Here is a 72,089-nt window from a genome sequence, read left to right as displayed (position 1 = left end):
CTCATACCTTCATCTTTTGATTGTTAGTATAAAGAAATAACTACTCATTAGCTGTTTTGGTTTGTATGATCACTATAAATTACAACTGGGTTTCAGTTTTGTTTTTGGCTTGGTTTTTTTGGGTTGTTTTTTTCTAACTGACAAACAGACAACACTGTATGTTTCGAAGGTAAATCCATTTGCACAGGCGCTTTCACTTGGTGTTAACTCTCATTTATCTACTTTATTAAATCCAGTTCCTGTTGGAATGCACAAGTCACTTTTTTGTAGCTTAATTTGTGCAGGTCAATTAATGAATTAATAACTTTTACTTTTGTGTAGAGTTTGCATGGTCTCCCCATGTTTATCTGTGTTCTGTCCGAGTACTCCAGTTACTTCCCTCTTTCTGAAGACATGCAATTAAAGCAGTGGGGTGATTCTAAATTGCCCATAGGTGTGAATGTCTGTGCAAATGGTGGGAACTCCCACATGTAGGATACCATAGCAGAAAGAAGGTTTTCACTGATGAACAAGAGAAAGGATTAACAGAATACCTGATAAGGGCTGCAGATGCATTTTATGGACTGTGTCCACGTGAGGTAAGCAGATAGAAATTGCTAAAGGATAAGACAAGGGAAAGTTAGAAAATTGTAATGGTGGCAATTTAAAATGTAGTATATCATAAATATTAACATATTTGGTGATTAAAATTACAGGTAAAACAAATGGCATATCAGCTTGCAGTGAAACATGGATGCAAATATCCAAAATCATGGCTGGACCAGACTGGTTCTCAGCCTATATGAAAAGAAACCCAACTTTGTCCATTAGAAGTCCTGAGGCTACAAGTCTGGCACGGGCCACCAGTTTAAATGAAGACAGTTGTGCAATGTTTTTCAACAAACTTGATGAAGTGCTAAAGAGACACAACGTAACTGCAAATGACATATGAAATATTGATGAGACTGGCATAACAACTGTGTAAACCCCAGACAGAGTGATTGCAAAATGTGACACTAAACAAGTTGGGGCAATGACAACAGCAAAGAGATGTTCACTGGTCACCCTTATATGTGCAGTTAATCCAATTGGCAACACAATTCATCCAGTGTTTGTGTTCCCACGCATACGTTATGCACAACACTTTGTCTCCCAAAGAAGAGGCTGTGCCAGAAACAAGGCAAATCCACTCCCACAAATCTAACACAATCCAAGCTTTCAGCATCACGAAAGAAAAATCTGAAAATGAATAACACTGAACAGGACAACACATATTCCTAAGATGCTGATGAGAATTTCTGTATTGTGTGTATGAAGTGCCGTACATCTGTCCCCACTGTGATTCTGATGGTGACTAAAAACTTGACACAAACTCATAATTGATGAAGCTGGTGCACAACTACATATTTTTTAGCTTCATTATCATGTTCAAATGTTAGTGCAAGAGTTGCCCAGTGAGCCAATGAGGACAGACACAATGAAAGCCAAACAAAATTAATAAAATATATAGTTGTTAGAATATGTTCAAAAGCTATATTTTTGCACTCTGTCACACACACCTACACACTAACGCACGCTACAATTTAATAGCAGAGACGTAAATAATTTGCTTTGCATTTTGAATTCACTACCTTATAAGAGCTCCAAGCTACAGACAGAAATGTCAGAAATGTTACTACTATCCCTGGTCTCCCCTACTACAAAGATCTAATTTTTTTGAACTGGTCTCTCAAACATCTCTCAAATACTCCGTCTTTGAGTTTGTACCAGAAAATATATCACTATCTACCACTGGAGGAGTTGAGAAATAGCATTTTGTTTAAGTAAATGTATGTGGTTATGCATGATGTAAGTTGTAGGGAAGCACTAATGTAGCAAAATGTTCCACAGGTTACCCCTGTGGCGGCCATCTTGTTTTCCCAGTAAAGAAGAGGCCGGCCTCGGTTGCAGCTATTTTATAGGCCAGTCTGAATTGAGAAGGTGTGGTCTTAGAGTATTTAAAGCTGGCAGGAATTGGATTGCGGGCCATTTTGAGAAGTTGCTGTCTGTATGTGCAAGATCTTGGCAAGAGACTATAAAGTAGCGATGGCCAAATGAACAAATTCTCTTTATTTAAGAAGAGAATTTGTTCATCTGTGTGATGGCTGAGTCTCTTTCTTTTCGTGGAGATAATTTCTCCTGCCTTAAAGAAAATCCTCTCACATGGAACAGAAGAGGCTGGAGTGTACAGAAACTGGTAGAGATGCAAGTATACAGGCTTCCTGGGCCCCACAGACTATCAGCTCAAACAACTAAACAAATTCAATTGCTGCACATTTTGTATAATAAGATTTTAAGATTACATTAAATGTAAAGAGTCAAATGGAAGTCTATCTAAAGTTATTTAATGATATTTATATTATGAAAAGCAGATTCTTGACATTTTTCACGTTTTCAGATAAAATAAACACGCACAAAACAAAAACAAACAACAAGAACAGAAAGCTGGCAAACCCACCCGATTCACTAAAATCAACTAAAAATACTCCCACACAACAGAACCTCCTCTCTTCCACGCTGGCTCCAAATCTCTCAATGGAATGAAAAATGGTTCGCTTTCTGTCACCATCAAAACACTCCACAAATCCCGCGAATGATTCACTTCCTTATAAACCATTGAATCAGACACTGAATCAGTTATGTTCTAAATGAAGCTTCGGACATCACTGATCACGTGACTCTGGCCAAATGAATCAAGCCTCGATACAGTGCTTCTGAAGCAGTGTGTTGTTTTTTTTACACATGCACCGGAGCAAAGCTTCAAGCAGACCATCTACTATAAAGTAATTACTTCAGTTAAGATAGAGTGAAGTCTGATGTTTTCCTCACCACACCTCTCTGCGTAATATAATTTTCAATACCTTATCACACAGTCACACACACCACTACCACATTGAAACCACACCATATTGGACAATCAGTTAAGTGAATGTATTTATCCACTTAAAAATTACTAAAGCAATGTAATATTGGTTCTGAACTACTCATACTCACATCTTAAACACCTATTTGCCTTTGTCTTTAATTATCATCAGCTGGCAGAGTATTGCAAGTCAATAATTACTAGAGACAGAGATAACCAGAATGTACCTTGATCTATATAAATCCTAGATCAAGGTACATTATTTTAGAACTTTGACTTACTGACTGCACTGAAGTAAGTGTTGAGAGCAACAACAGGTATGAAATCTTCTTTTGAGATTACTTGGTGATGATTAGCTGTCATGTAGATATGGGTGGGGGGCACACTGCCTTTGTGCAACAACTTGATATTCAAGATTTTAAGATTGAGTTACTCATGCTAACTATTCTTTTTAGGAAATTTGAATATTACAATTATTTTTTCTGCATAACACAGTGGTAATTCATTTTGAGGTTGAGTATGAGAGTTATTGAAACAGAAGTCATACATTTGCATTCTATGACCGAGTACTATAAACAACTCAATTAAAACTGTCATTACCAGGTTCAACCGTACTTAAACAAACAGTAATGGTTACATGATTGGTTTTGTGGCAGGAATTTAGCTGTTAATTTGTATGTAAGTTCTTCATCTTTAACTTAAGTTGGTTTTGTTTTGACAAGGTCATTTCCTGATTTTAATAAATCCTAAGTCCTGATTTTTAAGAATGGGTGGGTATGTTAAAACATTTGGCTTGTAGTACAAATTGTCAATTTGTGTTTGGTTCTATACCACTATCCGATACCATTGTATGTATAAATGCATAAACCATATGAATGTTCATGCTGCTGAATATATATTACAATGACTTCAATGACAGAGACCTTTATAGAAGTAATTTCCACTGTTGACCACCTGTGGGAAATATCAGCTTTCAAAATATTTGTGCCCATAACATTTAGTTTCAGAATGTATCATATTTTCTGTACTACAAGGCACACTTAAAAGCCTTTAATTTTCTCAAAAATCATCAGTGTACCTTATAATCTGGTGCGCCTTATGTGTGAATTCTGGTTGTGCTTACTGACCTCGAACCGATTTTATGTGGTACACAGCACTCAGAAATCTGTCAAAAAATGTTTTAGTATGACTTTGCTAAGTTACAAAGCCGCACAGTTTGATGGATTGTCTGAGCATTATGGCTACCATAGTCAGGAGCCTCACCAAAACAAACAAACACTGAGAGTTAAAAACTGTCTAAATTCTTTCATCTTTAATACAATGATCAGCGTTGCTGCCTTATCAGGTGTAACAATGAAGTTTAATATCCAGGCATCCATGAAAACAGAATGTATTAAATTTAACGGAGTTAGAAGTTAGCAGGAAGTTAGCTCGCTAGTTTCCACCTAAAAATGATATAGCATGTTCTGACTGAAATGTTTCTGAAAAGATTAAAACGTACAGCTGTGCTATCACTTCCAACATAAATGAAAACAGAAACTAAACAGCAGTGACTTTTGTAGGGTTATTGAAGTTGGACTAGTTGGTATATAATGATGTGCTACGTGATTGCTAGCGACACAACTATCTTAGCATAACAGAAACACAGTGAAGCTGGAGGATGAACGCTAACCTTTTTTCCACTCGATAAAAGTTAACGTGAGGGACTGACTGACTGCCAACTTGCAAACTGCTGATCTAAAATTCAATGCAGTAAGCGATGGCAGAAAGAGATGAATCAAACAGATGCAGGCCAAATAGATTTTTAAAAAATGTGCCTGATATTATTACAGCAAGAGGACAGCCTGTTTCCTCTGGTACTATTCTGATGCAGCACACTTGAAATAGCTTAGCTCAGAAGACTATAAAGCAGCCCTGGCAGATTGTTTCACTCTCCTGTTCTCCTGAATCCCAAAGTTATTGTATTATTTTTCACATACATGCAATAGTACACATCTGTTTTGTCTTTCATGCATTAAAGAAGTTGAATATTGGATCACAGCAAATTAATCAATCTAGAAGTAGTTCTTACATATTCACAAGACAACACAGTCTGAACATAGCTTATTTATTTACTTTTATGATTTATTTATTTTTTCACAGAACATCATGGTGCTAAAGCGAAGTAAGGGGCAGCCTACATCAAGATTCGCATGTTTCATTTTTCATCAGGCTCCTGTTCTGCTTCTCCTAACATGCTGTTGTGAAGGTAACTTTGGGAAAACAAAACAAAATAATCAGACTTGACTAAAGACTGCATCTTTGTTAGAGTGTGGTAGATTAGTATTTTCAGAGTAACAGGTGATTTTAACTGTCACTGAGAGTTCAGGATCACATTATCAAGTTTTATTCATACTTGTTTAAATTACATTGGCATCTAGGGGATTTGATAAAAACATACAATTGTTGTGTTTAGCTGTTACATATAAATAAAAAATGTATAAAATAAGTTTGGATAAGTTGCTGGAATCATCTTTGCACTCATTGTGTCTCATTGCTGGAATCATCTTTGCAGGTCAGATTCAGGTAGTTGGTCCATCGCAGGCAGTAACTGTGATGGTGGGTGATGACATTATTTTGCCATGCCATCTGAAACCGGCTTCAGATGCTTCTGGTATGACCTTTGAGTGGGCAAGACCTGACCTTAAACCCAGATTTGTCCATGTGTGGCATGAAGGTCAAGACCTTCATGTTAATCAGCATTCATCTTTCAAAGGACGAACATCAGTGGACATCACTGAACTGAAGCATGGAGATATTTCCCTGAAACTCTCCAAAGTACAACACTCAGACAGAGGAATATACAGATGTTACTTTCCAGATTTGGATAAAGAGATTACTGTCCAGCTTGTTGTTGGTAAGCAGAAGTTATTCTTGTTATTCTTCTTTTTTATCTGTGTACTCAGAAGTGTTTTACCAGCCATTAGTACTGCATGTTTGACATGATAATTATTACTCTGTCCTTCAATTGATGCTTATTTTGCTCACCAGGGAGTGTTTCCCAGGCAGTTGTCAAGTTAGCAGGGATTGACCAATCCATAAGTGGAGTGGTGTTACAGTGTGAGTCTGCAGGCTGGTATCCAGAGCCTGAGCTGCTGTGGTTGGATGGTGAGGGAAACCTCCTCTCTGCTGGACCTACAGAGACCCTCAGAGGTCCTGATGACCTCTATACTGCCAGCAGCAGAGTGACTGTGGAGAAGAGACACAGTAACAACATCACCTGCAGAGTCCAACAGAGGAACACCAACCAGAGCAGAGAGACACACATACATGTTCCAGGTAAAAAATCATTTGATTTGGGTATGCTTCTATATTTGTATATATTCATAAGTCTAACTTTTTCTCATATTTCAGATGATTTTTTTGGGACTCCATGTACCTCTGGTGCTTGCATTGCCATCAGCTTCACTGCTTGTGTCATGAGTGTCCTTGTACTCATCTTTGCTGTGTGGAAACACAAACACAGTAAGTTAAGTCATCAATGTATTAGTTTTAACCTTCTTGGATTTGTTAAATTGACAGCAAGTCTTCATATGTCTTTTTGTAGGTTTTGTCAAAGTAGCAATAAAAACACACATGGGTTTCTAACTGTTTTTGAAAACATTTTTGTTACTGAAACACATTTGAATTAAAATGTATTATTTAAATGCCCTACTGAGATTTTAATATTAAGTCACATATAACTTATTCGTGTCTGTTTAAAACACATTAGCTGTGAAACTTCCTGTTTGTCTATTTGATAACAGAAACCCGACAACAAGAGAACTTGGACACCATGAATCAAAACATGAAGGCTATTGAGAATAACATGAACAAACTTAGTAAAGAATTACAGAAGAAGGAGGAAGAGCATAAAAACATGGTGGGGACACTGATGGGACACAAGAAAGAATTGAAAGAGGAGAAAGAGAAATTTAAACTGAAATTAATAAAAATTGAGGAAGTGGTGGAGGCCAGTGAAACGGAGCTCCACTCAGTGGAGCAAGATAAAGGCTCCTCCAGTGCACAATCTATAAATCTTCAAAAAAAAGTCGTAGAATGCAAATGGAGCCTGAATGAGACAGTGACAGCATCTGAGAGACTGGTACTAAGCATAGAGAAAGTGTTACAATATATAGAAACTGTGGACAGTCCTGATTTAAAGAGTACAGACTCCGAACAAACTTTTTGTGAAGACAGTACACTGATCTCAGAGGAAGAAAAAAAAAGTGATCACATTAATAGTGTGATCGTACTTTCGCAGAAATGAAGAAATTAACATACTGCATTAGTAGGTTAGTCTTAAATTTGCTTCTGATTAAAACAAATGTCTATCCTTAACACTCAATAAATACTGTAATGTTACAGATCCTGTGTTTATTTGCAAATTACTGCATTATAGATTTGTTTGGTGCAGTAGTGCAATAGTCAACATACATTTCAATCAGTGATTAAGTTTTCAGTTCAGTGTAATGTGTTGGAAATTTAGTGCATTAAATAAAACAAGTGAACTGCTGGAGTTGTCTTTCGAGAGTTTTATTCTTGCAAAAAGGAATTCATTCACTGCAGCAGTGCAGTAAGGAATTCAGCAGCAGAGAAAAGTAATACGATTACTTTTTTCAAGTAACGAGTAAAGTAAGGGATTACTATTGCAAAAAAGGTAATTAGATTACTGTTACTTTCCCGTAAGCACACTGCGTTACTGCGTTACTAAAACCATGATTTTTTTTTTGCGAGTGTCTCATGACAATGACGTAAGCGAGTGCGACGTTCGTGGCAACAGCTGTGTGCAGATCAACAATGGATAATATATGGAGTGCGGGAGAGAGTATGAGCGTGGAAGTACTGACCTTACTATGAGTTTGATTCCATAAAAAGTGACAAAAACATTAGCATCTGCTGTTCAAAGAAAACTTATTTTTACAGCAAAAACACCCCCTAAACTTCCGCACAAGCACTGAGTAGGCTACGCTGTGAAACTCACAGAGAAACTCCTGGATTCTTCCACTGACATGACGGCTGCGACACACCTGCACCAGGGCAAACCTCCGCCTGCCTCACTCCTGCTAAACAGGTGAAAATAGAGCAACAGGACTGCTAGTCTTTGGTTTTATTTACTTTAAAGTTACTGATTACTTTTTTCAAGTAACTTGACCAATACTGTTCAGGAGTTCAGTAAGGGACAGAAGAAACAGACCCAACTTATACCTTAAGTACCCTCTTAGTAGGTGTCCAGTCCAGTCTACACAGATCAAACACAGTTCAGCAGGATATATGTAGCAGAAAGGGTACACAAGTATTATCTGTCCAGAGAGAGGAAGCAGTGGGGATTCTGCATGCCTCCACTTCTACATATGCAGTAGTGAGGAGGTTAAGCATAACACAGGCTTAAGAAAAAGACAGCTGTATCTTAGTATATAGCAAAATAATTACATTAATCTAACAGAAATCATGGCAGTGAAAGAAATACATGTAAGTCACGGTTATAATGTCATGATGGCTGAGATGGACTCTGAAGTCAGACTCTAACAGTCAGAGGCAGATTAAAGGTTTTATTGAAATTGACAATTTAAAGAATACACTGAGAACTGAAGTGGGGATAAACCAGGAGCTCTGCAAAAAATTGGAAAGGAGGATGTTAACTGAGTTTAAGGTGAACTGCTGAATTGAGGTTTGTTTCAGTTTCAGTTTTTATTTGTCATATGCAAGTTAGCACAGGGTCAGCATTGCAATCAAATTGTCAGCCGGTGATCGGCTGTGATCAGCTGATCACGGGGCCGGGGTTAAAAGAGAGACGCCACCCACCTGTTCGCCGCTCAGACATCAGTATCCTCGTGTCACGAGCTCCGAAACTCTGCGACATCAGTCTCCGCCTGATCCAGCAACTGTGAGTTACAACCCCTTTCAATCCTTTTCCTCTTCCCGGCTCCGCTCGCTCTCTGTCTGTAACGACCGTTCCGAAGCCACGCTTCGTGCTCAGGTCATTACTAGAATAACTGCGTGTCTGCTCCAAACCCACCGCTAGCCTTCGCCGCGCTTGGGTCTAGCCAGCACGCCACACGGGCACGCCGAATTACTGCGTGCGATCCGCCCGGCCGTGACAGGATGTCTGAGCCGCATGTAGACCCAGCGGAATTCGAACGGCTGAAAGCCGAAGTGTTATATCTCCGCGGTGTGGTGGATCGGATGAGCACAAAGATGGAGTCTCTCACCGAAACTGTCCTCCAGCTTTCCTCTTCCGTCACCTCGCTGCAACGTCAGCCAGCGCCGGTGAGCGCTGAACCCCGGATCGGACTACCCGACAAGTGGAACGGAGTAGACGGCCGGCCTGATGGACTGCTCGCCACCTTAGACATGATGTTTGAATGTCAACCCACTAAATACGTCACTGCCCGTGCAAAAGTGGCGATGCTCACCTCTCTCTTGTCTGGCCAGGCTCAGGAATGGGCCGCGGCTCTCTACAACAATAAGTCTGCAGCGTGTAATGACTATGCTCTGTTTGTGGAGGAGTTAAAAAAGACCTTCGTTCCCCCCAGCAGTGAAGTGGAAGTGGAGTCACAGCTGCTTCATCTACGCCAGGGCAGCCGACCAGTCTGTTACTTCGCCTCCCGATTCCGCACCCTGGCTGCTAAGCTTCAATGGGGAGATGCTTCTCTGCGCTCCATCTTTCTAGAGGGGCTGGCTGATTACATCAGAGACGAGATGGCCGGCCGTGAGGCCCCAAAGACCTTGGATGAGGCCGTGGACCTTGCCCTGAAGATCGACCAACGCGTGATGTCGCGGCCTCGCCATGCCCCTCGGGCCTTAAAACCCTTCCAGCCTCAGCGGACCACGTCGTCGCGACCTCCTCCCCCCTCTGATGGAGCCACGGCTAGCCCAAGCAGCACATCCAGCGAGGAGCCCATGCAGCTGGGTGGACTCCCCAAAGAGGAGAAAGAGAGACGCTGGCGTGAGGGCCTCTGCGCCTACTGTGGATCAGCTCGACACCGCCGTCCCCAGTGCCCGCTACGGCCGGGAAACGACGACGCCAGGTAGACTGCGGGGGTGTCCCACCTGGCCCTTCCCACTCCTCTGATCCCTCTCGTTTTCTGCTACCGGTCACGTTTCACCTGAAACACCAACAGCTCTCGTCCGAAGCCCTCCTGGACACCGGAGCCGCCGAGAACTTCATCGACCAAAAACTAGCCTCTCGGCTCCGCATCCCATTGACTTCCGTCGACCGATTTCTCCCGGTGACCTCAGTAGACGGGCGACCACTCCAACCCTACCCGGTCCAGTTCCAGACCCAGCCAGTCCGCATGTCTGTCGGGGATCATCAGGAGGAGATCCGGTTCCTAGTAGTCTCGGCCCCTTCCTCTCCTCTCATCCTCGGATACCCCTGGTTCCGTCGACATGACCCCCACGTCTCCTGGTCTTCCTGCCAGATCCTGGACTGGGGTCCCCAGTGTTCACGCCGCTGCCTTCTCCTCCGGACTGGACAGGACTCAAAGTCAGAAGAGGCGTCACCCCCGGAGCCCGTCGATCTGGATAGGATCCCTCCGGCTTACCATGACCTGTCCGAGGTCTTCAGTAAGAGGCGAGCCGCCGCTCTCCCTCCTCATCGCTCCTACGACATGGCCATCGAGCTCCTCCCGGGAGCAGTCCCTCCTCGTGGTCGCCTGTTCTCGCTGTCAACCGCAGAGAACAAAGCCATGGAGGAGTACGTCGCTGAGGCTCTCCAACAGGGCTTCATTCGCCCTTCTACCTCCCCTGCAGCTGCGGGGTTCTTCTTTGTAAAGAAGAAAGACGGCGGGCTTCGCCCCTGTATAGACTACCGAGGCTTGAATAAAATCACTGTTAAGAACCGCCATCCTCTTCCTCTGCTATCCACCGCGCTCGATTCCCTCTCCCAGGCCTGCATCTTCACCAAACTAGACCTACGCAGCGCTTACAATTTGGTGCGGATTAGAGAAGGGGACGAATGGAAGACGGCCTTCATCACCCCTAACGGGCACTGGGAGTATCTGGTGATGCCCTTCGGCCTCTGCAACAGCCCTGCTGTCTTCCAACACCTGATCAACGACGTCTTGCGGGACATGCTGGGCCGATGGGTGTTTGCCTATCTGGATGACATCCTGATCTACTCTCGCACCGAAGTAGACCATATTCGCCATGTGCGGGCCGTGCTAAGCAGGCTGCTCGAGTACCAGCTGTTCTGCAAACTGGAAAAGTGTGCCTTCCATCAACGGTCCACTACCTTCCTGGGCTTCACCATCTCCTCCAATGGCCTGACCATGGACCCGCAAAAGCTCCAAGCCGTGGCCCAGTGGCCTCAGCCTTCCAGCCTTAAGCAGCTACAGAGCTTCCTGGGCTTTGCCAATTTTTATCGGCGCTTTATCCGCAATTTCAGCACCATTGTCGCGCCACTGACATCCCTCACCAAACCAGCTAACCTGCCCAAGCCCTTCTGCCTCCCCCCTGGTGCGAAACTGGCCTTCCGAGACCTTATTCGTCGGTTTGCTACAGCTCCCGTCCTGCTCCACCCTGATCCTGCCGGAGATTTTGTGGTGGAGGTGGATGCCTCCGATGTTGGCGCTGGCGCCGTCCTCTCTCAACACGGCCCGGATGGAAAACTTCACCCGTGCTGCTACTTTTCAAGGAAGTTCTCCGACACGCAGCGACGGTATGGTGTCGGCGACCGGGAACTCCTGGCCATCAAGTGGGCCTTGGAAGAATGGCGGCATTGGCTCCTGGGAGCGAAAGAACCATTTCTGATCTGGACTGATCACCAGAACCTGATCCATATTCGTTCTGCCAAGCAGCTCAACCCAAGGCAGGCCCGTTGGGCCTTATTCTTCGAACCGTACAACTTCCACCTCGCCTACCGCCCTGGCTCCAAGAACACCAAGGCAGACGCCCTCTCCCGGCAGTTCACCCAGGACGACTTCACGCCAGACCCTGGACCTATCCTACCGTCTCATTGTTTCGCTGCCCCCCTGCGGTGGCCCTTGGAGGACTCTATCCGGGACGCCCTGACCGCCGAACCGCCTCCGCCGGAGACCCCAGCTGGGCGGCTCTATGTGCCATCCCGGTGCCGTCAGGAGGCCTTGCTCTGGGCTCACTCCTCCCCGCTCTCTGGTCACCCAGGGCCCGACAGGACCCTCCAGCTCCTCCGTCGTGCCTTCTGGTGGCCCTCCATGACTCGGGACGTCCGGGACTTCGTTTCCGCCTGTGACACCTGTGCTCGGGCCAAGTCCTCCACCCAGCCACCCGCTGGCGACCTTCACCCTCTCCCGGTGCCGAGACGTCCCTGGTCCCATGTCGGCCTTGACTTTGTTACCGGCCTTCCATCTGTAGACGGTCTTGACACCATCCTCACCTTTGTGGACCGGTTTTCTAAGGCGGTGCACCTGGTCGCCCTGGCCGGCCTCCCCTCCGCCAAACGGACGGCCGAGCTCCTCCTGGACCATGTCGTCCGGCTTCACGGATTCCCCAAGGACATAGTCTCCGATCGGGGGCCACAGTTCACCGCCAGGTTCTGGAAGGCCTTCTGCCGCCTGATCGGAGCGTCTCCCAGTCTCTCGTCCGGCTATCACCCTCAGACCAATGGGCAGGTTGAACGGACCAACCAACAGTTGGGGCGCTTCTTACGGTGCTTCGTCTCCGCCCAACCGTCGCTATGGCCTCGTTACCTGGTGTGGGCTGAGTTGTCTCATAACCTTCACATCTCTTCCGCCACCGGTCTCTCGCCCTTTGAGGTCTGTCATGGATTTCAACCTCCTATCTTCAGCCATCAGGAAGCGGAGGTCGACGTGCCGGCTGCTGAACGGATGGTCCGCCGCTGTCGCCAGGCCTGGATCAAGGCGCGGGCTGCCATTTCCCGGGCCAACGCTCTGTACACCCGGCAGCATCGTCGCCGCCACCGCCCGGGTCACCCCTTCCGGCCGGGGGACCGCGTCTGGCTCTCCTCTAAGCACCTACGGCTGCGCGGCGAGTCCAAGAAGCTCGCTCCCCGGTTCGTCGGCCCGTACGAAGTCACCGCCCGGCTCAACCCCGTGGCTTACCGTCTCCGGCTTCCGCCCGCCATGAAGGTCCATCCGGTTTTCCACGTCTCGCAGCTTAAGCGGCACGTCGCTTCCCCACTGGCGCCCCCCTCCCGGGCCCCGCCCCCACCCAGGATCGTCGATGGGGGTCCTGTCTACACTGTCCGTCGGATCTTGGACTCCCGTCCCCGGGGCCGGGGGGTCCAGTATTTGGTGGACTGGGCTGGCTACGGCCCTGATGAGCGCTCCTGGGTGCCGTCCCGCTTCATCTTGGATCCTTCCCTCATCTCGGATTTCCGTCGCCGCCGTCCTGGCCCGTCGGGTGCCGGTCCTCGGGGGGGGGGTCCTGTCAGCCGGTGATCGGCTGTGATCAGCTGATCACGGGGCCGGGGTTAAAAGAGAGACGCCACCCACCTGTTCGCCGCTCAGACATCAGTATCCTCGTGTCACGAGCTCCGAAACTCTGCGACATCAGTCTCCGCCTGATCCAGCAACTGTGAGTTACAACCCCTTTCAATCCTTTTCCTCTTCCCGGCTCCGCTCGCTCTCTGTCTGTAACGACCGTTCCGAAGCCACGCTTCGTGCTCAGGTCATTACTAGAATAACTGCGTGTCTGCTCCAAACCCACCGCTAGCCTTCGCCGCGCTTGGGTCTAGCCAGCACGCCACACGGGCACGCCGAATTACTGCGTGCGATCCGCCCGGCCGTGACACAAATGTGTATGACAAGCAGAAGACAAGTAACTAAGCAGTACAGTAAAAAATATTACAAATATTAACAGACTAAATAAAAATATAAATATATATATATACACACATGTATAAATACCAAACTGTAATGCAGCTTGTCAGCAAGCGCTCGATCACACTCCTGTCGAAATTTGAATTGATGCTGGCATTCAACTTCCTCAACCACCTCAGAAAGTAGAATCGCTGGTGAGGTTTCCAAATTGGTAGATTGGGAAAAGTCTTACTTGGAAATGATAAGTGTGATGGAAATTTCTTTATTTTATGTACTGATCACAACTTTTAACAATACAACAATTGTGTCACTTAGTTATAGACGTATAAGATAGCACACAGTGGGGTAATTTCAACTGAGATGTCCAGTCACTGAGGGAAATTAGGCAGATGGTGAGACTCCTTCTTATCTTAGGGAGGTAGGGATGGGGGGCGAGAAGCCCCACCCTGGGGCCAGCTTCCCCACTGACCCCAGTAGGCACACCCACTACCAGGAATACACCACGGCCAGGGAGCTCAGGCCCATCCAGACCAAGGATGTGACAAACTCCCCGCCAGTTGAAGACACCCCTATTTCCGCCGGCGCATCAGAGGCCCCCCACGCCAGGGCAGGGCCTACACGCACACACCAACCCACAACCACGGCGACATACCAGCCAGGGCACAAGGCCCCTGGGCCCACCCAGAGTCCCAACCCGGAGGCGGAACACCCTCAGCCCAAGCCTGCACCTACCCTCGCAACCGCGATACTAGTGAAGGCAGGACAAAACCACGACCCCCCACCCCGCTAGGTGATGGAGCCGATCAAAGACGCCTAGAGCGATTAATTTAATGTGGTGGCAGAGGCTGTATCAAGACTAATGTGATCTATTACATGGTTTGTATATTGGTTAGAATTTAGATTATTTTTATTTTTCCAGTTTATGAGGACTGTTTTCTTGGAAATGCACAGGGCAGTGAAAACCATGTAGGCTGTATTTATTTCTGTAGTGACATCATCCAAGTTGCCCAACAAACACACTATTTAAGACACTTTGATAATTCTTCACATATCCCACGCCAAAACTTCTGAACTGGTGGACAGAACCAATGAGTGTGGATGTAATTGTCCAGTGTATTGCCTTGACAGTGTGAGCAGTTGTTAGATGACATAAAGCCCATCTGGAACATTTGATTACCTGCATAGAGTACTCTATGTAGTATTTTGTATTGTTTTGAAGACTGTAATTTCTAATCAATTGAAAGGTTTTTAAGCATACCTGATACCAGACGTTTTGGTCTAAGCTGATCGATAAATCTGCTTCCCATTTAGCAATAGGAAGGGATATTGATTCATCTATTTTAGAAAGTGTTTTGTATATTTTAGGCAATAATTTGGTGGTTATAACAGTAAGAAATTGTACCACACTTCGTGGTGTTTGTAATTCAACTTTACTGGGTTTAAATTTCTTTTTTACTATGGATTTTCTTGTTGATCCCATATTGTATAACTAGTCTGTCAAATGGAATAAAGTCTGTTCCTTCTAAAATATGCTCCAAGTATTTAATTCCTTTGCAACTCCAATCTGGGAAGTTAATCATATTATTGTTTTGTAATATGTCAGGGTTGTTCCAGATAGGTGTATGTTTGCATGGAATTAATGAAGACTCTGTAATTGTTAGAAACTCCCACCATCCTGTCAGAGAAGAGCTGAGGTGTAACCCTGGGCACATCACTGTGAAAGAACAACTCTGCAGCAGAGACATTGAGCTGTTAGCCGTTAGCATGCGTCCGTACTATCTGCCCCGGGAGTTCTCGCATGTTATCGCAATAACAGCATATGCCCCCCCCTCGGCCAACGCGGATGCAGCCTGTGACTCTCTCCACTCTGTGGTCAGCAGACTGCAAACACAATCACCGAGAGCCCTTCTCATAATATCAGGGGACTTCAAACATGCCTCACTGGACTCCACACTGCCCACCTTCACCCAGTATGTGACCTGCCCAACCAGAGACAATAAAACACTGGACTTACTGTATGCCAATGCAGAAGAGGCATACAGTTCATCACCTCTCCCTCCACTGGGCAAATCTGACCACAACCTGGTGCACCTTGTCCCTGTGTATGAGCCCTTAGTGCGCAGGGAGCCACCAGCCATCCGCACAGTGCAGAGATGGTCGGAGGAGAGTGAGGAGGCTCTTAAGGATTGTTTTGAGTCGACTGTGTGGGAGGTGATCTGTGACGACCATGGAGAGGACATCGACAGCCTTACTACATGCATTACTGACTATGTTAATTTCTGTGTGGATAACACCGTACCTACCAGGACTGTACGGTGTTTTTCCAACAACAAACCTTGGATTACCCCAGAAATTAAAGCTGTCCTCAAGCAGAAGAGGGGGGCCTTCAAATCCAAAGACAAAGAGGAGTTGAAAAGGGTGCAGAGAGAGTTGAGGGGACTGATAAGGAATGGGAAGGACAGCTATAGGCAGAAGATGGAGAACCAGCTTCAGCAAAACAACGTTGGTGAAGTCTGGAGAGGCCTCAGAACCATCTCGGGCCACAAACAGCAGAACTCTCTGCCTGGGAGGGATGTGAGATGGGCAAATGAACTGAATCATTTCTTCAACAGATTTGATTCAGCCATGAGGCAGTCTGCAACATCGGCTGCAGACTCACTGTTAGATTTGTATTGTTGATTGTCATTTATGCTTAGAAATATTTACTTATATATGCTTAGAGTTTTGTAATTAGTTGTAGATTGGTAGAGGTTTTGATCCTTGATAGTCTGCAAACTTTGTGTGTATTAGACAGCACTTTGGGAGCATGAGAGGTCATACCATGTCTTATTGTTTTATGGTAGGATTAACGTAGTTGCGTCTGTTCTAGTCTAAGTGCTCTTTGTTTAGATGAACTGCAGGACTTCCTCACCGTGTTATCTAGGATGAACCATATAGGGTGAGGGGGAGGCTACCCTCTTCCTGACCAAGGATGTTTGACCCTTTGATCAGCAGTACACACACACACACACACACACACACACACACACACACACACACACACACACAGGCAAGGTACTCTTTGTTTGTATGTAGACGTCGTATGTTAATGAACCTATGCATATTCATGTAACCTCAATAAAAGGACAGTGTATGGGAGAACGGACGAGAGCAACTGGGGTCAAGCGAAGGGACGGCGCTCTGTCCGGTCTCTCCCGTGCACGAGTAACATGAAGAACTTTGCCTATTTGTGTCTTGCTTAGCAGTGTAATTATATTGTCTTAACGTTCCAGCGAATAGGTTCAAGCTACAAACCTATCATTAATTGGTCCTTCGATGCCGGAGCCATGGAATCGCATTCACCGAGGGGAGGAGAGGCACGCTGAAAGACTGACGTCAGCCAGGAAGTTCCTGTGGATTCGCGGTCTGTCTTTTCTCCTCGATGAATGACGGTCGGCGGGATTCGGGCTGATATTACACTCTAAGCAACGCCAAGTAAGTTTAAAGAGGCCGACTCTATAACCGTGTCGTTGTGCAGTCTCCGCCACTGTGTGAGGCGTTGAGAAGAGCCCGACTCTATAACCGTGTGGTTGTGCAGTCTCCGCCACTGTGTGAGGCGTTGAGAAGTTCGCTACTTTGTGGAGCGATACCCGGGTTCCTTGCTACTTTGTGGAGCAAGAGGTTCCTTGCTACTTTGTGGAGCAAGAGGTTCCTCGCTACTTTGTGTGGCGAGAGGTGAGTTCTCCGCCACTTTGTGGGGCGTTGAGAAGTTCCGCGGGGTCCAGACTGTGCTGGACGATAGGCCTATTTTGTGTTGTTTTTGTTGTCGTCGTCGTCGTTGTTGTTGTTGTGTGGGTGTGTGCGGAGCAGAACATGTGGTCTGTGACACCGACTGTTGTTGTTATCATGGGTTTCTAAGCAACCAAGAGTGAGTCGGAGGGAGACAGACGTTTGTGCTGGACTTTGCTCCTGGCAGCACAAAGTATTTATGTAAAAAAGAGAGGGAGCGACGGCTCCACAGCTGCGCGGGTTCACGCAAGCGCGGTCACGCGGGTTTCACGCGGACCTGAGCCGTGCGGTTAATCGCAGGCTTATAAATGGAAGAGATTCAAATGTTAGAAGTTTTCAGAAAACACACCAGCCTTGAAGAGTGTGTGGAAAAGGCCAGCCCACATCAGCAGCTATGCTCTGGTGGGTGGCTTTCCCCCCACCCCTTCCTGACACAAAATGTTAACAGCCTGTGTGCCAAACCATAGACGTTATTGAGGTGGATAGTTGTTAAAAGTAATCTACATTAAGCTTGTGGTTGCTTAAATTCAGTACAATGACATGTGAGGAGAAGTGATATAGGTAAATATTTAAACTAATGAAGTGCATAGAGGCACTTGACCTGTGTGAAAGACTGTCGTCTTATTATGAGCCATTGTTGAGATGTAGAGCACACCTGTGAAAACAACTAATATGCTGAACCCTGTATGAAACATCTAAAAGTACATGATGGAGAAGCTGAGTTGAATATGAAAGTGTAAGACTTTGCCGCTGTGGGCAGAGCAACTACTGTGTGATGTCGCGTTGCAGTTTTGTTTTTGTTTTTTGAGCTGATGAGCAAGCTACACATTATCAGATCAAGAGCTGTCTGAGAACTACTCAAAGAGAGGGAAACAGAGAGTGTGCAGCGTTTCCATGAGCAGTTTTTCTGCACCTTGACTCGTGTGTGTGTGTAGCATCAGCATCATGTTTTTGTTTATTTGTTTTGTTGGATTAAAAATAATTAAATAAACTGGTGATCATGCTTATGGATCACCATGGCACATATCTCCAGCCATATGGTTTATTTATGCAGATGAAAAAGTGAGTGTGAATGTGTCTGACATCACAGTGTTTTTGTGCGCTGTGTAAAGGTAATTGCCTTTGATTGTGAGTGAGAGCGGTGATTCTGCAGGTCACCAGCTATTGTAACGAAAAAAAAAGAAAAAAAAGAGTGAAAAAGAAAAATAATCATAGGAAAAAGGTTTTGTGTTGATCAGCCAAAAACAACTACAATTTCATTTTCTGCTTTTAAGAAAGGATTGTTCACAAAAACACAGAGCGAGAGAGAGAGAGAGATGTGTGTTGATTAAGCAGTGATGATAATAATGAACATGTTTTAGTTTGTCACTTTCAGGTGAAAAGCAGACCTGAATCAATTTTCCACATGCAGCAGTCGGAAGAAAGTTATATTTTAACATCATTGGAAACATGCAGGCCAAGTTTCTGGCTGACTTATTTACAGCGCCATGTGTCTCTCAACCTCACAAGCAAGCAAGCTCTCACCCCTCCCTGAAGACAAGGAATGCAGCTCCAAAGCAATAACATGATAAAGAGACAGCATCAAGTCCTGAGCAAAAAAGTCCCAACAAGCAGCAGTAATGTGGATAAACAGCAGCAGAAGAAGAAAGCAAACCCATCTTCCTGTCTGATTGGTTGAATTTCACGGAGGGGCGAGCAAGATGGCAGCGTGAAGAGGAGTTTTTGTTTGAGTTCTCAGCACGAGACACTTATTTGACGTCTTTCTGGCCTTCGGGACTTTTTTTGGAGATCAGCGCGCTAAACTTGCTGGATCTGAGGCCAGGGTCTGCGGCGGCAGCATGTTGAAATGCTCAAAAAGGACTGAGTGACTCGGGCAAGCCACATGCGGCTAGCATGCTGGCTAGTGACCATAGCTACATGAAAGAAATGGACCCTTCATGATGTGCTCAACGTGCCGGCGCTGTGGTGGGAAAGGCTCCATCATAAACACGCCCTGCGCCCTGTGCAGAGGTTCAGGCCAAGAAGAAGAAGACGACGACTTCCAATCCCAAGAAGGTCGGCCCCAGTGTGGGCGAGCTGATTGTGAAAGCCGTGGCCGCCCTCAAGAAGGCTCTGGCTGCCGGAGGCTACGATGTGGACAAGAACAAGGCCCGTGTCAAGACCGCCATCAAGAGTCTGGTGGCGAAGGGCACTCTGGTGCAGACCAAGGGCACCGGGGCCTCCGGATCCTTCAAGATGAACAGGGTTACTGAGACCAAAGCTAAGACGCCCGCCGCGGCCAAAGCCAAGAAACCGGCAGCAGCTGCTAAGAAGTCGCCCAAGAAGGCAGCAGCAGCACTTCAGCTACTAGACAGGACAAAGCTGAAGGAGAACTGCCGGGACTGTTGAAGTGGGAGAGGACAAAAGAGTGCGAGGACAACAGAGTGAGAAGACTAGGTGAGAACACATAGGAATTATTTAATGTGGGAAATCAAAATTTGGGTTAGCAAACCTGGGGAAAAGAAAACTGACAGCTTAAGTTGGAAAATTGAGACGGAGTCTGAAACATTGCGAAAATAGAAACATATACAAAATCACACACACACAAGCAGAACATGCATTAACCCTACTAACAATTCCAAACACAAAATGACTCATGAAGACTCATAGCACATTAGTTAAGAAATGATTAAATAATAGCAGAGAAGTGTGTAGGAAAGGCAGCTTTAAGAACATGCTCTGCTGGAGATGCAGCTCCACAGACATGCATTAGACCTGCCTAATAACACAAACACATGTAATGAAAATTAGCTTGTTATCTTTCATCAGTGTTAAATTAGTCTCAATTTAGCAGACACTTGTTATCAAATACTGAATTTATCCTAAAAAAAAAAAAAATTGACTCTCCAAGTTGCAGGACAACAATTTAACTTTTGTGGGAAAAAAAATCCTGGTTTGATAAATCAGTGATCAGGCAATAAATTTAGTGTTAAAATGGTAAATTGGGAGAAGCTTCCTGCTTGATTGATGCAGCAAGTAATTTACTGTATGAGGGAAATTGTCTTTTGTGATAATATTTTGAACATGCTTTCCTGTCGTCCTGTCAACTTAGTGGGTTAATAGCTGATATGCAAATTAGTTGATTGGTTTTAGATTAATGAAAGGTGACTGAATTCTAGCACGAGTGAATGAGATGTGTTTGAGTGGAAACTCTAAAACACTGAGTTCCTGCTTTGATGTGCGAGTGAATTCTGTATTTAGATATACAACTCTGAATACGTCAGAACAAACTTTTTTTATGAAGTGCATGACAGCATGTCACATGTTTTATGATGAAGGGAAAAAGGAAAAATTGAATAAAATAGATCTGTGGCCTAAATGAGTGAAGAGCACAGACCTGGTGATTAAACTCATAGTTATGTGGTGTGGTGTGTTGTGCAGCTGATGGTTGGTTTGGAGTGAATCTAGCTGATGATTCTTCTCCTGTTGTGAAGATGATGAGGAGTTTGTGTCATGACTTAACAAGGCCTTTTTATTTTGATACTTTCACAGTGCACTGAGAGTTTGGTTTGATAATCTCTGTTATTTTTTATTTTTCATTTTTGAACAAGCACTGATTTTTGCTTGTGAATTTCTTTTCTTTGAGCAGATCTGCAAGTCGGGAATTAAAAGCGTTACACGTCGTCAAGACAATTGTGCCAAGTGAGTTCTCCACATTTAAATGGACTCTGGAGAAAGCCACTTATTTGGGACAATTATTAAATGACAGTCCCAGTCCAAAAGGATTCAGCGATGTAATCCAAACTAAAGTTCTTCTTTTTCTTTTTGAAATGACGTCATTTTGCTGAGAGTGGAAACTAAATGCGACGATAGGTTCCACTATCAGCAAAGAAAGAAAGAATGAATGCATGAATGAGTGAGTGAAAGGAAAACAAACTGACTGACTGGTAAAAGCTGACAAAAGCTGACAAGACTTTACTGATGTAACACGACTGTGTGAAGTTGACCCCCGCCTGGCAGGGGTGCAGATGGGTCTGTGTGTGCTTCCCTTTACAGAAGCAGAAAGATGACAGCAACACTCAAGGTTGCGTGATGATTTAACATTTTAAATGCCATTTTCTGTGTCTGTGAATTTACTATGTGTGTGTCATTCACTAGCTTGTGTGCTCACAGAGATAACTGTGACAAAGTATGCATACGCCTGCGCAAGCGCTAACATTTGCATTTTCGTTTTTACAGCATTACGGTTCTTCATGTGTTTGATCATGTGATTTATAGGAATACTGGCTAATGTTTCTCTACTACAAGATTTCTGGGTTTATGTGTGAAGAAAACTGTAGTTACAGGCTATATGTTGATGGAGAAATTAATATAGTTTGAGACATACTGTGATGAGACCAGTGTTACTTTTTCCACAGCGAGTGTTAACTTTATGGTGTTTTATGGCACCTCTGGAATGTGGATGGCCGACGCCTGCCCACCAGGATGGTCAATGTTGCTAATGTTTGTTTTTCTGAGACTGCATTTAGAAGATTCAGCTGAAGCGGACAAGTGACATGAGTACAAGAAATAAGAGATTACGGTAATTATGGAATAGTTTATTATGGGCTCATTTGCTGGCCACTTTTGAACCCATAATAATAATATATGAGTGGAGTGACTTTGCTTAAGAGAAGTCACTGATTACATTAATGTTAACAGAGTACATGGGATAATCCATGTCTGAGGTGAATTAGGGTAATAGTTGTAGTTACTGATTTGAGAAAACCTGCACATGACACTTGTCTTGCTGATGTTGAATGCTTATTACTCTTATGATACAATTGTTTACAGGTATGAAGTTTGATTTCACTTCCAGATTTTGCTTTCCAGGCCGTGATGGTGTGTATGCAGGCTCCTGGGAGAGCCAGGTGTTAAGCAAACTTAATATGCAACACACGCTAACATCTTTTATTGCAGGGTTACGGAGCTACTCCGGAGGAGGTGCCCTGATGTTGCCTGGGACATGATCTAGCTAATCTTTTTCTTTAAGACAGGGATCCAGGTTTGGTGAGTTGACGCATGGGAATGTCCATGCGTCAAGAGGTGGAGTGCAAGGATTAACATTAAACAATGTTTACTATTATTGTTGCAGTGATTTGTGTGATTAGCCGTTTATTTACAAGTATTAAACCTATGCAAGTGGTGCATCCATGTTCAGATGAGGCTTTGATGGCCTATAAGTGAAGTTCACTGAACTAAAGAATGTGGTTTGATGATTGTTGACATGCTCTCCAAATAGAAGTTTTTCTTCTTAGCAAGGAAATACAGGTGCAGCAGTAATCTCCTGAGAAATCTTCAGAGGCCCAGTGAGAAGCGTGAACCATTCCAGGCATAGCTGACAGCCAGGCAGTGGTTGAGGTCAAAGGTCAAGCTGGTTGGGGCCCATCATGAGATCAGACCTTGGAGCCACAGCAAGGACCATGAAACTGCCTGCAAAATAGAGGAGAGGATCGTCCACAAGATGGGAGCTGAGGCCAGGAGAGAGGCTTCAGGAGGATCAGAGATCATCTTCAGCACAGCAGACATCACACAGAGGGCTGTGCTACTGAGCTTCCAGGAGATTTTAAATAAAATGAAAGATTCAATATTGACGCTGAGGAAGACAACTAAGGTGTACGACGTGCTCTGCCTTAAACCTTCAGCAGCGTTGGAACATGAAAACTCGTGGGATGAGGGGAGCGTGCCAAGCTCCATCGACAGCGCAGAAGGAGTTCGAGGATGACATCATGATTCTGTGAAAGCACAGGAACCAGAAGCTATGGTGGTGATGACAGCAGTTTCCTATGAACATCACCTAATGCTGTGCCACTGTACTGTGCATACGATGACACTCTGAAGGCTGCTGGGATCATAACAGCAGTAAGATGACGGAACCCAGCACCCTTTCCACAGAGAGCTTTTCTGCAGAGCGTGGACAATTAAGGAGTCATAAATATCCCCCTCACAAGACGAAGGTCTGAAGTCAGGTGATGGGGGCTGGTAAGAGGCCATAAAACTAGAGTGCTGAGAGGTCTGCAGCTTTGGAAATAGCTGAGACCCATGTTGACAAACAACAAAACCAACTGGTATGTTTGAATGTTTATTCTACATACATTTGGACTCTGGTCCTATGGACAACGAAACAACTAGAAGAGACATTCATGTCGCCCTGCAGAACTCAAACCACTCTGCAGAGAGACATGTGATGTGCACACCTGGAGGAAGCACCACCAAGCTGAGATGTTTTTGGAAATGTTATCTTCTTATTTTCACTATTAAATTAACAATTTGTTTGTTTGTGGGATGCAGTTTGCCATGAGATGAGATCAATGAGGAATGGGATAACTGCTAATACATTTGTTAAACTGTGTACCTTTTCAGTAATTTAGGGTGATTTGACATATGCTGAGTATAAAAAGGTTTGCATTGAAACTGTCAGACATGAGGTATTCATACCTGGGAACTTTTCAAGCATAAAGGTCAAAAAGGGGGGAAATGTTAGATTTGTATTGTTGATTGTCATTTATGCTTAGAAATATTTACTTATATATGCTTAGAGTTTTGTAATTAGTTGTAGATTGGTAGAGGTTTTGATCCTTGATAGTCTGCAAACTTTGTGTGTATTAGACAGCACTTTGGGAGCATGAGAGGTCATACCATGTCTTATTGTTTTATGGTAGGATTAACATAGTTGCGTCTGTTCTAGTCTAAGTGCTTTTTGTTTAGATGAACTGCAGGACTTCCTCACCGTGTTATCTAGGATGAACCATCTAGGGTGAGGGGGAGGCTACCCTCTTCCTGACCAAGGATGTTTGACCCTTTGATCAGCAGTACACACACACACACACACACACAGGCAAGGTACTCTTTGTTTGTATGTAGACGTCGTATGTTAATGAACCTATGCATATTCATGTAACCTCAATAAAAGGACAGTGTATGGGAGAACGGACGAGAGCAACTGGGGTCAAGCGAAGGGACGGCGCTCTGTCCGGTCTCTCCCGTGCACGAGTAACATGAAGAACTTTGCCTATTTGTGTCTTGCTTAGCAGTGTAATTATATTGTCTTAACGTTCCAGCGAATAGGTTCAAGCTACAAACCTATCACTCACCCACCCCCACTGCTGCTGTTCCACCTCTGACACCTCAGACACTTCACACCTCTTCTATTCACCCTGCTCACTCCCCCCCACCCCCAACAACAGCATCCAATACACACTCAACACAAGGCTCCAGCCTGTCTCTCTCAACCACCCAGGTTAGGAGGGAACTGAGGAGGATTAATGGCAAGAAGGCAGCGGGCCCAGATGGCATCAGCTCGAGGGTCGTCAGGTCCTGCGCGGACCAACTGTGTGGGGTGATGGAGCACCTCTTCAACCTGAGGCTGGGAAGAGTCCCACAGCTCTGGAAAACCTCCTGTGTTGTTTCAGTGCCAAAGACTTCACGCCCCAAGGACCTCAACAGCTACAGGCCGGTGGCTCTGACATCTCACCTGATGAAGACCCTGGAGCGGTTGGTCCTGGCTCAGCTTCGGCGCCTAACAAGCTCATCACTAGACCCACTTCAGTTTGCCTACCAGCCTGGCATTGGAGCAGATGATGCCGTCATTCACCTCCTACATCGTTCCCTCGCTCACCTGGAGACCGCTGGAAGCACTGTGAGAATCATGTTCTTTGATTTCTCCAGTGCCTTCAACACCATTCTTCCCTCGGTTCTGAAGGACAAGCTGGAGAACTCTGGAGTGGACCATCACCTCACTACCTGGATTCTGGACTACCTCACCGACCGACCACAGTATGTGAGGACTCAGGGCTGTGTGTCGGACAGGGTCGTCTGCAGTACGGGGGCCCCACAGGGAACGGTTCTGGCTCCGTTCCTCTTCACCATCTACACTGCAGACTTCTCCCACAACTCCACCCAGTGCTTCCTGCAGAAGTTCTCTGATGACTCTGCAATAGTCGGCCTCATCACTGATGGGGACGACAAGGAGTACAGAGGACTGACTCAAGACTTTGTGGACTGGTGCCAGCTGAACTACCTCCAGATCAATGCCAGTAAAACCAAGGAGCTGGTGGTAGACTTCCGCAGGCACAAGCATTCTCCACTGCAACCACTGAACATCCAGGGTATGGACATCGAGGCTGTGGACAGCTACAGGTACCTTGGTGTTCATCTGAACAAGAGACTGGACTGGACTCATAACTCAGACGCCCTCTACAGGAAAGGGCAGAGCAGGCTGTACCTGCTGCGGAGACTCAGGTCATTTGGAGTGGAGGGCCCACTCCTGAAGACCTTCTATGACTCTGTGGTGGCCTCAGCTATCTTTTACGGTGTGGTCTGCTGGGGTGGCAACATCTCTGCCGGGGACAGGAAGAGACTGAACAGGGTGATCCGAAGGGCCAGCTCTGTCCTAGGATGCCCTCTGGACCCAATGGAGGTGGTGAGTGAGAGGAGAATGGCGGCTAAGCTGTCATCCCTGTTGGACAACATCTCCCACCCCATGCAGCAGACTGTGACAGCACTGAGCAGCTCCTTCAGTGGGAGACTGCGGCACCCACGGTGTGGGACGGAGAGATTTCGCAGGTCTTTCCTCCCCACTGCTGTCAGACTCCACAACAAAGACTTTAACTGAACAAACACACACATCCATACATATGCAATAATACTATGTGCAATAATCTTTTCTGGCATCGTTGTATTTTTACTCAGTGTATATAGCATTTGTATTCTATTTTTATCTTATTGTATATTTTTATTCTATTTTATTCTACTGTATATAGTATATTATTTTATTTTATTCTATTCTGTACAGTTGTGTACTGTATTTATTCTTATCGTATTCTAATTTTTGCATCATAACTTTTGCACTGTCCACTTCCTGCTGTGACAAAACAAATTTCCCACGTGTGGGACTAATAAAGGTTATCTTATCTTATCTTATCTTATGTTCATGCTTTTAAAGCAATCATGTCATTTGATGTTTGACCTAATGGTAGGTCTGACATCTCTAGATTATTGTATAGTGCCTGTTCTACATCTAGCCAAGGCTCATCTAAGAAGGTATGTTTTAACCATCCAGAGATGAATTGAAGCCTGTTGGCTAAGAAGTAGTGTTGAAAGTTAGGCAGATCTAGTCCTCCTTTATCCTTGGTCCTTTGTAGCATTTTTAAGTTGATACACAGTGGTTTATCATTCCAAAGGAATTTAGAAATATGTGAATCTAGAGATCTGAACCAGTCTTGTGATGGTTTACTCGGGATCATTGAAAATAAATAATTTATTTTTGGCAAGACCCTTCCCATGAGTGAAATGATTAGAGATTTCCGTCTGGCTAGATCGCCTTCTACTGTCTTTAAAAGTGGGATGTGGTTTAATTTAGTCAAATCTACAAGCTTAGGAGAGACATTAATACCTAAATATTTAATATTTCCAGATTGCAGTGGGGTAGAAGAAGAATTATGTAAGGAGCAATTCATCGGAAGAACTGTAGATTTCATTTGTGGTGAATATAAAGTTTAATAGAAATCCCTAAAAATGTTGTTTATTCTTTCAGGGTCATATATTGTGTTCCGAGATTAGTCTTTAACACCACATATAGTTGTTTTTTTCTTTATTTGTCTTTAACTGTTTAGCTAAGAATTGACCGGATTTGTTACCATGTTAAATTATTTTTTTAAAAATTTAAGCGAAGTCTTTGTACTAAGAACTGTATTTTTTAATTAATAATTTCGGGGGGGGGGGGGGGGGGGTTTGCACATTTTGTTCAGTATTTCCTGTTCCTGGGAGGACACGTAGGTCATAACTGTGTTTAGGGAGGGGAATGATCTTCAGGGATGATTTGAAGGGAGTTTTTGTTCTCTGCAATCTGCTTGTGCCTGTCTGAATTTGGTTCAAGTTTACAACACATGATCTGCATTTCCTGCAAATCACAACTTGGCATTCTTTTTTTTTCAAAGTAGGAAATGGGTTATTATCCAGAGATCAAATTTTCAAGTTTTGCCATGATCCTATCTTTTAACTCAGTGATTCATAGACATGAGCGAGACAGATAAATATGAAGGCATGCCAGCTTGGACGTCGCCTGGACCTATGGGTGTTTCGATACCCAACATCCACAATGATGGCGAAACAACTATTAGCGCAGTGTTCCAACATTCGAAAGAAGGAAGTGCTCTCACAGCCCCTGGCAGAAGGGGTTACATGAAAAGGATGAGGAACCTATGGATGCTTTGAAAGCCAACATCCACAATAATGGAGAAGCAACTAGTAGCTCAGTGAACCGACATGGTTCACGCCTACTGGCTAAAGAAGCTGATTGCACTCCACGAGCGTTTGGCAGCACAAATGAACCAGCTGCTAGTTGACGAGAGACCCCCAGAAGGGACCGGTCCCATCCAACTACCGACCAATAACCTGCCTCAGCACCACATGGAGGCTCCTGTCAGCATCATAGCAGCTAAGATGAACAGGCAAATGGCTCAATACATGAGTGGGGCACAGAAAGGGATGGGCAAGAATACCAGAGGCGCAAAACACCAGCTACTGGCAGACCAAGCAGTCAGCCGAGACTGCAGGACCAGACTGACCAACCTGTACACTGCCTGGATTGATTACAAGAAGGCCTATGACTCAATGCCCCACACACGGATCCTGGAATGCCTAGAACTGTATAAGATCAACACAACCCTAAGAGCCTTCATCAGGAACTCAGTGGGGATGTGGCGTACAACACTAGAGGCCAACCTCAAGCCCATAGCACAAGTCACCATCATGTGCGGGATCTACCAAGAAGATGCTCTGTCCCCACTGCTGTTCTGCATAGGCCTGAATCACCTCAGTGAGATACCGACTACAGACAGTACCAGGAGAGGACGTTTTAAGTGTATGTGCTTATGCACAGCAAATGTTGAGTAGATGTTTGATATCTCTGTCTCTGCTGATTGGAATTTTACACACATTACATATCACTTTGGTTTTATCTGCAGCACTGACTGTAAAATGCTTCCACGCAGAACTTGAACACGTTTTTTTTGGCTGGTGGAGGACCAAGAGGTGGCTCAGCAGCAGCCACACTCTTATCTATGTGATTGACCAAATCCATGTGGGGAGTTTCAGCTAAATTAATGAGTGACAGCTTCACCCCTACTGGAGACATATGCCCTGAAGTTCCAAAGGCATGTAGTCTACGCAATCCAGCTGCAGCATCACACCGCAAACATGACTACGATTCTCACTGAAACACAACTGAAGCAGACCCACTACCTTAATCACACTGAAAACGATCTGAAATTTGTATTACTTGGCTCTTAAAATGATTCTCTTATCCCAGGGCTCAGTGAAGAAAAGAAGTGTATGTGCTGCATCTCTCGAAGGGGAGAGTTGGGGCATATGAGTTTGTGGTTGAGGAGCCCAAGTGCTGTTTAAGCAGACTCTGAACACAGTAACCGTATCATGCAAATTAAATGTGAGTCCAGTTTTGTTCGTGGTATTTCCGGCTAAGCAAATACTATCAATGATGATTTTTTAAAATTTTTAAATCTGGAGACTCTGGATTAAATATATATTAAAGATATAGCTTTTCTTCAATTTTATTTCTTCAAACCAGTATCATACTGACTTTTAAACACAGTGCAACTTATATCTAAGTTTCACTTTTCAATGTCATTCTGACTGATTGAAATATAAATGAAAACTTTTAAGATTTGAGAGTTTGAGCACTTTATGTATCCTTTTATTTATTTTTTAAACACTGTGGTTAACAGAAGTATTATCACTAACAGAAATGTTAAATATTAGTGCCAGTTCATGTGTCAGTTCATGTATCCCTGTCAGGCAGGGATAGCTCAGTAGGTAGAGTGGCGGCCCCATGATCGGAAGGTCGGGGGTTCGATTCCCCTGAACAGCTACCCTGAGGTACCCCTGAGCAAGGTACCGTCCCCACACACTACTCCCCGGGCGCCCAATGGCTGCCCACTGCTTCACTGAGTGAATGGGTTAAATGCAGAGAGGGATTTTCCCCACGGGGACCAATAAAGTACACCTTCTTCTTCTTCAGTAAACCTCATTTGAGTGTGTGGGTTTCAGAAATACACAGTGCTGCATTACTGAGGGTGTGTTTTTAATAGATGTCTGTGGTTTAATATGTTAACGGGAACATAAAACATCAGTGTGCTGTTATGTTGGTTGCTAACCACAGTAAATGTATTTAAAAAGAAGCAGCATCTATGTTTATATAAGCAGAATCTTCAGGTAAGAAACCGAGCCGTGAAAAGAAGGCGGTTTAACTGATACTAACAATGTAACCAAGACAGAGACCAATGTTGAGACAATGGGTGGGAGTAAGGGTGGGGGTGACCTTCAGTCTAGGTCAGCTGTCAACATCTTACACACTTGGAATTGGCGCAGAAAAAAACATTCCAAATTTAAATAAAAACATTATTTATATTTGTATGTTACATTATATTTGTATGTTAGTATGTGTAATATTAGGCAGAATCTACTGGTTGCCACTGAAACTTACTTTGATTATAGCTGTTTTAGAAAGAAGACCTAATTATGTGAGCCCAAGGAAGTGAGAGTATAACTTTATTGGTTTCAGAACTCAGTAATAGGTCTAAATGTATTGAATCTGATGGTCTATGTTCTGAATTTGTTACAGTGCACAAGGGGATGCCACAGAGCTCTCTGTATTAGGTCCCCTTCTACTTATCATTTACATAAACAATCTTGGTCTAAATGTGCCATACACATACTTGCACTTCTATGCTGATGAGACAGTTATTTACAGCTGTGGTTCAACTCTCATCCAGCTGTCCAGCTCTCTTTACTTCAGCTTAAACTTGTTCTCAATGCAGACAAAACAAAGCTCATGTTGTTTTCGAAATAAAGGAAATGGGCCAAACAATTCCTTCAATTTTGCCTGCTTGTAACGATGTTGATTTATTAACAAATATTTTTAATAATTATTATCTTTCTATTTTAGATAATATTTGCCCTATTAAAACTAGACTATCCCGTTTCAAAACCCTCTCCCTGGATAAACGACAGCATTTGCTGTTTAAAGCATGCTTTAAAGGTATGTGCTTATGCATAGCAGATGTTGATGTTGAGCAGATGTTTGATATCTGCTCAACATCTCAACAAAGAAACTAAAATACCTTTTACATATCCATATTTTTAATTCTATAAAACCAAAGCTAACACTGGTGAGACTTAATAAGAGGTGTAAGCATCACAGCAGATGCCTTTGTGTTAAAGTAACTGAGCATAAAACACAGAAAAACATGAAGGAGATTTTCTTGGCTTGGCTTTTTGTAGCAGATAACCCAAAAAATATTCTGCAATATAACAAAAACTGAAGAAAACCATGAATCAACATATGAACATTACCTGATGCTGCTGAAGTGAAGCAGAGCAAAGTTACAGAGGTTTAGAGACACAGCTAATGGTTTTGTAATTTTGCATAATTTTAAGAAGTCTAAATTTGTTCAGTATTGAATAGCAGAAATTAGGTTTTATTGTTGGAAGTAAAAAAAAGAAAGAAAAGAAAACAGCGGCCAACAGCGCTGTAAACAACGATAGACTGGTGGGTAATAAGCAAGCGAATAATGCAGAAAACAGAGATTTGAGATTGGAAACTGTTCTTTAAGTACACCGAGAGAGAGAGAGCTGTGGAGGAAGTGTGATTTTATCTTGGTGGAAGCAAAACAGCAAAATTAATAGGGAATTCATGACGATGTTTATGTGAACCATAGTTTGGATCTTCTTTTGCTGCTGGTTCAGTCAATTTTGGTTGGAGAGAGAAAAAACCTGCATCTTCAGAATCTAGCGCAAAAAGGACGCAAACACAAAGTGCAGACCCGCCAACGCATCAGAATCAGTGAGATGTCGGCTTTCAGCCCCTACAGCATGTCCGTGTACGTGCCATCGAGTGAGAAGGGCGACATCTCACTGATTGTAATGCGTTTGCAGGTCCACACTTTGTGTTTATGTCTTTGTGCAGAATCCGTGGACCTGCTCTCATTTACTGTTTTAGCTGTTTGGTGGTTGTGGAAATTTTGTGAGGTTTAACCTGAGATTCTGGCGTTTCGGGCAAAATAAAGTTATATTTAAAAATTGATTCAGGGTTTTAATGAATTGATATTCCATTATCCAAGCTAGAATTGATTTTAATCAATAAATCGATTATCAAAACCCACCCATAGTTTTATATGTAAGGCAATACTTCGATTGCTGCCGTCCTATATAGGTTCCCTGCTTGCAGTGAAACATGCTGGTTGTTATTCTCTTCGTCCACAAGGTTAATTGCTGCTTTCTGTTCCATTTGCCCGAACTGAATTTGACAAAAGAGCTTTTGTCCGTTTAGCACCCTTGGCTTGGAACGAACTGCAGAGCGACTGGAAAAAGACTCAGTTCATTTAATTAAGTGCTTTTAAATCTGAACTAAGAATCCTTGAGGCGAAGTCCATAACATGCAACTGTTTCATTTAGATTGTTTGTCCGTTTTACTGAATTGTATTAAATTTTATTATATATATATATATATATATATATATAAATTTATTTTAGCATGTGTGTTGTTGCTATTTATGTTTAATTGAGTAATATTTGTAACTGTGAGACATTTGCTGCTGCCTATCTTGGCCATGTCTCCCTTGAAAAATACGTTTTTAATCTCAATGGGATCATCCTAGTTAAATAAAATAAATAAATAAAAAATATATATTCGGCTCTTCAACTGTTTTTTTTTTTAACTTTCATTTCCTGAAACTCTGGTCCTTGGGAATCTTCAGCAAGGTTCATTTCAGTCTACTTCAAGCATCTTCCTGTGACTTTTGTGTTATCCAAAAAACATCAAACAGTAACTGCTAAAAAACTGTTATTTCTTTAATATTTGTTTATTATTGTGGCTTTATAAATTACAGTGACTGGAGAGATAAAGAAAAGCTCACAATTAAAAAAAAATAGATATAGAAAAACTTAGATGTGCCATTCAAGAGGAGCAAACGTTACATTTATGGGATAATAACTGTTAATGTCTAATGTAAGTCCAGAAAATAAACTGTGTATGATCTTCCATTAATCAGTCAATTAGTATGGTTAGACTCATTAATGATTCTAAATTGCCCAAAGGTGTAAATGTGAGTGTGAATGGTCTCAATGTGCTAGCTCTGCAATAGATTGGCGACCTGCCCAGGGTGCATCCTGCTCTCGTATAGCCTCCAGCCCCAAGCACGACCTTAATTTGGATGAGCGGAAGAGAATGGATAGATGTATGTGCTTCAGTTCTCTGAAGAATAGGTGACAGTCTCTTCTTGAAAATATGGATCAATGTCTGCTCTGGACACTTTTAGTTCTGTGACGGAAACAAATATATCAAATTCAGAATGTTTCTTTTTTCAGGAAAATACGTAAATTTTATTATTATTTTATGCAAACAAGAAACAGTGTGAGAGGAATATTCTAGAATTTACATACGTATACCTGTAATTTAAATAAGTTTTTCACCTGTGTTAAGTATTTAGCTCATATACAGCTCAATAGACTACAATTAGGCTTTTAACAGGCTTTTCAAGTGTGTATGTGGATATATACTCTCTCTCTCACACACACACACATTCACACACACACACACACACACTCAATAGTTGTCCAGTGGTTGTCCAGTGGTTGCTCACTGTGGCAATTGAGTCATCTTGATTTGTCTCCATCTAACAATGTAAGATTAAACCTGAAAACCTAAATATTCTCTCACATGCTGTCATTTATGTACTCATTTAATTCTTGAAAACCCCCACAAAATATAAATGACTCAAAAAGTTTACCTTTCTGTACAGCATATGCCACTTGTGTGTACTCTTCTTGCAAGCCTGAAATGTTAGAAAAAAAGGAGGCATTATGTTGATTTAATGTGAGGATTTTAACATGCATGTTATGGATGCATTATCATAGAAATATTTTAAGTACTACTGTTCAATTAATGTCAGCATTTCAGAAAATTGGATGCATTTGTTGAACATTTCTGAGGTCATCAAGGATGTCTCCTTGGGAAACATTTTTCCCTTAACCCTTACTAGTCTCCCAGTTTCTGGTGAAACAAACATCCCCACAGTATAATCCAGTGCCATGCTTCACTGAAGGCATTAAAATAATAATAAAATTTACATATTTTCCTGAAAACACAGGTGAAAAACTTATTTAAATTACAGGTATACGTATGTAAATTCTAGAATATTCCTCTCACACTGTTTCTTGTTTGCATAAAATAATAATAAAATTTACGTATTTTCCTGAAAAAAGAAACATTCTGAATTTGATATATTTGTTTCCATCACAGGACCAAAAGTATCCAGAGCAGACATTGATCCATATTTTCAAGAAGAGACTGTCACCTATTCTTCAGAGAACTGAAGCACATACATCTATCCATTCTCTTCCGCTCATCCAAATTAAGGTCGTGCTTGGGTCTGGACGCTATCCGAGAGCAGGGTGCACCCTGGACAGGTCGCCAGTCTATCGCAGAGCTAATAGACTGCCATGTTTCACTGAAGGCATGGCAGTGGCAAGGCAATGAGCAGTACCTGGTTTCCTTCAGATGTCACGCAGTGCATTCAGGTCAGATCAGATCAGATAATTTTGTTTCTCTATGGTCTGAGAGTCCTTCCTTTTGGCAACTCTAGGGGGTCTGTCATATGCCATTTACTGAGGAGTGGCTTCCATTTGGTCATGTTACTATACAAGCCTCATTGGTAGAGTGCTGTGGAAATAGTTGTCCTTGAAGGTTCTCCTGTCTCCACATGCAACACCGGAGTAGTTCCAGACTTCTTCAGTTTTACGAATGATGGTGGCCACTGTGCTCACTGCCAGAATTTTTTTTCTGTACCCTTACTTAGATCTGTGCTTCAATACAATCCTGTCTCAGAGGTCTACAGACAAGTCCTTAGACTTCATTGCTTGGTTTGCACTCGGATATGCACTGTCAACTATGGGACCTTGTATAGACAGGTGTCCACCTTTACAAATCATGTCCAATTGACTGAATATACCACAGGTGAACGCCAGTCAAGTTGTACAAACATTTGACAGATGATTAGTGGAAATAGGAGGAACCTGAGCTCAGTTTTGATTGTCATGGCAGAGGCTGTGAGTAGTTATGTACCTGTATAGTTTAGTTTTCTATTAAACATTTTTTTTCTTGAGTTTCTTATTGCGCTCTATTGGCTGTAGAATTTTGAGGTGAAAGTGAATGTAATCCATTTTGAAATACGGCTGTAACATGACACAATGTGGAACAAGTAAAGCGCTGTTAATACTTTCAGGATGCACTGTACAAGTTACTTTGGAAATCAGCTGTTTTTGAGAGGACTCATATGGGAACTCAGATTTGTCTGATGTTACAGAGAATGACCCTGTAGTTAATTAAAATCTGTATGCCTGTAACATCAGATTGAACATCCAGACATTATTAGTGTTTTTTTTCTTTGTGATAAGACTTCTCAAAAGCACCTCTGCTGTCTGCCCTTATGTTTCTGCCTAAATGTTTGAGTGCACAAGAGTTTAAAGGGAACTGTATATTGCACATTTGTACAGCTTTTATAGTAAAAGAAAATTTGCTTTTGTCTGAACAAAATTATTACTGTTAGAAAATAAAGTAACATTAAACTCTAAAATTGTCATGGAATCAAAACAAAAGGGCAAACTGGCTTGGGCATATCTAGGACTCATGTTGCAAGTTTTTAGTCACTGAAAAAGCCACTAAATGAGGATGGCGTTTCTCACCTGTGTTGTCTTCACATGAGCGTGACCCTTGTAGTGATGAAAAACAGGCTGATACTGAAGGACACAACAAAGAAAATCAATCAGTAGGAAAGAGAGCAGGGGAGATGTAGCAAAGAGGGGTAGGGGATGTTACTGGATTGATATATATAATAATCAAAATGTCAGCAGCTAATACATTAAAAAAGCATAATAGTGTCCTATGTGTATGTATATATAAAAAACACCCAGCACGCCCCTGCGGGCGGTTTATCCTTCAAGCTCGGGTCCTCTACCAGAGGCCTGGGAGCTTGAGGGTCCTGCGCAGTATCTTAGCTGTTCCCAGGACTGCGCTCTTCTGGACAGAGATTTCCGATGTTATTCCCAGATGTTATTCCCATATCCATAGGTCCGTCATGAATAGGATGACGGACCTATATATATATATATATATATATATAATTTTTGTAGTAACGTTAAATTATCTGCCAAATATTAGGATAGCAATATCTGTCATATTAGCAAATACCTTCATATTTGTTTTGCAGGAGCAAGCCGACCACCAATAGATCCACCAATAAAACACAGATAACAGTCCACAGCAAAGTGAGTGTTTTAGAGAAGAGACTTTGTGAAAGCTCAGTCTCTTTGGAAGGTGCTGAAAAGAATATGTTAAACATGAGCATATACAACAAAAACAAAATACAAATATACTTAAAAATGCAAAAGAAATTTTTTTTTTACATTGTTTTATAACAGCTAACCAGCCCTCTGGTGATTCTCCAGCTCCAGATATACTGCACTTGTAGAGTCCTTCATCTGACTTGGAGACATTTTTGATGGTCATGCTGCTTTGATACCAGGTCCCGAGAGAAACACCATCTCTGTAGAAGTCAGTTATGTGTTCTGACTGAGTTTTCTTGTTTGTACATTTAAGGGTCACCTCATTTCCCTCCTTCACACCATGCGTCGGGGTTTCCAAGATCACAAATCCAGCTGCGAAGTGTGATGAAAATGCATTTTATTAATTACTTCATTACGTGATTTAATAAACATCTGACTATGGTAATACACATATTACCACACAGACATATACATATATATATGTATGTATATATGTATATATATATATATATATATATATGTATATATATATATATATATATATATATATATATATATATATAGATAGATAGATAGATAGATAGATAGATAGATAGATAGATAGATAGATAGATAGATAGATAGATAGATAGATACCACATACCAGTGACTGTGATGTTAACAGCCTCACTTCGTTTGCCATCTTCATTTTCACACCAGTATTGTCCACTGTGTCTTTCAAAGATTGGATAAATTGTGCAGGGTGATGTAGATGTGTGGGAAGAATTTGTTATTTTATGGGATTTCCATTTCACACTCCATTCAGTGATGCTGTCATCTTCCTCACAATGTACCGAAACAGACTCGTATTCAAAGAATTGAAATCTGTTTGGAGAAAAGCGAGGGAAAACTGCACCTGAGACGGAGATGTGAAGAAGGAAAGCAATTATCTCTTCTTAAAACAAACAAAAAATCTTCCAACAGGTGTGGCTATTACTAAAAAAAATGAAAGTGCTAATTCCACTAGATTTTGAGACATCAGTGCTGGGAAGAATCTGCTTGCGCTAAATCAAATCCAAACATTTGCGTTTATATCAGGAACAAACTATTTTTAACTCACCAGCAATGTTACCGTGGTCAGTTTGTACGGTGATCAGGACTAAAACAGCAGTCACTGAAACGACAAATGAAAATGCTCTAAATCAGACGTATGTTATAGTTGAAAATGTAATGAACAATTGATATGTAGAATCAGTACTTACAAAGTCGAATACTGAGAGCTGTAATCTCCATAATGTCTCACTGAAGACTGTGAGAGCGTCAGACTGAAATACACCAAAGACAAAATGTAGGTCGGTACTTCCTCTTCCTGTCTAATTTTCATCTCATGTTGATGCAGATGCAAATGGTACCAAGAAACTGTAGGACACATCATCAGCTGCTATGAGGATGATAATGTCACAAGTATGACCTATGATATATATATATATATATATATATATATATATATATATATATATATATATATAACACCTAGCACGCCCCTGCAGGCGGTTTATCCTTCAAGCTCGGGTCCTCTACCAGAGGCCTGGGAGCTTGAGGGTCCTGCGCAGTATCTTAGCTGTTCCCAGGACTGCGCTCTTCTGGACAGAGATCTCCGATGTTATTCCCGGGATCTGCTGGAGCCACTCGCCTAGCTTGGGAGTCACCGCACCTAGTGCTCCGATTACCACGGGGACCACCGTTACCTTCACCCTCCACATCCTCTCGAGCTCTTCTCTGAGCCCTTGGTATTTCTCCAGCTTCTCGTGTTCCTTCTTCCTGATATTGCTGTCATTCGGAACCGCTACATCGATCACTACGGCCGTCTTCTTCTGTTTGTCTACCACCACTATGTCCGGTTGGTTAGCCACCACCATTTTGTCCGTCTGTATCTGGAAGTCCCATAGGATCTTAGCTCGGTCATTCTCCACCACCCTTGGGGGCATCTCCCATTTTGACCTTGGGACTTCCAGGTTATACTCGGCACAGATGTTCCTGTACACTATGCCGGCCACTTGGTTATGGCGTTCCATGTATGCCTTGCCTGCTAGCATCTTGCACCCTGCTGTTATGTGCTGGATTGTCTCTGGGGCATCTTTACACAGCCTGCACCTGGGGTCTTGCCTGGTGTGATAGACCCCAGCCTCTATGGATCTTGTGCTCAGAGCTTGTTCTTGTGCTGCCATGATTAGTGCCTCTGTGCTGTCTTTCAGTCCAGCTTTGTCCAGCCACTGGTAGGATTTCTGGATATCAGCCACCTCCTCTATCTGCCGGTGGTACATACCGTGCAGGGACCTGTCCTTCCATGATGGTTCCTCGTCTTCCTCCTCTTTCTTGCGTTTCTGCTGCCTGAGGTATTCACTGAGCACTCGGTCAGTTGGGGCCATCTTCCCAATGTATTCTTGGATGTTTGTTGTCTCATCCTGGACTGTGGTGCTGACACTCACCAGTCCCCGGCCCCCTTCCTTCCGCTTAGCGTACAGCCTCAGGGTGCTGGACTTGGGGTGAAACCCTCCATGCATGGTAAGGAGCTTTCTTGTCTTTATGTCAGTGGCTTCTATCTCCTCCTTTGGCCAGCCTATTACCCCAGCAGGGTACCTGATCACGGGCAGGGCGTACGTGTTGATGGCCCGGATCTTGCTCTTACCATTCAGCTGACTCCTCAGGACTTGCCTGACCCTCTGCAGGTACTTGGTGGTTGCAGCCTTTCTAGCGGCCTCTTCATGGTTCCCATTTGTCTGCGGGATCCCCAGGTACTTGTAACTGTCCTCTATGTCTGCAATGTTGCCTTCTATATATATATATATATATATATATATATATATATATATATATATATATATATATATATATATATATATATAAATAAACGCTTGGATGTCTTCAACCCACTCAATAGGCCCTCTGTGAAGGTGCAATAAACACGAGGCCCACTTGTGATACCATTCCACATGCATACAACTGGTGACAGGAGTAAATGATCAATACATAGAATAAATAAAGAATAAAGAAATTTCCAATACAATAGAATTTAGAAAATACATCAGTGCCAATTTTAAGTCTATATCATAATGTCTGGTTTTAATTTTGTTTTATTTTGTGAGCTGGTTATTTGATGTCACTCCAGCCAGCCAGAGAATCCCCTACTGCCCGGTCTCTCTCCTCCCTGTGCCCGTGAGTGGAATCAAAACCTGTATGTCCAGGTGGCTGACCTGAAATCCAGAGTTCTCTTTGAACGTTGGTGGCAGGAGGGTATATGTGGTAAAGATATCCATCCAAGAAAAAAACAGAACATGGGGTTCGGTGGTGTGAATCCAGTAAGAGTTTAACCAGCGTCTGAATGGTGAGCACAGCTGTGAAGTGGAGCAGAAGCTTGATAAGGGCACTGTAGCACAAAGAGATAAAGGCAAGTATACAAAAACTTGGTCATAGAATGAGAACAGAGAGCCTTTTACCAACATGGGTAAGCTGATGAACTGGTACTGAAGAGACGGTGATGCTGGTCATATGTAAAATTTCTGAAGTCACATGATGGCCCAAAAAAATAACTGACTAGACTCTGCATTCCATAAACTGCTGCTAATTTGTTTGCAGAGCTGTACACACCACTCAAAACAAAATGACTGCATGTTTCATGTCTTTCTTTTATATATATGTATAACTTCCCACAGTGGCTCATTAGGGCGAAGCACTGAGCCATTGATGACCTTAAATGTCATTGAATGAAGTACTTGGGTCAGTTCATGAACTAGTGTGAGTTCATGTGTCAGTTACCTCAGGTTGAACTTAATTTGAGTGTGTGTTTCAGACATACAATGCTGCATTCGACAGGGTGTGATTTAAGAGATGTAATTGGTTTAATATGTTAATGAGAAAATCTAAAAGTGTCTGTGAAGGTTCTCAGTCATCCAGGTCATCGTAGTCAAAGGAGCTTGCAAAGAAAAGCGTCTGGACTTCTTTAAGTTGCTTGAAGACGTTTCACCTCTCATCCGAGAAGCTTCTTCAGTTCTAAGGTCAAATGGTGGAGAGTCCCAGATATAAACCTAGTGGGAGTGACCCCCCACAGAGGGACAAAAGGACCCCCTGATGATCCTCTAATCACCTGAGACAAGGTGTGAAATTGGGTGTGCGACCCAATCAGCCAGAGTTTCAGGTGAGTTCATTGTGAAACCTGGCCCCACCTTGTCATGCGAATTCCTGAGGTCAGATGGCCCAGGATGTGAGTGGGCGTTAAGGCGTCTGGGAAGGGATGTCAAAACTGGATTATAGATGGCAGAGAGTTGGTGTCGTAAACCCCCGCCTCTGTTCAAAGATGGTCGCTCACAGTGGACATAGATGGCTTCTTTCACTCCTCTTTCAAACCATCTGTCCTCTGTCCAAAATGTGAACATTGGCATCCTCGAAAGAGTGTCCTTTATCCTTAAGATGCAGATGGACTGCTGAGTCTTGTCCTGTGGAGGTGGCTCTTCTGTGTTGTGCCATGCGCTTGTGAAGTGGCTGTTTGGTCTCTCCAATGTAGAGGTCTGGGCATTCCTCACTGCACTGTACAGCATACACCACATTGTTAAGTTTGTGCTTTGGCGTTTTGTCTTTCGGGTGAACCAGTTTCTGTCTGAGTGTGTTGCTGGGTCTGAAATACACTGGGATGTCATGCTTGGAGAAAACTCTCCTGAGTTTTTCTGATACACCGGCTACATAGGGGATGACAATGTTGTTGCGTCTAAAAAAAATCTAAAAGCAGTCCACACTGTGTTAGTAACTAACCACAGTGAATGTATTTAAAAAGAGGTAGCAGCTGTGTTCATCTTCAGCATCTTCAGCCGTTGACAAACCGAGCAAGTAAGACAAAGTGGTTATCTGACACTAATGTGACTGAGACAGAGACCAAAATAGAGGCAGTATGTATGTGTGTGTGTGTGTGTGTGTGTGTGTGGGGGGGGGGGGGGGGGGGGGGGGGGTCAGTCTAGGTCAATTGTCCCACTAACTCACACACTTTGAAACTGTGCTGGAAAAACCCCCAAAACAGCCGTTACTGAACGTGGTAAGTTTGTGTGTATCTGTAACAAAATGCAGAAGTTACTTTTACCACTGCAATCATATCCAACATACTTTGAATATGATTATTTCAGAAAGAAGATATAATTATTTGAACTTGAGGAAATGATAGTAGAACTTTATTGATGTTTTTTTGGAAGTGAAATATATTTGGCTCTCCAGTGGTTTCTGTACTTTTTGTACTTCCTGAAATCGTGATCTGTTAACATGAATAGGGTTAGGAATAAATTGTAAGTAAAGTTAATTTGAGACAATTCCAAACACTGTCCTGTGACACCAGTGTTCAATAAAACCTTGCACTATAATAACTGCTGACAAAAAACAAAAAACAAAACCCCAGTACTTGGTTTCTTTGTCCTTTATTGATGCTATTTAAAATTACAATGAATGGAGAAAGAGATATGTAGACAAATGCTGACATTCTTTAAAAGTTCATAGGCAGATAAAATTAATTTCCAACATACGTATAAAAGAACTTTAATGTGCCATTTGGGGGAGGGGCTATCTTTTTGGGATGATACCTGTAATGACAGTTAAGGCTGTTTTTTCATATTTCAAAATAATATTATTAGTGATCATTTTGTCTTTTTTTAATGTCTTTCTCAGTTTTTTTCATTTGTGACACATGTTAGGCCAACATTAGATAATGGTTTATAAGTCCAGCAAATAAACTATGTATGAGGCTGAACATCCTTGACTGAAGAATAGATGACAGTCTCTTCTTGACAGCATGGATTCATTTCTTCTCTGGACACTTTTCGTTCTGTGTTGGAAACAAAGGTATCTGACTCTTTATCAATAAATTTTTTTTTCTCTTAATGCATGTTCAATTGTCCAGGTAGCAAAATCCCAGAAACTTTGTCATTTGGTCATCACATCAGGATGAACAGAACAGATGGGAAATAATTTTTCTTTCCATTTGTAAAACATGCATATTGAATTATTATTTTTTACAAATCATTATTAATACTGATCACTAGATAGATAGATAGATAGATAGATAGATAGATAGATAGATAGATAGATAGATAGATAGATAGATAGATAGATAGATAGATAGATAGATAGATAGATAGATAGATAGATAGATAGATAGATAAGGTGATAGATAGGGTGGCTGTGGCTACAATGTAGCTTGCCATCACCAGTGTGTGAAAGTGTGTGAATGTGTGTGTGAATGGGTGGATGACTGGATATGTAAAGCGCTTTGGGGTCCTTAGGGACTAATAAAGCGCTATATAAATACAGGCCATTTACCATTTTTAGATATGCGTGTGCGTGTGTGTTTGGGTACCTTTTTTCTTCCAGTGGTTTTTAACAGTGGCATACATGACATCGTCTGGATCAATGGAACTGTCTCCATCTAACAACAAACATAAGATAAAACCTAAACACTAAAAGGCTCTTTGTCACACTATTGTTATTTATTTAAGTATTTAATTCATTTAGGCATGAAATGTAAAGGACTAATAAAACTTTACCTTTCTTTACTACTACTTTACTATTACCATTAATTACTATTAAGCCTTTTAAAACAAATAATTATGCTGGAGTTTTAATGACCCTAACTATTTCCAGGTGGCTAATCTGTAATCCTTCCAGTCCTTAAACTATGACTCAAACATATTTGTCTTTGTTAAATTGCCAAATGATTTCGATATAGAAACAGTTTAAATCTTTATGTTCACAATCTCAGTATTTGTTAACTGCATGGTTTTTTTGTTTTTTTTCCATTGCTCTGTAAGTTCATATATTCCCTGTGTGAGTGACACGTGACAAATAAGTGTAACAACTTGTAACAATAAAAATGCCATCAGTTGAATATAAGCTTCCACACTTAATAAATTAAGAGAATTTGAAAATGCTGAAAATATATTAATCAAAAATGCTACATTTTGAACCAAAACTATGTTCTTTGAAGGGCCTGCGACTCTGTAAATGTGCACAGCACGAGGATAAATTTTGTATGGCTTTAATATACTATAGCCACTATAGAGGGAATTTGGCTTATTCTGAATGAGTTATGGGGGACCTTTGCTCAGATTTGGCTGATGTTACACAGATTGGACTGTTGATGATATAACTTTTTGTATGTCTTGACTTTTCTTATTTATTTATTTATATTTTCCTCCTCTGATGAGACCACCTTAAATGCATCTCTCTTATTTACACTCATCTCTTTCTACAGGTGTGAAAGTGGAAGAGGACTGTTCATAGGGTACTATTGAATTGTAGGCTTGCAAAGCTGCTGAAAAAAGAGAAAATATGGCTTTGGCCAAACAAAATGATTGTTATTGATAATAAAATAACACTAAACTAAATTTAAATTATATGTTAATCTTAAATTGTCACACAGGGGTGGGATCTAGAGAAAAGGCCAAAGTGGTTTGGGCAACTTCAAATTTTGTGTTTTTCACATGGAAATGCATTAGCAACATTCCACTGAACAAGGTTCTCACCGGTGTTGTCTTCATGTGAGTGTGAAAGCCGTACTGATGAAAAACAGGCTGATACTGAAAGAAAGAGCAGAGGAGTGATAGCAAATACGATAAGTCAAGGTTAATGTAATGATGCCTAATATTCAAAGTCAGCAGCTAATGCATTAGAAGAATTAGCAATCCTGCTAATCTTGTTTTGATCTATTACAATCAGGCAAAAACATTGCTTATATTTGAATTAGTATGCTAATAATACCATGTTAATGAAGTCTGTAAGACAAATTTTCCATACCTTTGTGCCCCTTATGAAGAAGTAGGCCCACCACCAGCAGCAACAGAACCGCAGATAAAGCACAGATAACAGTCCACAGCAGAATGTCTTTTTTAGGGAGGGGACTTTGTGAAAGATCAGTCTCTTTGTGAGGCACTAGAAAGGCTACATTGAAGATATTAAAGCAATTTAAGAAAAAGACAAATTAAAACAAACAAAACAGGGATATATATGATCTAAATCACCTTTGCTTTGTTTTATAACAGCTAACCAGCTCTCAGGTGATTCTCCAGCTCCTGATATGCTGCACTTGTAGAGTCCTTCATCAGACTTGGAGACATTTTTGATGGTCATGCTGCTTTGATACCAGGTCGCAAGAGATAAACCATCTTTGTAGAAGTCAGTTATGTGTTCTGACTGAGTTTTCTTGTTTGTACAATTGAAGGTCACCTCATTTCCCTCCTTCACAGGGATGATTGGACTTTCCAAGATTACAAAACCAGCTGGGAAGTGTGATGAAAATATATTTTATCAGTTAATTTTTTACATGTTTTAGTAAACATCACATTACTTATGCTGCCCCTTTTACATGGAACATGATGCAAAAAGACTGGAAGATAGCAGATCTTATTTCATTAAATGCTTTTAAGTCCAAATTGAGAGAGCCAGAGAAAAATGTTTTTTAAAATGTAATTGTTACTTATAACATGTATGCAACTTTGTAATTTTAACATGTTGTCGCCTCTTGGCCAGGACTCCCTTGAAAAAGAGGTTTTTAATCTCAATGGGACTTTTCCTGGTAAAATAAAGGTTAATAATAATAATAGCATCCAACTATGGAATATTACATTTTTATGAAAAGTGTTAAAACAACTATAGTAGGTCCAGCCTTGTATTATAGACTCTGCTGGGTAATAGGTTTTACTCTGTACCCTTATCTACTTTTGTAATCTCTTGTTAACAGATAATATTGAGTATTAGTGCATTGTTGAGTATAAATAATGTGCTTCATATTCATCTTGATTGTCCCCTTATAAGGGGATATTTTAAAGAAAGGTTAGTATTAACATAGAAATAAAGGATATAGTCACCCAACATACCAGTGACAGAAATGTTCACAACCTCACTTCGTTCTCCCTTTTCATTTTCACACCAGTATTCTCCACTGTGTCTTTCAAACATGGGAGAAATTGTGCAGGGTGATGCTGATATATTCAATGTGAGGGAAGCGTTTGCTATTTTATGGGATTTCCACTTCACAGTCCATTCATTGATGCTGTTATCTTCCTCACAATGTACAGAGACATTATCATATTCAAAGAACTGATGCCTGTCTGGAACAATGCGAGCAAAAACTGCACCTGAGACAGATATGAAGAAGGAAAGCAATCAAATGAATTATCTGTTCTTGAAACAAGAAAAAAAATCTTTCAAAATGTGTAGGTATTACAAAACACAACAAAAAAAGTGCAAATTTTGTTAGATTGTGAGGCAGTGACATTATTTTCTAGGCAGGATCTGCTTGTGTTAAAAAAGGCAGACCATTAAAGACTACAGTTTCAGAGCTTCAAACAGTTTTGAAGGTAGTTGAAATCTTAAATGTCAGTTTATATCAGGTATATCAAGTAACTGCTTCTTACTCACCAGCAAAGTTACTGTGGTCAGCTTGTGCGGCCATCAGGACTAAAACAGCAATGACTAAAGAGACAAATGGAATTTTGTGCATCAGACATATAGGATTGCTATTGAATGATTAATTGGTAGAATCAGTACTTACAAAGTCGGATGCTGAGAGTTGTAATCTCCATGATGTGTTACTGTTGACTGTGAGAACATTAGACTGAAATACAACAAAGGCAGGATGTAGGTTGGGACTTCCTCTTCTTGTTTAATGCATTGCTGATGGTGTAACTTGTAAGTAGAAATAGATATTAGTGCTATACACTAATAATGTCACAGATGTGACACATTCGCTGGCTATTTGCTACTGTTTTGGGGAGTTAAATTATTTATTTAATTAATTAAAATTATTAATTATTTATTGCCATTCTGGGGGGGGGGGGGGGGGGGTTATTTGTTTGCTTTTAGAGTTCCAGCTCAAGCATTTCAAAACAAAGATACTTGGACTAATGGGGGGCAAATGATTACACAGCGGATTGAACCCAAGGTAAAAACTATCCAGAACTAATCTTCATTCCTCTGCATTATAACATTCAGTAATGGCTGTTTTCCTCTCCCTTCACTTTTTCTTAGTTCCACTCTGCCCTCTGCTGTTAGCCATTTTACACTCCTCAGTACATATATTATTTACAGATGAAATGAACATTGAACCTTATAAAGTACAAGGGGTGTAACAGTAGTCTGATAAGGCAGAATTTATTTTCTCTATCATGCCATCAAGTTTGTGACAGGTGCACCAAGGTCAACTTAAATCTTCAAACACTAAGATTACCTGAGATTAGACATCACAAATGTGGAAGTAAAAACGATTTTACTGGAGAACTTTGACCTTAAATTTAACTGAGTCCGACATAAGCAGAGGTCGGCTTACTTGTTCATGTAACCTTATATCGGTAAACTTTATAAAATGTATATTTATTAAAATTTAATATTTATTTTAATAATAGAATAAATTAATTGCTTTTGAAATAAAATCCGGGCTGTTATCCTGAGTCAGTAAATTGTTTTGATACGCCTATATTATATTTAATTTGGATTTATTACAGTAAAATTAATTTGTAGCTGAATATATCACATGTTTTTTGATTATATTATATTTTTGTTTAATATACTGAGATATTTATAATTAGATTGATTGATTAATTGCATTAAATATTAATTGGGCTGTCTTCTATACATGATTTCATTGATGCCAGATATTGTATTTCTTTTCAGTGTACACTTCCAAGGTGGTGGGTTTTACAATTGTGGACTGATTGCAGGTGGTTTGATAGTTGGTATCATAAGGAAATCTACACCTAAGTCTCAGCTCACTTATTCATAAAACTCCATATTTCACTTTAAAACACAAGTGAATTGTTGATATTGTAATTAATTTTTTTTAAGTGAATGGGGAAATTACTCTCTCTGCATTTAACCCATTCACTCAGTGAAGCAGTGGGCAACTGCAAATCAGAAACCCAGGGAGCAGTGTGTAGGGACAGTACCTTGCTCAGGAGTACCTCTGGGTAGCCGTTCAGTGGATTTGAACCCCTGACCTTCCATTCCAGAGACCTGAAGCCCAAAAAAAAAAGCAAATGTTTGAAACATGACATAGATATCCCTGTTTTTTTTTTTTTTGTTGTTTATGTTGTTTTTTCGATCATTGTATTGTCTACTTTTTGGAATTTGTACAGTAACTAAGTAAAACCTAATGAAAACGTTTATAGTATTTTTCCCCTTTTTATAACAAAACAAAATACTTCTTATTCATCCTTTTTTGCTTACAAATTTATAAAATAAGGAGATAAGAGATGACCAGGTGCAAAGTACATGGCTTTCAGCATTTATTTTCTACCCCTTCTGAGCACTTTGGAGTGTTGACAGTGAATGTTGTTGCTTGGTTTAACTAAAACGGTATGTAAACTGTATTAAAATTTACTAATATTTTTTTTGTTCTTTTATGTCGGCGTAGTATATTTAATATAGTTATTGTTAAATACATTTATTTATATATTTCTTATCTATCCTTTTTTTATTTGCTTTTACAAATTAAAAACAAAAAAATTAACAAGGTTTTGTAGCCAAAACACTAAGATTATTTTATTACAATTTGTTCTTTATTGTGAACATGCTAGGATTTTCAGCATGGATGATTTCTATGCAACTTTACAATTATGTTTTATGTTTTGTCATTTCATTTGCTTTGACTGATGCAATCACATGACCATCATGTGTTACTAGTTTCTGCATGTGCTTGCATTTCTTTTGGCTTACAACCTTGTGTTTATTCCTCTACTTGGAAATAAAAACTGAAGTACACATTTGTCCTGTTTAATGTAATTTTTACCGTAATCTTAGTTAAACAAAAATGAAGCATTTATACTTTTATACAAGCCTGTATGTACATTGTGTGCCAAAGAACAGTGTGTTCCAGGTACAAATCTGTCATATTATCTATCTAACAGTATCTTGGATTAAATATTAGCCAGTCTGGTTTTTTTGCTGAAACAATAAAACATTTTTTTAAAAATTAGCAGTCACTAAAACCTGTTGCTAACCACAGGATCTTTCTGAATTTATGTAATTGTTTAAAGCTTTCTTTCATTACCATGTTGTAAGGGTGAACTACATATTATCTCTCTGTAGTGTCCATGCACCCATGCCGAATTGTATATCTTAGAAGTTCCTTCCTTCACACACACACACATGCATACACAGAAACCACCACCCTTTTTATATAGTCATGATCAAAGTACAGATGAGTCTGAGGTTTCTGAGCACAGCTTACTGAGGGGAGAATTTTTGTTTTGGCGAGTGTTTTGGCGAGCCTTTTGTTGGTAAGTAAATACATTACTATGCTATATCGTCTTCGTAAGCTCTGATCAAGTTTCAAATACTGCTGCATTCTCAAATTAATGTGGATACATTCATGGTTTTCTTTTGACATATTACAAATTTTGAAAGGAAGGATTAATCCTGCCTTCTAAAGTGGTTTAGGGTAGTGGAATTGTATAGTACACTAGTAAACTTCTGGCCCTCCAGTACCAGTTGAGCATTATTTAAATATCTCAACCTTGTATGAACATCCCTTCATGGCCCATGTGTACTAACTCTTAATGATATAGTAGTCACATTATTGTATAACAGAGATACAACAGAGAAGCTCAATTACATGATGGAAAATAAGTCACAGAATATGAATTGTGTGTTTATTGTTTCTAAATTACTTTTATTGTGGAAAAAGAACTGAAGTGCTGCTAACTTACCATTTCTGAGGCTGGTGACTAGGATGAATTTATCCTCAGCAGCAGAGGTGACTCTTGGTCTTCCTTTCCTGGGGCAGTCCTCATGTGAGCCAGTTTCATCCTAGTGGTTAATGATTTTTGTGGACACATTAAAAGTTTTAGCTATTTTCTGGACGAACTGACTTCAGTTCTTAAGTAATGACGGACTTTCATTCCTCTTTATTTAGCTGATTTGTTCATGTCATAATATGAATTCTAACAGTTGTCAAATAGGGCTGTCAGCTGTGTATCTACCTGAATTCTGCACAACTGATGGTCCCATCCCCATTAAGAAGGCAAAAAATTCCACAAATGAACCCTAACAAGGTACACCTGTGAAGTAAAAACCATTTCAGGCGACTAAATCATGCAGGCCAAGGGTTTGCAGCGCTGTCAACAAGACAAAGGGAACCTACTTTAAGGAATCTAAAGTATAAAACATATTTGAAGTTGGTTATCAATTTTTCTTTGCTACATAAGTGAATATATCATGGCTCATATATTTGATGTCTTCAGTATGTATCTACAATCTAGAAAGTAGTAAAAATAAAGAACAAATGCCGAATAAGAAGGTGTGTCCACATTTTTGACTGGTAATGCATATGTAATATATATATACACATATATAATCCTATAAAACCTCAAACAGCCAAATCATTGTTTATTTCTGTTAATTTCTCTGCTAGATGTCTTAACTTTTTTTTTTTTTTTATTCAATTCATAGTAGTGAGATTGTTATTATTATTATTAATAATAATAATAATAACAACAATAATAAACAATAATAATAATAATGAAAATAATAATAATAATAACAGAATGACAATTATTAAATATGAATAATTCTGTTCTCTATACATGATTTAGTTAATGAAAGTTACCTTATAAGATGATGTTATTTGTCTTGTGCTTTTACGTTACCTTGCTTCAGTATTTGATTCTCTCTTTTTGCCAGTAAAAAAGTGCAAATCCGGTAACACTTTAAACCCCTGCATTACTATGGCTCTCCTGTTTGGCGCTGCTGGACTGATTTTGGGTGGTGGCAATGCCATGTGGCTATATAGACGTAAGTCTCAGCTCACTTATCGTTAAAACTACTTATTTCAATTTAAAACAAGTATATTGATGACCATAAATTTTAAGTAAATGTAGTGGGCTTATTAAATACTCCAAAATCTTTTTAAGTGGTTTCATTGTGGAATAAAATGCTATCAGAGAAGCTCTACAGTACTGCAATATTATTTACTAGGGAATATTGCATAAATGCATAACTCACTGACATGTCTGGTTTTCACAGGTTTTAGATCTGACACTGAGAAGGGTGATGCTGCTGGTGCTGCTGATGCAATGAAGAAACTGAAAAAGGAACTGGAGAACCAGGAAAAACAATTAGAGGATGAACTTGATGACGTGAAGGAGCAACTCCGGAAAAACAAAGAGCAGCTTCACTTAGTGGAGATGAAACTAACACAAAAAGACACATCTGAAAAACCAGAGGCATTATTAACACAAAAACAAAACCTTCTACATGCTCAATGGGCACTGGATGAGAAAAAGAACGATTGTGAGAGAAAAATCCTGAAAATAGAGCAGTTGCTGGAGGAAATAAAGGAGAGTAGTTACATCTAAAAGGAAACAGATCTCAAGAAGCTCTTTGCTCTGATGAATATCAATGGATATTATAATTGGTACCACTACACAATCATCCCTATAGAGAGGTCAGATATTAACTACACTGACCAACCTTTAGGTTTAACTAAGCTGACAAAATCATTTTATCAACATATAACCCAATTTGAGAGTAAAAGAGAATAAACTATAGAAAGACATGGACATAATGGGAAAAAAGATGAGTGCCATTTAATGTGTGTCAGGCGTGTCGTGTGTGGAGGCGAGGAAGAGATGACCCAAACGCAGGACTCACGGTGCAGGATAATGGTGTTTTATTGTAGGCAGGCTGGATTAACAGAACATGAACTGAAATGACTGGCTGGGTGACTGAACTAACTGGCTGACTGGACTGGACCGGCTGATTGACTGACTGACTGAACTGAACATACATGCGGAGAGACGACATCAACATCAATGACACGACAAGGGCTGAAGGGAACAGAGGGCATAAATACGTGACTAACCATGACAACGATTGGAGACAGGTGAGAGCACAGCTGAACTTAGTCAAACTAATAATGCATGGAAGGAACTGGAACATGATACACTAGCAGACAGGCTGACACAGAAAACATCGATGTGAAAATAAACTGAACATGACAAAACAGAAAACACTGGGTCAACGACCCAGGAAACCTGACAATGTGTATGCAAATATTCAAGATTATTAAAGAAAATAAAGCAAACCACAAATGATGCTAATGTAAGTTCACATAGTTGTTCATGTTCTTCACCATAAGTGTCTTTTTCCATATATGCAAACTTAAATGGAAAAAAATGAAACAATTACATTTAAACTTATTTAAGAGCTATCTTTTACACGTCCAAAAACCCCTTTTTGTTTTTTTCCCTGGCACATTAGGGAAATTGCTTAAAAGATACAGAACAGATAAATTTAAGAATTATGAAGCAATGAATCAATGCTTACTGTTAGTGGATGCAGAAGCTTATTTTCACTTGAATTTATGTGAAATGAAGCAATGTCAAAACACAACTGTTTTTTTTTTTATTTAACCAGAAGCAGCTTAATGAAACGAGAGAAATAAATGCAGTGTGATTAAACCGTATATCTGCTCAAGTGCATATTCATGCAAATCTAAACTTGATAGAGATTTTTTTTTTTTTGTATTTTCTTTTTTTGTATTTTTGGGTCCATTTCATCCATGTGGAAATTGAATTAAAATCTAATAAAAAAATGTTTCTAGTAGTTTTTTTTCTAATTTCCCTTTAAGTCTATCTATTTTTTTTTCATTTCACAGCGTTATTATTGGTATTATGTAAGAATAGTACATATATAGCACATGTCATTGCAGATGTAATAGTTTAATGTAAGGTAAACTGCGTAGTTGAAATTCTAAAGTCTCTCTGAAGAGACTTCATGATGTCAGAGCTGTGCAAATATGTAAAACACACATGTCAAACTCCAGGCCTCGAGGGCCGGTGTCCTGCAGGTTTTAGATGTGTCCTTGATCCAACACAGCTGATTTAAATGGCCAAATGACCTCCTCAACAGGCCTCTGGAGAACTTCGGTTGTGTCTCAAACCAGCGACCACACGCTTCGTAGTGCGCATTTGGAGACTGATTACATCACAGCGACGTGACGAAGGGTGTTCCTGTCCCAATTCGAAGTGTACTCCAAATGCAGTTGACAAATGCGCCTGTCACTACCCGATCCGTACGGGAAACCTGATCAGTACCACGCATGCGCAAATCTTACGTCACTTCCTCTCTTTGCCTTAATTGCGACAGTTAATGTATTTGAATGACACAGTTAGCGCCCAGTTAGCTCCTAGCATTTCTCAACAGCTCTGCCTCCTTTTCGACTGCCCGGGACATTTAAACAATGGATAATCCGTATACAAACAAATTAATAATTTTCTCCTCAACAGAGAGCGTCCCCGATTGAACAACATCGCCGTAAAATAAGAAGAATTACACCTAATTGCGCCTAATTACAGACTTAATAATGGTCACGTCAAGATTCATCAGACAGATTAAGTGTTTACTGACAATTGACAGTAATAGTGGACATCATCGTCACTATTCCAACAATTCTCTCTTCACTGACATGCATAAACACACTCGACTATCACTAAATCAATGTATTTGTAATGACGCTAGTTCAGCTTACAATAGGATTCATTGGCTCGGTCAGCAGGTGGCGGTATCCTCCTACACTGGGGAGTAAAATGCCATTGAATGATACAGAAGAAGAAGAAAACATTTGCATATACACGGTACGGATCGGGGAGTCCTGATCCGTAACTATCTTTTTATTTTTCGTTTTTGTCTACATTATATTGAAATGTTTCATTATTGCAAACATTTTAAGAGATGACCCATAACTATCATAAAACGCTTCGGCCGGAAGTAGACACCTTTTGCACATGCGTGGTACCGATCGGGTTTCCAGTACGGATCAGGTAGTGACAGCGCCTTTCATTTCCCCAAATTTCAAGTGTGGTCCAGTGTAGACTTCATGGCCCCATATATCCCACAATTCATAGCGCTGCGGTGGATGGGGATATTTTGTTTGAAAAAACAACAGCAGATGGCTGAAGTGGGGCGCCCGAAGAGTAAACTTTCAAAAGTAAGAACTGAATATTATGTCACTTATTTATGTGCGAACGTTTAATAATGCAGAACATTTAAACATTATTGTTGGCCACATGTCGGCAATGTTTTGTGACATTAGCAACATTGTACTTGCAGAGTTAATTTGGTTTTAAAACCTTTACTTTAAAATATACACCGTTCAATAGTTGACTTTAATCTTACAGAGATTGTGATGATTTTGTGGATAATTAAAGTCAGTCATATATCCACAAACACAACAAGCTGAAAGTCAGTGATGCTGCTCGGTTTGTAGTCCTGAATATCACGGCACAAGCAGGATTCACTGCACTGTTAATGTTAGCTATGTTATATTGCTGCCTCTGTTCGGTGGTGTCGAGCCAAAACGGACTTTAACGTGTGTTTGAACGAGCTGACGGTTCACTCGTTAAGCTGAAAGAAAGATGCTTTAATCACAGGAGTCACACATGTGTCCACTGTACCATCTGGGAACTCTTCTTGTTTAGCACTCGTAATAACACAAACACTAAATCCTCCTTCTCTTGTGCTGTTTTGTAGCAGTGTATACACCTGAGACTGTCACCTGTCTGTCTGTCCTGCACTCTCTCTCTTTTTCTGGACCGAAAAATAAATGTTTGTTTCAGTTCTATGAAGCTTTGAGTATTTTGGATTAGTAGTCCTGCTGTGTTTGTTGTATCATATTGCTGCAATTGTTTATATGCTTTATCGGGGCTCTAGAGTGCGACCAATGTGGTCAGAAATGTGACCATTTCTCAATGGTGCGACTAAAAAAATAAAACGTTTCCACAACTCTGAAAGTCTCTGAAAGTCTCCGTGTGTTCAACAACAGACACACATTATGCACATGTCGTGTTCTAAACCAATCAGAGACAGTCAGAGGTGGGGACCTCTGTGATTGGCTTTGGTCCAGATATTCCTGCAGGCCTACGAGTGTGTACATTTGAAAGTGCACTGAAAAAAATAATCTGTGGGATAAACATAAAAAAATATGTACATTGGTTGCACGAAATTAAGTTATGTTTGGTTAACCTTAGTTTTTTATGTTATACCTGCACACATTTTTCTGGTAACATGAACATGACTTTTTTATGTTGTTGTTATGTTTTTCATTCCAGTCAAATATTTATAGAAACCACTTGTTTATCAGACATGAACTTTTTGTGTTAATTGTATTGGACTACTATGTGTTTTATTGACAAGATTATTTTATGGTAAGCTTATTTTATTTCATAACAAATTTCTAATATATAATATATAATTAATATATAATTGAGTGTTCAATAAATAAAACTAAATTAAGGCTGATCTTACTGTATGTACTGTACACTTTCTCTTCAATCAAAGAAGAGAAACATTCCTTTAATATTCCTTATTAAAGGAATATTTAATAGATCAGTCTACTTATCAGCAGTTATCACAGCATTTCCTTTTTACACATATATGTAAGCATTGAGCCAAATTTAGTAATGCCAACATATTAAATGATCAATATTTGTCTTTTATATATAATACATCTATATATACACTGTCAAAGATACTTGTCTTTGAGTGAAGATTTAAGGTGATAGGAAATATAAATAACTGCAAGTTGAATCTTTGACACAGAGTTCAAGCTCACAGCTGTAATATATATATATATATATATATATATATATATATATATATATATATATATATATATATATATATTGGATATATATATCATAATAATCTGACAATACTATAATATTGGCCATATTATATTTACATTACCAAAGTGAGATGACTTTAGTCTCATGGACAACATTAGCTAATTGTTATTTACTAACTAATGTTTAAATGACTGTTTATTTTTCAGAAATGAAGCCCATCAATCATGTTTTACAGTCCTGTGGTCTCAGCCTTAGATACTCAACAAATCAAAATGATCTCGTGAAAAAAATAAACGAACAAAAAAAACATTTTTTCTCCTTCATTTCTGTCAAACAATGCTGTATGAAACGTTTCTTGTGGTTAGTATCATGGTTGCTAGGCAACCTGAGCAGCGCAACGAAGGCCAGACCGTCCCATTTCACAAGCCTTGCACTTCTCGTACTTCGTAGTACCCGCCGTACGTAGTCCGCGAACTGCGCGTACTACAAAGCGTGCGGTCGCTGGATTGGGACACAGCCTTCATGACACGTTGAGGAGGTCATTTGGCCATTTAAATCAGCTGTGTTGGATCAAGCACACATCTAAAACCTGCAGGACACTGGCCCTCAAGGACTGGAGGTCCCCAACCCTCATCTAGCAGATAGGATGGAAAGGTGTGACATATAATCTGACACACCTTTTCTGATAAGAGATGACCAGGAGCAAAGTACAATGCTTTTTCTTTTTATTCCTTTCACTTCTCAGCACTTCCAACTGTTGACAGTGCAAGTCATGTTGCTTGTTTTAACAAAACAGGTATGCAAACTGTACTAAAAAAAAGTTGTCAGTTTTTGTTTTGATTTGGTGGCATTTTATATTTTATATATTTTTATATATGCAAAATATTTCTTATTTAACATTTTTTGCTTGTACAAATGAAAAATACATAAATAAATCAACAAGGTTTTGTAGCCAAAACACTAAAGACCAAGTCTATTTTAAAACAATATGTTCTTTATCGAATACAATAAAGAAAAAATTTAACCCATGCTGAAATTTTTAGAACGGATGATTTGTATACAACTTTACAATTATAAAGTTATATACAAAATGTTTTACGTTTTATGATTTTAGTGGTGTAATCTATTGTGTGTTACAGGTTTCTGCATGTGCTTACATTTCTTTTTGCTTTTTCCTCGCAGAAATGTAAGTTACAACCTTATCTTTATTCCTCTACTTTGAAATGAAAACTGAAGTGCACATTTAGAGTCTTTGAACTTGCTTGAGCAATAATAACTTTTTTTTTTTTAGGGCTTTTCATATTGTTTACCTCTGAGATGGCTGTTTAGTGTTTACTTACAGTGGCTTGCAAAAGTTGGCCCCTTGAGAAGTGGAAATTGAGGAGTGGAACGAAAATCATACATGATTCCAAACATTTTTTTTACAAATAAATAACTGAAAAGTGGGGTGTGCGTAATTATTCAGCCCCCTGAGTCAACACTTTGTAGAACCACCTTTTGCTGCAATTACAGCTGCCAGTCTTTTAGGGTATGTCTCTACCAGCTTTGCACATCTAGAGACTGAAATCCTTGCCCATTGTTCTTTGCAAAATAGCTCCAGCTCAGTCAGATTAGATGGACAGCGTTTGTGAACAGCAGTTTTGAGATCTTGCCACAGATTCTCGATTGGATTTAGATCTGGACTTTGAATGGGCCAGTCTAACACATGGATATGTTTTGTTTTAAACCATTCCATTGTTGCGCTGGCTTTATGTTTAGGGTCATTGTCCTGCTGGAAGGTGAACCTCCGCCCCAGTCTCAAGTCTTTTGACTCCAAGAGGTTTTCTTCCAAGATTGCCCTGTATTTGGCTCCATCCATCTTCCCATCAACTCTGACCAGCTTCCCTGTCCCTGCTGAAGAGAAGCACCCCCAGAGCATGATGCTGCCACCATCATATTTGACAGTGGGGATGGTGTGTTCAGAGTGATGTGCAGTGTTAGTTTTCCACCACACATAGCGTTTTGCATTTTGGCCAAAAAGTTCCATTTTGGTCTCGTCTGACCAGAGCACCTTCTTTCACATGTTTGTTGTGTCCCCCACATGGCTTGTGGTAAACTGCAAACGGGACTTCTTATGGTTTTCTGTTAACAATGGCTTTCTTCTTGCCACTCTTCCATAAAGGCCAACTTTGTGCAATGCACGACTAATAGTTGTCCTATGGGCAGATTCCCCCACCTGAGCTGTAGATCTCTGCAGCTCATCCAGAGTCACCATGGGCCTCTTGGCTGCATTTCTGATCAGTGCTTTCCTTGTTCGGCCTGTGAGTTTAGGTGGACGGCCTTGTCTTGGTAGGTTTACAGTTGTGCCATACTCCTTCCATTTCTGAATGATCGCTTGAACAGTGCTCCGTGGGATGTTCAAGGCTTGGGAAATCTTTTTGTAGCTTAAGCCTGCTTTAAATTTCTCAATAACTTTATCCCTGACCTGTCTGGTGTGTTCTTTGGACTTCATGGTGTTGTTGCTCCCAATATTCTCTTAGACAACCTCTGAGGCCGTCACAGAGCAGCTGTATTTGTACTGATATTAGATTACACACAGGTGCACTCTATTTAGTCATTAGCACTCATCAGGCAATGTCTATGGGCAACTGACTGCACTCAGACCAGAGGGGGCTGAATAATTACGCACACCCCACTTTGCAGTTATTTATTTGAAAAAAATGTTTGGAATCATGTATGATTTTCATTCCACTTCTCACGTGTACACCACTTTGTGTTGGTCTTTACCTGGAATTCCAATAAAATTGATTCATGTTTGTGGCTGTAATGTGACAAAATGTCGGAAAGTTCAAGGGGGCCGAATAATTTTGGAAGCCACTGTATATAGAATATAGAGGTAATGTCATGACCAGTCAGAGCAGCGTGTCACATAGGTGGAGTAAAAAAAAAAAGAAATGGGGAACAGAAAATTAATCTTTGTTAAATTCATCCAAAATCTGAAAAGCTCAGGTTTCCAAGTAGTTATCAAATAGCAATACCCTGAGGATCTGCAGTTCATGTGATAGGACAATAGGGATTTAGTGAATAGTTAAATAAAAATAGAAAATCTTAAATTGCTTAATGAGTAGTACTTTGAACCTTTGACATTTTTGACAACATTTAAGTGTCTTAAAGTTATTGAAACGGAGTTGAATTGAAACTTAATTTTAACTCTGAAACTTTTTCTACATATACAAAATAGAAGTGTTCTGTTTGTGTGTGTACCTATTTCTGATAAGTGATAGGAGGTCCAGCTCTTTTCAAAACTCTTTTGGCTTGGCTAACTTAAAGGAGCTGGTTCTTATGACTCCCCAAGGACTATTTATTCATTCTGAGCTGTTAAACCTAATTTAGCAAATATGAGTGGATAGTGTGTGTGTGTGTGTGTGTGTGTGTGTGTGTGCTTAGTCTTTTATAAAAGACTTATTTTTTGCATTTGCTACTACAAGAGCATGGTACACGTGATGTAAGGTACATAGTACTGTACATGTGATTTAAGGTATTGACCAAAAGTTAGAAATCTTTTGTAAAAATTTAAATTTTAAAAAACAATTTTAAATTTAAAAAATTTAAAGTTGAAGAAAATTTAAAGTCATTTTAGCAGGCTCCAAATTTTTACTAATTCTGCACTCAGCTTTGCAGTCTCCAGTAACATTGGAAAGCAGATCTTGCTCCTTTTCTATTGTTACTTGTTTTTTCAATTTTGCGTCTCCGTCTCAAACCACTACACTCACTGATTTAGAAAGTCTCTCCTCTTACAATCTTTGATATAATTGTATGACCCAAGTCTGTCTTTGCAAAATAGAGTCCTGCAGTTGCGGTTGGCCTGCATGGATTCTCAGCAAAGTTGAGGAGAAGCAACTGAAGAGTTGACTCTTGTTGTTTGCTACAAAGAATTGTCTCTTAAGAGCCGGCTTGTTTACAAATGACACATCACTATTTCTGATGCTGCTTACTGAATTTTGCCTTTTAAGCAACACATGCTGTAAACATAACACATTTAATGAGTATGTATGAGTGGTAGTCATTTTAACTTAAGGTTTTAAACTGTCTGCTGTGCTACTGGGATGTAAGTGTAATAAAAAAGGTGTCTGTAAATGCCAGTATGTTTTTCCCATGTTCTAAAAGACTTTAACTGTCTACACGATTCTGTTCCACATATTTATTTGTAAATAAAAGTGTTCCATCAAATGATATTAATAAAAACACAATATGTCTGTTCAGTAGTCGACAGAGCTGAGGTGTTATATAAATGCAAGTTTGTTAACGATTAAAATCAATGAAAACTTGTACGATTATAATTGCAGTTGAACAACAAAAGCCTCAGTGCACAGCATATTCAAGCCTTTATGTCCATGGTTTGCAAATAAATCTGTGTGTTCAAAGTACAAATCGTTTTATATTATCTATCTAAAAGTATCTTGGATTAAATATTATCCAGTCAGTTTTTTCTGAAACAATAAAACAATAAAAAAATCAGTAGTAAGTAAAACCACACACACACCATGTCATCTTTTTTAATGTACGTAATTGTCTAAAGTTTTCTTTCTTTAGCAAATTGTAAGGATGAATTAGAGATGATATGTCTGTAGTATCCATGCATCCATGTTGAATTGCATATATTAAACACTACCTCTTTTTTTTACGCACACACACAAACACACACACACACACACCACCTTTTTTTATGTGGTTGGGATCAAAGTACAAACCAGCTTGAGGATTTTGAACATAGCTTACCAAGTGGAGAAGGGTTGTTTTGATAAGTGTACAGGTATTTACTGAGAACGATCACAGACCTACAGGTATTTAAGTTTTTGTTTTTTCATTGAGTTTATTAAAGATTGTTAAATTGTTGGTGCTATGTTTCATTATATTCTGACACTTTTTTTTACAAATGATTAATAACAAAGGAAAAAAAATTCAGGAGGTCAGGAGGACTACATGTAAAACTCTTATCCTTGATATAGCAATTATAAATGCAGAGATTATGCCGCAAAATGGTCAATTTTGTTTAAATAAATACTCATATAGTATTGTCTTCTGTTGTGAATAACAATAATTCAAAAACATTTGCTAAAATGTGATACATGTGATTCTTTGAATTTTTATCACCCCAGGACCATTCATCATGGAAGGACTATTTCTTAAGCCTCTGCTCAGAAGAATCAGTGCTTTGCTTTTCCAACACACTGCAATTGTACTTCTCCTGACACTCGTTTGCATAGGTAGCATTTACACATATATCAGCAAGTATTCAGTTTAACTGTTAAGGTGTGATTCTTGGAAACAGAAAGCAAGAAAACTGTCAAACTGTATAACTGCAGTCTCCACCCACTATTTTTATTCATCAAATAAAATAACCTATTAAACAGGACTGCAAGCACATTTTGAAGTTAATTTAAAATAAAGTTACTTTTTCCCAGGACATTCACAGGAGATCAGTCCTTATCAGCCATTAATAGCAGTGGATGGTGACGACGTTGTTTTGCCATGCCATCTGGAACCTCCTGTGGACGCTGTTCAGATGACAATCGAGTGGGGAAAACCTGATCTAAACCCCCGATTTGTGTTTGTGCGGCACAATGGACAGGAGCTTCAGACTGACCAAAACACAGCCTACAAGGGAAGAGTGTCACTGTCTAACGATAAGCTAAAGGACGGAGATGTTTCACTGAAGCTGTCCAAACTGAAAGTCTCTGATAGTGGAAGATACAGATGCTACATTCCACAACAGAGTAAAGAATATTTTGTTGAGCTTCTAGTTGGTAAGTAAATAAACTCTGCTATATCTTCTTAATGAGCTATGAGTAGGTTTTGAATTGCTGCTTTATCAAATTACTGCTGTCTTGGTTATATTCATGGTGTTCTTTTGTATTATTGCAATCACACACTGGGTTTATGTGGAGGACCACAAGAGCCCCGCACATCAAAATAAATAATTCTGTGCTTAAATAATAAATTGTAAAATGAATTCTGCATTTGCAAATTCATTTTCGAATTACACATTAAAAACCTGATTTTCAACATGTTTTTTAAAAGACAACTTCAAATGGTGATTCCACTCCTCAGTTTAAAATCCATTTCCCTTTCCTGTTCTCTTAAGTTTCACAAAGTAATGTGGTAACATCTGGACTGACGAGTTTACTGTCAGCACTTTAATCGCCAGTTTAAAGGCTGTAGATTGCAGCCATTGCTCTAACACTGTATAAATGTGACAGGGCTCAGTGCTGGTTCTAACAGTCTGAGCTGCTTCAAGCTTTATTTATGAAGAGCACAGCAGCTTACAAAACACCTAGCTAGCTCGTACAACTGCGACATAACATTTCCATAAGCTAAGATGACCTTAAAATAACGGGGTTACATGTGGTGATGCTAGCGTTAGCCATATTAGCATGTTACCTTCAACAGGTGGTCAGATTGAGTAAAGAGGCGCACGTGAGAGGTTCAATCTCCATTTCACTGCAGGGTCCCTTCATTCTTCACATATCCGTGTCTAGCTGAGTGTAAATTCTGAGGCTGAACGGCCTTTGTTCAAGCACACGCGCTTCTTAGCAACCATATGGAAAAGATATATATAAATCTTATAAAGTTTGTATCTGTCTTGTGTGAAACTTGTATGAAAAGCATACAAGAGTGAAAACAGATATACGATCCCTTGAAAAATCATATAAATGAAACTTGTATGTTTTGGATACTTACTAAAACAATATATGAAAGTAATGAGAAACTGGCCACTTTCATGAGTAAATCATATAAGCCTTATATGATTTACTATATGAAGTAGGCCACGTCTTATTTAAGTCTTTTATAAGTTTTTACTATTTCTTTTCAATATGGGCAGGGCCAAGCTATGAGCACAAACGGCAGCATAGAAAAATCCAGGCAGCCAGCCTGTTTCTGTCCAATGAATCAGAGAGCTCCTTACATCCCATGGTGTGGCTAATTTGCATTGCAGCCGGATTTTTTAAATGAAGTTGCTAATCCAAATGTTTATCCCTGAGGTAATCCGTTACAGAACAGGGAACGGGATTTTGAAATGAGGAGTGGAATCGGCATTTTAAAAAACATTTTGAAAAACAGTTTTTAATGTGGAATTCGAAAATGAATTTATTCTACAATTCATTCTTTAAGCACCAAAGTCTTTATTTCAATGCGTGTGGCTCTTGTGGTCCTCCATACGTTTGTGGACATTGCCTGACAGATGTCTCACTTACAGCTTGTCACAACTCAACTAGTGTGCTGTAATGATGACACATTTAAGCACATTAATGTATTTTAGTGCCCAAGTATGTAACGTGGGCACTGAGATACATTTATTGCTTAAACCAGCAAATAAAAGCTAAAGTGAAGTAAGTCACTGAGGTCAGTGAAAACTGATCAGTGTGTGAGTAGCTTTGGATGACAAAAAGGGACACCTTGAAGAGGAGTTAGAAGTATGTTTAGGAAAATGAAACAATACAGCACAGATGTTTGATATTTTGACAGAAGTAGAAAGTACAATATGTCAAAAAATAAAACCAATCACAGAAACAGTGGCTGGCGAGAATGATAAGAGAAAAGCAATACTTAGGACTAAAAGAAATCTTGACTGAAATCAAAGGGGAACCGTATAAGATGAGACAAAAAACCCCAAAACTTTAAAGGATTTCAGACAAACTCATACAGATAATTACTGGTGAGATTACTAGAATGACAGAAAGTAAAAAAATCAGCTGGAGAGCTACCTAGTGCAAAGGAAAGAAAAATGAAATGTAGGAGAGAGAGGCATAAAATCAAAATTACTAAAATTGGCACCCAAAGTTAAGGAAGTTTATGTGTATAGCATATTAAACATTGGAGACAAAAGTGATGCACAGCAAGTTAACATGCAGTAAAATAAAAAACTAAAAGCAGTCAGAATAAAAAACAAAGTAATTAAAAAATATTAAAAGGAATAATACAGTACTTTAACTGACTCTAAGAATTAAAAACACTATGAATGGGGTCACATTAAGAACAATTAAGAACATTATTTGATAGAGGTTATTGTGCTGAGTCAATGTTTTTAACGGTTCTTTCTCGCTCAAACCAAATGTACAAATTACTACACTAGGGACAATACTTCAGCCTAGTATCACAGCAAAATAGAGTGTGTAATATACTTGCCAATCCACCATGTCCGTTTCACAGTTTGCCTCTCCAAAGCTTGAAATGTACTTTCATTCAGTTGCAATAAGCTGCAGTATCAGCAGATGGAGATATTTGATTTCAGGCCAACATGAAAATAATCACGAGACATTTAAACAGACAAAAAAAAAAACACTGACAATACATGATGAGGATGTTCATTCTCTTGAGGTAAACCTATTTTAGTTTAACTATGTGGTTACACAAAAGTTTAAATATGTACTTTGAACTGCTACCAACATGTGCCAGAGATTATTTCTGTAAATGATGATTTATGGAAAACAAAAGCATCATTGATTTAGTTTAAGTATCAGATGAGTCATTGATGAAATATCTCTTTTTGTCATCAGGTGCTTCCTCCCAACCTGGTGCCAAGTTAGCAGGACTTGATAAAGCAAGCAGTGGAGTGATGCTGGACTGTAACTCTGCGGGCTGGTATCCAGAGCCTGAAGTAATATGGTTGGACGGTGAGGGAAACCTCCTCTCTGCTGGACCTACGGAAGCACTCAGAGGTCCTAATGACCTCTATACTGTCAGCAGCAGAGTGACTGTAGAAAAGAGAAAAAACAACAACATCACCTGCAGAGTCCAACAGAAAAACATCAACCAGAGCAGAGAGACACACATATATGTTCCAGGTTAGAATATAAAAAAAAAAAAAAAACCTAAATATAATCCCTTTAAAGGAAATGAAGGTTTGTTGTGCTTTTAAAATATAATTGTTTTCTTTTGTTTCAGATGATTTCTTCATGGTTCCTGTAAGCTGTGTTGTTCCTGTCACCTTTAATGTCATTTTCTGCCTCATATTTGTTCTTGCAGTCGCTATTTTTATGTGGAAAAACAGTGAGTCAGTAATATATTTGATTTATTTATACATTTATTTCATGTCAAAGTCTGTGAAATTGTGGCATTTTGAACTAAATACATGTAAAAAATGTATATGTTTAATTTAAAATTTTAATTTTTTTCCACAGAGATGAAAACTCAAGTTACTCCTACCACAGAATGTCAGTCTTTCCTGGAAGATTTGGGCAACAAAAATGGAAAACTTGATGAAGAGTTAAAAGTGTGTGAGGAAAAACAAAAGAATGCAGTACAGAAGATGAATGATATTCTAAAGGAGATTTTGACTCAAATAGCAGAGCAGAAAGAACAATTTAACAGCCAAACAAAGGAGGCAGAAAGACTGGCTATGGAGAATGAGGAGAAGATTAAATCAGTTGAAAATGATGCTGCAGTAAAGGGAGATAAAGCAAAGGGATACTTCAAACTAAAAGAAATCATGATCGATGTAAAAGGGGAAATAGATAAGGTAAAACAAAATAATCAACAGTTTGGATTTAATACAGACAAGCTAATAAAGACTATAAATGATGAGATTTCTAGAATGACACAACAGAAAGATGAACTGGAGAAACACTTGGTGCTAATGAAAAGACAAATGAATGAGATAGAGAGTAAGAGAAATGAGATCCAATCGAAGTTTGAGAATCTGCCGAAAAATAATAGAGATTTCAAAATTATTAGGCGGGGCAAAAAAAATTGTTTAAATGACACAGTAGTGTAACTCATACTGTAAATTAAAAATAATATGAAATTTAAAAGCACAGTGAGAATATATAGATATTTTCATTTGGGATTTGAATACTGTTAGTGAGGTAGATGACCTGGTTTGGCAATAGAGGCTGTTCTGAAGTTTTGAAGCTTCATCTGAGAAAGCCCAGTTGGCAGAAAGAGCCAGTTAGCATTTTGTAATAACTAAACTGTAATTACTGCTCTTGATCAGCAGACTTAAAAGTGAGATGGGAAATACAATTTTAAATGTTCTTATAGCTAACCAAAGAAAGTCCATGTAAGCATTAAAGAAATTAAAGCAGATTATATTTTAGTATTTTGGTCAATCTAGAATATGACTAATTCCATAAATACAGTTTGTATTTATTAAAAGCAATGATTTAATTCAATTTAATATTAATTTAATATTTAAATTATAATGCTACGGCCCTGAGATATGAATATATAAGTATTTGTAAGTATTATTACTGATCAGTGGGATTAATTCCAAAAGTGGTGAAGTAGTTGAGAAAATGTGGTGAAAGTCAATTTTTAACATCAGCTAAACCAGTGGTTATGAATTTGACGGAAAAGATGCTGTGGTAAGTACTGCTGTATCTTGTCAGCAAACAAGTGCTGAGCAATGTTTTGTTTTATTTATTTATTTTTAAATCTTCTACTTACTGTTAGGAGTTAATTTGAGATATCAGGGTATATTCTTGGTCTTCCAGATTGTGGCAGTCTTAAATATTAGGTTGAAGTCAACTGGAGTTCTTTTTTTAGGTTCATGAAAGCATTTTAATTCTCCTCTGAGAACTGACTACCCAACAGCTAAAAGTTGTTGGGGAGTCACCTTTTAGAACTGAAGCCAAGTACAAAACAGTTGGCTTCAGTTCAAATATTTCAAGTTGAACTGAGATGAAGTCAATGACACTTTCTGTGGAGCTGTCACCTTGGAAGTCATCCTAAGAGTCACTAACCCACCATGTCAACATGTGAGATCTCAGGATGACATTAACCAAGGTGTAAATCAGTGATGGAAGTGTGATCTGTGCACTGGAACTTGATAACAAAGCTTCTTACTACAACTAACACAGAAGAATAGATAGAAGTGGGATAATTTAATTGTAAGGTATGCTAATATGAAACGGCAGTTAAAATGTTGGTTTTGTGAATGTGTGTACAAATCGTTTGCATGTTGATGATTTTTATTCTTTTAATGCTTTTTCTTAGTTTTTCCATGTTGTTTTTATAAATGTTATGTTGTACATTTCAGTGTGACATTGGTTACTTATTGTTGTGTATGTGAGCAATTTACAAATTCAAATTAATGGTTCTTTGATATGTATAAACAACATATGTACTCATTTTTTAAATTTGTTATATATTGATTATTCAAATGTGTCCTGATGACTTTAGCTTGAAAAAATAAACTTATTGAGGAAAGGGTTGAATTTTAAGTGGTTATCAAAAGAAGAAGTTATGCAACTTCTTGTTATTTCAACCTCAGATTCCTTGAATGTACACTCAGAAAAATTATGGTTCTTAAATGGTTCTTCAGATGTCTTCATGGTTCTTTAAAGAACCATCATACGTCAAATAACCTTTTTATTTTGTGGATGGTTCTTCAGCTATTACAAATGGTTCTTTAAAGAACAAAAGGTTCTTCATCCTTAGCAATCTAAGTTTGATGGTGTAAATGGCATAAATATTTATTCACTATAATGAGGCTGTGAATTATACTGTGTTTTCTTTGTGTGCATGTGTGTGCGAAGGGGAAGGGCGGGATACAGTGGGGCAAAAAAGTATTTAGTCAGCCATCGATTGTGCAAGTTCCCCCACTTAAAACGATGACAGAGGTCAGTAATTTGCACCAGAGGTACACTTCAACTGTGAGAGACAGAATGTGAAAAAAAAAATCCATGAATCCACATGGTAGGATTTGTAAAGAATTTATTCGTAAATCAGGGTGGAAAATAAGTATTTGGTCAATAACAAAAATACAACTCAATACTTTGTAACATAACCTTTGTTGGCAATAACAGAGGTCAAACGTTTACTATAGGTCTTTACCAGGTTTGCACACACAGTAGCTGGTATTTTGGCCCATTCCTCCATGCAGATCTTCTCGAGAGCAGTGATGTTTTGGGGCTGTCGCCGAGCAACACGGACTTTCAACTCCCGCCACAGATTTTCTATGGGGTTGAGGTCTGGAGACTAGCTAGGCCACTCCAGGACTTTCAAATGCTTCTTACGGAGCCACTCCTTTGTTGCCCGGGCGGTGTGTTTTGGATCATTGTCATGTTGGAAGACCCAGCCTCGTTTCATCTTCAAAGTTCTCACTGATGGAAGGAGGTTTTGGCTCAAAATCTCATGATACATGGCCCCATTCATTCTGTCCTTAACACGGATCAGTCGTCCTGTCCTCTTGGCAGAAAAACAGCCCCATAGCATGATGTTTCCACCCCCATGCTTCACAGTAGGTATGGTGTTCTTGGGATGCAACTCAGTATTCTTCGTCCTCCAAACACGACGAGTTGAGTTTATACCAAAAAGTTCTACTTTGGTTTCATCTGACCACATGACATTCTCCCAATCCTCTGCTGTATCATCCATGTGCTCTCTGGCAAACTTCAGACGGGCCTGGACATGCACTGGCTTCAGCAGCGGAACACGTCTGGCACTGCGGGATTTGATTCCCTGCCGTTGTAGTGTGTTACTGATGGTGACCTTTGTTACTTTGGTCCCAGCTCTCTGCAGGTCATTCACCAGGTCCCCCCGTGTGGTTCTGGGATCTTTGCTCACCGTTCTCATGATCATTTTGACCCCACGGGATGAGATCTTGCGTGGAGCCCCAGATCGAGGGAGATTATCAGTGGTCTTGTATGTCTTCCATTTTCTGATGATTGCTCCCACAGTTGATTTTTTCACACCAAGCTGCTTGCCTATTGTAGATTCACTCTTCCCAGTCTGGTGCAGGTCTACAATACTTTTCCTGGTGTCCTTCGAAAGCTCTTTGGTCTTGGCCATGGCGGAGTTTGGAGTCTGACTGTTTGAGGCTGTGGACAGGTGTCTTTTATACAGATGATGAGTTCAAACAGGTGCCATTCATACAGGTAACGAGTGGGGGACAGAAAAGCTTCTTACAGAAGACGTTACAGGTCTGTGAGAGCCAGAGATTTTCCTTGTTTGAGGTGACCAAATACTTATTTTCCACCCTAATTTACGAATAAATTCTTTACAAATCCTACCATGTGGATTCATGGATTTTTTTTTCACATTCTGTCTCTCACAGTTGAAGTGTACCTCTGGTGCAAATTACTGACCTCTGTCATCATTTTAAGTGGGGGAACTTGCACAATCGGTGGCTGACTAAGTACTTTTTTGCCCCACTGTACCTGACAATTACCCTTTAAGAGAAGATGGTAGGAAACTGAATATTCAAATAAAAGTTAGAAATATTTGCTTAAAAATATACTGGTGGCAGGGGTGGGGGCCAAAGCCTAAAGACCCCCCCCCCACACACACACACACACACACACACCCACACACCCCTAACCCCACAAACACATTATGAATATGGTGAGTTAACAAACAGTAGACACAATACGTGCATTCAAACACTGTACTTTAGTTTTAAATTTTAATAAAGCATTACTATTTTCTACTCCAAGGCATTTTGAGATTATTGTATATTTTTGAAAATATAGCATAATGATAATACTAGTTATTGTAAACTTTACAAACCACCCATCAGTATGTAAAGTCAAATTATAAAATACAAGTAAATAACAATTGCAGAACAGAATGTCAGTGTAATGAACACACACTTCGTTTTGACAAAGCGCACTGCTTAGGTAAATGATCTGAGTAGTTGTTCATCACTGAGTAATTTGTTAACATGTGTTTCGAGCCAAATAAATGACAGGGAGAGAGACAGTGACGTCAGAACACGGACGGAGGGGGTCAGTCGTTGGGATGCACATGCGCAGACAGAGTGCGCGAGCGGCGGGCCTTGACCTTTTGGGAAAAAAAACTCACGGACGGTGACAGCAAAACGGATAATAGTCTTCAGTACCTGCTGGACTTTGAAGCTGTGGCTTCTGGGACTATTAGAAAAGGTAAAACATTTTCATTAAAAACCTTATTACTGTTTTGTTTTTGTTACTCGTCATTGTAGCTTGCTGTTAATGTTGTGCTAACAGTAGCGATTAGCTAGATACGTTAGCCGTTGACGTCAGCGCAATTTGGTATCCAACTGTTTTCCCAACAAAACCACTGTTATAATTAAGTGAAGCTGCTCCCAGCTAATTTGAACCTTTGGCTTCTAAAATATGTGGGTCAATTGCGTGCTGCGTACATAACCTAATGTCAGCTAGACCGAAATTAAAATTTAATATATTGTTAAAGTCACTAAAATGGCGCATGAAGCCTGTTGTGATGTGAGCTCTGTGTCTGCTCTAGAAACTCTGAAATTCTGTAGCTCTGAGCCGTACATTAAATACTCACATGAACCTGTACTTTGAATTCTGTATGAGCTGTATAAAATACAGCTATGCATAAGTGTTTTGAATGAATAATTAGATTAGATAACTCTTTATTGTCTAATCGAATTATATAGAAATGAATAGAAATGTGCCATGAGAAGGTGTGTCTTTGACTGTTCCTGCATAACTTAGTTTCGGACTAGTTGACAAGTTATGCTCCGGTCATTTGATGTTTCCAAGATAGATGTTCTTTTGTAATATAGTTAATTTTTTTGTATATTTCATTTACCCACCATCATACATCATACATACAAGCTAAGACGAGGTCGTTATACTAACAAGAGGTATCAACGCCGGGCCAAAGTTCAGCACATGGTTAAAGTTTGTAATCCAGCCAGGGTGTAAATATCAACACATAAATCTACTCTACCCGGCTTAAATCACAAGAGCACCTCTGACCAAAAAGCTGTAGATTTTTCTTGTTTGCACAAATTAATCCAGATTCACATTAATTGTGTTCACAGCTCCAACAAAATGAGGAAGAGGAGGGGGGGAAACACAATTAGGTTGAATTACAATTGGATGGAAGGCGAGGACAAGGAGAAGGAAGCTTAGGATGAGGAGGAAGAGAAGCAGCAGGAGCATCTTTAGGGATCCCTATGATGTCATTGAGGTTTGTTTCATTAATATGGTCATCTCACAAAGAAAGATGACTTGTTTTAGTTCACCTACTTCCTGTATTAAATAGTGATGTGCAAAATGTTGTGAAAAACCATGGAACAGGCACGTATAGTGCATCTGCAGGTAAATGAACATCAAATCTCTAAGACAGACTGAAATCTGTATATTTATCACCCTTATGATAAAACCCATGTCAGCCATTAGTTTATGGACTTTGTATTTTGAAGCCTCAACATTTGCTTTATTGCTGTTGCTATGTTGGGACCATATTAGGATGAGGGATCAGAATCTGGAGTCATGCACACTATTGTTTCATTTAGTGTGTATCCATAAGATTCGTACAGCAGATCCAAGTTGTGCCTTGGAAACAGGAAAGTCGTCTGCATAGAGGAGAACTGTAATAGCAGGCTTGTACAAAGTGAGGCTTTGTGCACTCGTTTTACTTCTGTCACCCTGATTTGATGCAGAATTCACTTGAAATCAGGCAAGAACTGGACTTATTTTTTTATAATGTGTTCTTGTGAATTGATTGTGTATCGCATATGTTTGATTTGACTTTCTGCAAGACGACAGTTGTCCGCTTGCCAAAAATGTTTTCCAAATACCTCCACGTGATCTAGCCTGGATTTAGAAAAGAATAGCAAAAAAAATCTGCACCTCCTGCTTCAGATGCAATTTGTGTTTCTGTGTTCAGAGGCAGCAGTGAGAGGGGAGACCTCGGATCATCCAGCTGGAGAGCCTGACCAGGAGGAGTCGAGAATTAACTCAGCTCTTCCAGGGCACCCTGCAGACTCGGCTGCTGGCATCGACGAGGGATGACGTGAACGCCAAACTGGAGTCCATCACAGGTCAACTGCAGGTATGCGAGTCAGACCTTCTGAGGAGGGTTTCACTTTTCTCTCTTCTTTATAATTGACTCTTTTCTCTCTCTTTCAGCTCCTTGTCTCAGAGTGGGAGGGATTTGAAGCACAAAGGGAGGAACTTGTCGTTTGGTTGGCTGATATGGATGTCCACCTGACTGAGGTTGACCAGCTGACAGGAAACACCAGTGAAAAACTGAAACAACTGCAGGTGTGGGCTTGTTTAGATATGACATATATTTGATATGATACATACGTCAGAGACATTATCCTAAACTGGACTAACAAAGGACTATGAGTACAACATGAAACGTACATTACATAGCGTAAGGCTGAAGTTCATTGATCATTTTAATCATAAACTTGTTGTTGAAATATTTTTACTGAACATGCAAACATCTGCTGATGAAAATGTGTTGATTTATTGGTCTGTTATGAAGCTATTGCTATTTCTAATGTGTTTTATCACTTTCTGATGTTTTATTAATTAAACAATACATTTATTATTTGTTGTGTTATCTGTAGCTATAGTATTTATATATATTTATTTATAGTATAGCAAATATATTTAATTATTACTGTTTAAAACACTAATATGTGACGTGTATTAGTAGTGATGTTGTGCTGAGGGTTAAAATGCCTTTTTGTCTTTTGGCAACTAAAATGACAATAAACCATTAATATATGTCTTTGCTGTGCTCGTATTTATTTTACCCTGCTCAAATTCAATTTATGATGCATTTTATTTTGAAAGATTTAAAATGGTTTTTTAAAGAACCACTCAAAAAAGAACCATTTGAAGGACCTTTTTAAAAATGGTTCTTTAAAGAACCATTTTTAAAAAGGTTCTTTGAAAAACCATTAAAGGTGCCCCAAAGAACCAGTTCTTGATGGTTCTTTGGGGCACCTTTAATGGTTCTTTAATGAACCACTGAAAGAAATGGTTCTTCAAAGAACCATTGTTTGAAAGGTTCTTTGTGGCACCAAAAAAGGTTCTTCTATGGCATCAGTCTAAAGAACTACTTTTGGTTCCAGTTGGCACCTTTATTTTTCTGAGTGTACGATAACACCTTATCACAATGTACCAATTACGTACACAAACGAGTCACAAAAGGGTGGAGGTGCTGAGTGCCTTCACTGTGTCTTTCTACTGCATGGCCTGATGTTAGAATATTTTTTTCAGAAAGCAAGGTCTTTTGCTTTTATTGGAAAGGGCAGTTGTTACGTTCTTTGAGGCTTGTGGGAGTGTGTGGGTGGGGTGTTTGCCCACTCTCCCCGCCTCCACCCCTCTTGCCACTCCTACTCCTCTCTGTCTCTCTCACTCTCCTCTCTCCCCAGGACACAGCTGCTGCTGATTAGCCTCGTTTGCCACCTGACTCCAGTCAGCAATCATCCTCTGAGGCTATTTAAACTGGGGATGAGCTGTGAGCAGGGTGGCTTTTTCCTCGGTGGCTCTACGTGGTTCTGTGCTAGATGTTGGCCAGACAGCCTTGTTTGGACCAGTGAGCAGACGGTAGTGATGGGCAGATGAAGCCTCATGAAGCACTGAAGCTTTTCATCCAATTGGTTCACCCCAACGCGAAGCTTCTTGAAGCTTCATTTGCTCTAGCAGGACACCTACTGGATGTAAAAATATTAGTTGGCATGCATTTGAAGAGTGTGGCATTTTGCACACAGCCTGTAAATGTCAACAACAAAAGGAGTGTGTAAAACATCTATATTGTAGTGATGGCAGTATACTGTGTATATTTATGCTGGCAGTATGGAAAATGATTATTTGCGGCAAAGTTCGAACCGCTTCCTGAACCAGTCACGTGGTACAGCCGGGCAGCGAGGCTTCGGACGTCATCATTTTCAGCTCCTCCCATAAATGAAGCAAGCCT

The 72,089-nt window shown here is 40.2% G+C and overlaps 3 protein-coding genes across 3 annotated transcripts; 2 read left to right on the top strand and 1 right to left on the bottom strand.

The window, feature by feature from the left end:
• The first annotated feature begins 3,157 nt into the window (after positions 1-3,157).
• LOC146579137 (butyrophilin subfamily 3 member A2-like) lies at positions 3,158-7,406 on the top strand. The gene is made up of 6 exons (XM_085261659.1): positions 3,158-3,198; positions 5,024-5,129; positions 5,436-5,777; positions 5,912-6,199; positions 6,275-6,385; positions 6,667-7,406. Exons 2-6 carry the CDS (start codon positions 5,030-5,032, stop codon positions 7,167-7,169), a joined length of 1,344 nt encoding a protein of 447 aa, XP_085117785.1. The 5' UTR covers positions 3,158-3,198; positions 5,024-5,029; the 3' UTR covers positions 7,170-7,406.
• Positions 7,407-41,279: 33,873 nt separating this feature from the next.
• Positions 41,280-45,250, bottom strand: LOC146579136 (high affinity immunoglobulin gamma Fc receptor I-like; the record flags this gene model as incomplete). The annotated part of the gene is made up of 7 exons (XM_085269483.1): positions 41,280-41,647; positions 42,179-42,247; positions 43,344-43,397; positions 43,615-43,758; positions 43,839-44,096; positions 44,694-44,954; positions 45,238-45,250. Coding segments are annotated over 7 exons (891 nt in total), but the record flags the coding sequence as incomplete, so codon positions are not given.
• Positions 45,251-59,177: 13,927 nt separating this feature from the next.
• On the top strand, positions 59,178-65,893 carry LOC146579135 (butyrophilin subfamily 3 member A2-like). Its single transcript, XM_085261438.1, has 6 exons — positions 59,178-59,260; positions 59,576-59,683; positions 59,882-60,223; positions 62,975-63,262; positions 63,363-63,467; positions 63,599-65,893. Exons 2-6 carry the CDS (start codon positions 59,587-59,589, stop codon positions 64,189-64,191), a joined length of 1,425 nt encoding a protein of 474 aa, XP_085117564.1. The 5' UTR covers positions 59,178-59,260; positions 59,576-59,586; the 3' UTR covers positions 64,192-65,893.
• The last annotated feature ends 6,196 nt before the right edge of the window (positions 65,894-72,089 follow it).

The sequence above is a fragment of the Mchenga conophoros genome, linkage group LG3 (genome assembly GCF_057382185.1).
Source record: "Mchenga conophoros isolate Kocher_MC1m ecotype Shallow Benthic linkage group LG3, M_conophoros_male_GT1.1, whole genome shotgun sequence".
Classification (NCBI taxonomy): domain Eukaryota; kingdom Metazoa; phylum Chordata; class Actinopteri; order Cichliformes; family Cichlidae; genus Mchenga; species Mchenga conophoros.
Note: the sequence above shows the minus strand (reverse complement) of the source record. Positions and strands in the feature narration are given on the sequence as shown.

What these genes read in the sequence shown, in the direction of transcription:
- LOC146579135 (XM_085261438.1), top strand. Translation starts at nt 59,587, where the DNA reads ATGGAAGGACTATTTCTTAAGCCTCTGCTCAGAAGAATCAGTGCTTTG. An exon ending in TTTTGTTGAGCTTCTAGTTG is followed by an intron (nt 60,224 to 62,974) that starts GTAAGTAAATAA and finishes TTTTGTCATCAG; the next exon opens with GTGCTTCCTCCCAACCTGGT. An exon ending in TATTTTTATGTGGAAAAACA is followed by an intron (nt 63,468 to 63,598) that starts GTGAGTCAGTAA and finishes TTTTTTCCACAG; the next exon opens with AGATGAAAACTCAAGTTACT.
- LOC146579137 (XM_085261659.1), top strand. Translation starts at nt 5,030, where the DNA reads ATGGTGCTAAAGCGAAGTAAGGGGCAGCCTACATCAAGATTCGCATGT. An exon ending in CCTAACATGCTGTTGTGAAG is followed by an intron (nt 5,130 to 5,435) that starts GTAACTTTGGGA and finishes TCATCTTTGCAG; the next exon opens with GTCAGATTCAGGTAGTTGGT. An exon ending in TGTGTGGAAACACAAACACA is followed by an intron (nt 6,386 to 6,666) that starts GTAAGTTAAGTC and finishes ATTTGATAACAG; the next exon opens with AAACCCGACAACAAGAGAAC.